At 43.2% G+C, this 72,089-nt stretch overlaps 3 long non-coding RNA genes across 3 annotated transcripts in view; all 3 read left to right on the forward strand.

Moving 5' to 3' along the window:
• The first annotated feature begins 5,167 nt into the window (after positions 1 to 5,167).
• LOC143793679 (uncharacterized) lies at positions 5,168 to 28,640 on the forward strand. The gene is made up of 5 exons (XR_013220194.1): positions 5,168 to 5,635; positions 9,274 to 9,361; positions 10,639 to 10,801; positions 26,037 to 26,194; positions 27,416 to 28,640. It is a non-coding gene; the product is annotated as an uncharacterized LOC143793679 (long non-coding RNA).
• A 34,323-nt stretch (positions 28,641 to 62,963) lies between these two features.
• On the forward strand, positions 62,964 to 65,390 carry LOC143793680 (uncharacterized). The gene is made up of 3 exons (XR_013220195.1): positions 62,964 to 62,997; positions 64,187 to 64,252; positions 65,322 to 65,390. It is a non-coding gene; the product is annotated as an uncharacterized LOC143793680 (long non-coding RNA).
• A 461-nt stretch (positions 65,391 to 65,851) lies between these two features.
• LOC143793681 (uncharacterized) overlaps positions 65,852 to 72,089 on the forward strand; it is a 7,521-nt gene continuing 1,283 nt past the window's right edge. The window contains exons 1-3 of the long non-coding RNA XR_013220196.1: positions 65,852 to 65,976; positions 69,791 to 69,920; positions 71,154 to 71,280. This is a non-coding gene — a long non-coding RNA (uncharacterized LOC143793681). The remainder of the gene's footprint in view (positions 65,977 to 69,790; positions 69,921 to 71,153; positions 71,281 to 72,089) is intronic.

The following is a 72,089-nucleotide window of genomic DNA, read 5'->3' on the forward strand; positions in this document are numbered from 1 at the left end:
GCAGGAGCACCGCTGATTCACACTGCAAACAAGGTAATTAGGCTACCCATGCTTTTTTCAGCACTTGCAACATACTTTGGCCCACATATATTTTGACATCACACTTGTGATCCTACAGGTCCACAGCCACAATAGGCACCCTACACCATTACAACTGAATTTCTGGGATTATTAGGTAAATCAGCCTCTCTTTAACCATTCTAGTCTATGGATGGGAACTAGTTTTAATAACGTGATTGTCTGTTACAGCCCCTGGATACTACAGGGACATCCCTTCCCTTCTTGAGTTCTGCTCCCATACTACACCTGGATTCAGGTAAAACTCACACTACACACAACACCATGGGCTCTCATTGGACACCATGTCCCTATATTTGACCTGTTTGGCCACATGCTGTATTATTTAATTTCTTTTGCTATTCTACTTTATTGCTATTTGGGAGCACACATGTAATTTTGCTATGCTTTATCTAAAAACTATAAACCCGTATTAATTTCATTAATTTTATTTTTTATGTTTTTCTTTGCTTGTTGTTTGTTTACAGCGACCTATGAGTAAGACCCGTGAGGGGCCGAAACGTCAGTAATCTGTGTCACATATTTTTCTGTACGTTTTTGTACATATTCTATCTGATGGATAGTCCAATAAATTTAATAAAAGGCTATATGGGACTTATTGTATTACTTAGAAGGTTATGTGGGGCCCAATAAATTAAATTGCGGGCTAAGTGGGACCATTATTAAATAGAAAGCTATGTGAGGCCCAGTATATTAAATGGAACTGAGAAATGTACAGAGAACGTGACCCAGTCCGCCCTTCCTACATTGGCTTCTCCCACAGAATGGCATCCTCTGTCACCAGAAATTCCAATTTGCAACCAAGTCCAACATGAAGTGCAGGAATTACAGACTTTCCCTATGGTCAAACAAGATCCTGATTCCGGAGTTAATGTGCCATACGTAGGCCTAGCGGGAAGCGGAGCCCCAGATATTTCATACCAGGCAGTGGATCATTCTTCTCAGCTGCCAATAGAGAGATGCCACCGCACCAGATACACACACCGGGCTCTGGATTTCCTCAGGGAATTAGTGTGGCAGCTTCATCGACAGACTTGCATATCCCTAAGCGACTCTTGAGGCGGTACAAACAGATACCGTTTTTTACTAAAAGGCCGCAGGGGAGGACTACAACACGCAGACCTACCAGACGATCGAGGAGAAAGGATGACCACGCGCTCCTAGGTAAGCCGTCAAACCTGGTGATGAACATATCAAGTTACCTTCTCTCCCCTGCTGAACTATCACTAATCCAAAAAGGGTTATCTTTTTGCCCAACCCCTAGTTGGGACGGTTTTCAACTCGAACAGGATCTTCAGCGTTTCTTTCGCGCCATTAGACTTAAGACTCGTTTTGATTTGTTATCTGGGACTCATAATGGCATTACTGCTCCACAGGAAGGAGCGACTGTTCTGGAGATTTCAATTTCATCACTTGGTTTACGTAACCCCAGCACCTTTGACCCACCACGCACCCATCATGCCACAGATACCTTCATTTAATTAGTGGATCGTGAGGTTAAACAGCTCTCACATCAACAAAAACTTGTTTTTTTTCCAGCACATTCAAATCTCTCACCAACTGAGAAAACATCACTCAGGTCTCTAACAGAAAATAAGGGAATCATTATAAAACCGGCAGATAAAGGTGGGGCCATTGTGGTCATGGATCGAACCGTATATTGCCAGGAAGTCTATAGGCAGTTATCGGACTCTGAGACATATCAGCCGATATCTAAGGACCCTACCTTTGACATTGATTGCAAAATACGTCACCTTGTCAATTTTTATCTTGATCAAAACACTATAGACAAAAAAGCTGCCACCTTCCTATTACATCCCGACCCTTTCATGCCGGTATTTTACATTTTACCGAAGAGATACATAAATCATTCACTAATCCACCAGGGAGGCTCATTGTGGCCTCCACCGACTATTCTCTCACCTCTCTCTATTTTCCTGGAGAAGATCTTAACACCACTGGTTAGGACAACTAAATCATTCCTACTGGACACGGGGCATTTCTTTGGAATTATTAAACAAGTGGGGACAGTATTTCCCAACAGTCTATTAATAGACACAATAGACGTCAACAGTCTTCTATACACATCTATCTAACACGAAAAGGGTACTGAAGCCACAAAATTTATTTTAGATTCATCAGACCTGCCAGTGAATTCTATTCAATTGTGTCTGGATCTAATTAATTTGGTTCTCCATGAGAACTTTTTCTCTATGAGGATACCTTCTACAACCAGAAGCGTGGGACCTCTATGGGATCAAACGTAGCGCCGGCTTATGCGAATGCTTTTAAGAATTATTTTGAGATTAAACATGTTTCTTCTAATCCCATGTTCCAACAACATGCTATCTGTTACCATCGCTTCATTGATGACATATTTCTTATCTGGCTAGGGGCTTCCGATTCTCTGGACACCTTTCATCTGTATCTCAACTCCATTCTCCCTGAATTGCAATTCACTATACATTATAGTGACAAATTTGTACCCTTTCTGGAAACCTTGGTGCTCAAAAACTCAGAAGGACATCTCTCGACTGATTTGCTTTGTAAACCGACTGATTGCAACAGTTTATTACATTACTCCAGTTGTCACCCGAGCATCATGACTGACAGTATACCACGCTCACAATTCAATAGGGTCTCACGCATTGTCTCTGATCCTGATACACTAACAATCAGGCTGGATACCATGGCACAAAAGTTCAGTGAGAGACACTATCCATGTAGATTCCTTGATAAGGAAAAGGATGGGATTCTTACCCCGCCATCTCCCTCTCCACCTGTTCAGCCCAGAAAAGAGTACCTTTTTTTGCACACACACCACCCTCTTATGCAGAAAGTCCATTCCATCATTAAAAAACAATGGCCACTCTTGGCCAGGGCCTATCCCAACATTGAATCATTCAATAATTCCGCTTTGATGTGTACCAGGAGAGCCACCAACCTAAAGGATAAATTGGTACGGGCAGACAAAGGCACTACACAGAGGCTACTGAGTACAAGACGACATGGCACATTCCCCTGCCTTAATTGTGCCTCCTGTTCCAATGTCATTAGATCTGATACTATTACTCACTCAAGAACTGGTAAATCCTACCCAATACGCGGATACTATACATGTGACACAAACTGTCATTTACGTGGTTAAATGTCCCTGTGGTCTCCTGTATGTTGGAGAAACCACACAACATGTAAAGGATAGAATAGCCAGTCATAAATCGACTATCAGGTGTGATAAGACCTGGCTTCCTCTCCATGACCATTTTATTAAAAATAGGAATTCAGTGGCAAAATTGAAATTTCAAGTAGTAGAACAGGTTGATCGTCCGAATCGAGGAGGTGACCGCACTAAATTTCTGAAACAAAGAGAATCATATTGGATCCACACTCTAGACACTTTAGAGCCCAATGGTCTCAATGGAGAAATTAACTGGCTTCTATAATGACTCTATCCATTTATATTTTTATTTTTTTCCCCTTATTTCACAGACATGCTGATGCCACTCATTTTGTAGGTGAGTGTCCTACTCCTAACTCCCTGGCTTCCCATACTTCCGCCTTTATTTGATTAGTTCTGGTCCCGGACCCCTGTAATTGCCCCCATAGGTTACCAACTATAGGACTTTGGCTAATAGCATTATCAGAAAGGCATCAGACATCCGTTTGGTGATTTATTAATATGTCCGTTCTTATATGGCCACTATGGACCCTATTGTTGCTCAACCTGTCCTGCTATTACCCGCACACTACAATGCAGACAAGTTTTAGCTGTAGCCAAGCACGGCCCACATGTCCTATTATCCCTCACTGGCTTTAGCTGCTGTCATTCACGTTCCTGCAATCACTTAAACACTGCAGTGCAGAAAGGCTCTAATTGCTGCCAAGAAAGGTGCAGGAGCGGTAATTAGGCTACCCATGCTTTATTCAGCACTTGCAACATACTTTGGCCCACATATATTTTGACATCACACTTGTGATCCTACAGGTCCACAGCCACAATAGGCACCCTATACCATTACAACTGAATTTCTGGGATTATTAGGTAAATCAGGCTCTCTTTAACCATTCTAGTCTATGGATGGGAACTAGTTTTAATAACATGATTGTTTCTTACAGCCCCTGGATACTACAGGGACATGTCTTCCCTTTTCTTGAGTTCTGCTCCCATACTACACCTGGATTCAGGTAAAACTCACACTACGCACAACCCCATGGGATCTCATTGGACACCATGTCCCTCTATTTGACCTGCTTGGCCACATGCTGTATTATTTCATTTGTTTTGCTATTCTATCTTATTGCTATTTGGGAGCACACCTGTAATTTTGCTATGCTTTATCTAAAATGTATAAACCCGTATTAATTTCATTAATTTTATCTTTTATGTTTTTCTTTGCTTGTTGTTTGTTTACAGCGACCTATGAGTAAGACCCGGGATGGGTCGAAACGTCAGTAATCTGTGTCGCATATCATTTTTCCCGTGTACATATGCTATCTGAATGATTTTGTGCGTATTGAATACATTGTTAATTTCTGAAAGATATTCCACTAAGGGTGTGCGGTGAATCTTAGTCTATCCCTAAGCCATTGACGGATGAGGAAACACGGAAGCGAGAGCTGCGATTCATGAAAAACAGAGAAGCAGCGAAAGCGTTTCGACTCAGGAGGAAAGCGTACGTTAGATGCCTAGAGAAGCCCAACGTCATTCTGGAAGGACATATCAAGGAGCTGACGCAAGAGCTGGAAATTTATAGAAATATGGATTCTCTCAGCGCAAATCCAACAACCTCATGAAGCTACTCTGACATTCCTAAAATATTAAAATATAGCTATAGATTGTCACAAATAGGCCTCTTGTATATCTTTTATACCAATAGGAAATATCGCCAAAAAAAATCCCAAAATCTGTATGTATGCATATATTGTGTTATAACATATAAAAATCCAACTAATTACGACATATATCATTTAGATTGATAAAGGTATTGCGATAGAGCCAGGCTGTGAGGGCGCTGCGGGGAGACAGGCTGTCCCTGTCCGGTGGGGGGAGCTCAGATCAGTGTATGGGGTCAGGTGTGGGGGCGCTGCGGGGGTACAGGCTGTCCCAGTGGGGGGAAGGGGAGCTGACATGCAGCAGGGGGAGGGTTCAGGGGGCCGTCTTGTCACTCTGCTATGAACACTAATTATAAAATACAATATTTCCCTGATTAATTTTTTTTTCTTTCCCTGTCTCTCTGTAGGTAACAGAGCGTTACGCACAGGTAATACTTGGGGCAGTCGCCCGGCTCGCTGTGTGTCTCCTGGGAATATACGCTCATGGAAGAAGGGCTATTTAATGTACCAATAGAAATAATAGGAGTTAGAATAAAAATATCAAGATTCAGTAATTTCCTTTAACCTTTTTTTCCACTAGGCAACTCGGCATTGTGGAGACTAAACTGGCTCCGTGGGTCAAGGACTACAAGTTTCCCTAATAAGTGACATCACTATGGAGGAATGCTGCTCTCCGGCCTCCATCATCATGTGCAGCAGCTAAGCCTCTTCATCCTCGGTTTGGGTAAGTGACAATCCATGTATGTATAGTCTAAGGAGCTGTCATGGCACATGTACATACATATATGTATATACATGCATATACAGTCAGCTGTCATGACACTTGGGGAAGTTACACCATGGGGCTGTGTGGCTCTGTAGTCCTCTACAGCGCCAAACAGCCTCCACAGCCCTCTCTACAGCGCGACACAGCCTCCCGCAGCCCCCGACCAGGCCCACGGACTCCATCAGCCCCCCTTTACTGTCCCCTCCAGCCCACCACAGGTTCTGACAGGAGCAGCAGTAGAGTTTCAAGGATAAGCAGCAGGTGAAAGAAAGCTTGAATAGAGGCTGGTAGCTCAATAATCTTGCAAGGAAGGGAGTGCTATGCCAGGTTTAAATAGGGTGTTCAATCAAGGTGGAGACAATGAGAAACTCACAGTGGAGACACTCAGAAACAACACAGGTACAAGTTATTTGGGTTAACACGGAACTGTCCAGAGAGCTGAATGGCTCAAAGGGAAGAGCTGTCGCCAGGTGCACAAGAGCTGCTGGGTTCAAATCATGACAGGTGTGTTTCAGGGGCACGCCAACGGCAAAGGATATGCTTCACTGGAATGCTAACGGCAAAGGATGTGCTCCTATGGCACTCCAATTGTAAATTGTGTGCTCCCGAGGCATGTCAGCGGCTAAAGGCATACTCTGGTGGCATGCCTGTGGCAAAGGTTGTGCTCCGGTGGCATGCCTGTGGCAAAGGTTGTGCTCGGGTGGCATGCCAGCGGCAAACTGTGTGCAACTCATCGATGAAGGGTACGCTCCGGTGGCAAACCAACAGAAATCAGTGTGCTGCGATGACAGGCCAACAGCCAAAAGGGTGGCCCGGTGGCACACCAATGGCACAAAGTCAAAGAGTTCACTCCTTATATATGGAATGGAGAGCTTTGTGTTGCCCACTATGTTAAAAAGAAGGCTATATTGGGGGCCATTATAATAAATGGAAGCTTTTGTGGGACCTATTATGTCTTTTCTCCTTCTGTACCAGTCATGACTTTTATTGTTTAAGATTATTGTACTTGTTTTTTTTATTATGTATACCCCTCCTCACATGTATATCACATGGAATAAATGGCGCTATAATAATAAAGACTAATAGTAAAATTAAAAGGAGGCTTATGTTGAGCACATTATATTAAATAAAGGACTATGTGGGATCCATTATAAAAATGAAAAGCTATGTTTGGCCCATTATATTAAATGGAAGGCTATGTGGGACCATTATATTGAATGGAAGGCTATGTGGGATCATTATATTGTATGGAAAGCTTTGTTGTGCCCATTACATTAAATAGTGGTGTATGTGGGGTTCATTTTATTAAATGAAGAATTATGTGGGGCCCTTTATATTAAATGGAAAGATACGTGGGGCACATTATATTAAATTAAGAATTATGCAGACCCATTATATTAAATGAAAGGCTATGTTGTGTCCATTTTATTAAATGGAAGGTTACTTTGACCCCAATATGTTAATTTAAAGTCTATATGTGGCACAATATATAAAACAAAAATTATGTGGGGCTCATTATATAAATTGGAAGGCTATGTGGGACCTATTAAAATACATTAAATGGAAGGCTATCTGGTGCCCATTTTATAAAATGGATGGATACATAGTTCCCATTATATTAAATGAAGAACTATGTGAGGACCAGAATATTAAACTGAAGGTTATGTAGGGCCTAATGTATTAAATGGAAGGCTATGGGGGATCTATTATATTAATTGGAAGGTTATGTGGAACCAAATATATTAAAATAAGAATTATATGGGTCCCATTATATTAATTGAAAGGCTGCGTGGTGCCCAATTTATTAAAAGAACGGTTATGTGGGAGCCATTATATTAAATAGAAGACTACTTTGGCCCAATACGTTAATTGGAAGTCTATGTGGGACCAATTATATTAATTGGAGACTTATGTGGGGTCCAATAAATTTAATAAAAGGCTATATGGGACTTATTGTATTACTTGGAAGGTTATGTTGGGCCCAATAAATTAAATGACGGGCTAAGAGGGACCGTTATTAAATAGAAAGCTATGTGAGGCCCAGTATACTAAATGGAACTGAGCAATGTACAGAGAACATGACCCAGTCCGCCCTTCCTACATTGGCTTCTCCCACAGAATGGCATCCTCTGTCACCAGAAATTCCAATTTGCAACCAAGTCCAACATGAAGTGCAGGAATTACAGACTTTCCCTATGGGCAAACAAGATCCTGATCCCAGAGCTAATGTGCCATACGTAGGCCTAGCGGGAAGCGGAGCCCCATATTTAATACCAGGCAGTGGATCATTCTTCTCAGCTGCCAATAGAGAGATGCCACCGCACCAGATACACACACTGGGCTCTGGATTTCCTCAGGGAATTATTGTCGCAGCTTCATCCAGACTTGCATATCCCTAAGCGACTCTTCAGCCGGTACAAACAGACACCGTTTTTTACCGAAAGGCCGCAGGGGAGGACTACAACACGCAGACCTACCAGACGATCGAGGAAAAAGGATGACCACGCGCTCCCAGGTAAGCCGTCAAACCTGGTGATCAACATATCAAGTTACCTTCTCTCCCCTGCTGAACTATCACTACTCCAAAAGGGGTTATCTTTTTGCCCAACCCCTAGTTGGGACGGTTTTCAACTCGAAAAGGATCTTCAGCGTTTCTTTTGTGCTATTAGACTTAAGACTCATTTTGGTTTGTTATCTGGGACTCATAATGGCATTACTGCTCCACAGGAAGGAGCAACTGTTCCGGAGATTTCAATTTCATCACTTGGTTTACGTAACCCCAGCACCTTTCACCCACCACCAAGGTTAAGGTTGCATTCACACTTAGTCTGTGCATAATTTAGTCCTTGTGCTCAGACTACCAACAGTTTTCTGTTACTCTGTGGAGTGATCTGAGATCTCATCTCATGATCTATGACTTGCGAAAGTGCAGTTCTACAATCTGTATTGGCCTTTGCCTAGTTCACCTAATGCTAATGTGAATGCATTAACACTGGGACTTATGTAATTTTGGCATCCAGATGATTTAGGCAGTACTTGTGACGTCCTCTCCTAGCCATTCAATCACTATCAGGTACTGTCCATGCAATGAGTGACTGCGGTGTGTACATGAATGTTGGATAGAAAGTTTTCACTGTAGGACCAGCAGGGACCAGAGTGATGGCATCAGAGCTTCAGGGGACAATTATTTCTTTATTTTATGCCCCACTCCTGACTTTAGTAACTTTTCAAAAATCCCAGAAAACCCCTTCAACTGCATAAAGAATGACATGCAAAGGCAAGCAGATGTATTATTGTAATACAGGAACTCATTTTAATTAAAAATTAAATAAACCAGACATATCTGCAAATTCTCGGCAGGTTTGCCTTAATTACACACGAAGCCATTTCAGCAAAGTATTTTAAATGTTGTAGTATTCACTTTTTTATCCAGTTTTGTTTGTAAGCTTATTTTGTAAAAACAATAGCTGGTCTTAACACTGGATATGTAATAGTGTGTGCTTCATATTGTAATAGTATACACCAAGCGGGCAACACTCTTACTAAAGTGTGTTTTGCTGTTTCCAGTTTTCTTAATAATGATATTTTCACTGCAGAACTGGCTAGGAAAGAAGAAAATATTTATTCAAGAACTGCAGAAAATAAAAAAGGCTTAAGAGGAACTTGAGAGAAAAAGCGAAACAGGTAATAGATTATTTCTCTTATAACTCTGCTGTAGGAAATAAAAAGAGAATCCGAGACTCTGAGAGACCAAAACATTTCCGTTTACTGTTTGTTACCTGGTGGATAAGAAAACATGGCATATAAAGCGGACCTTTAACTAGATTTTGTTTTATTTTAAACCAAGTACCTCCTGCAATCACATTTACGGCACAGATTCTGATGCACTTGATGGAGGGGACGGAACGTTCCTGAAACGCGTAGTGCCATTAAACTTCTCATCTTATGAACAGGCTGGTCTCCTCCATCGTAGCACCCAAAACATATCAGCCAACTCTTTATCCTCCTGAATTGTGCTCCACTGGTTCTGGACAAAGTGTTTTCTTTTCCTTCTGTTCCCCCCATTCCAAAGTTATGCTCCTGTAATGTGAACATTTTTCTTCCAACCATCTCTGTGCATATTAGACAACTTCCCAATGTGCTTCCTTTTCTCCTATGATGATGGCTGCTTATTTTCCCTTTGTCTCCATCTCTCCCTTTTCTTTGATTGATAGTTCTTGCTTCACAGAGCCAAAGAAAGGAGAAGATAGATGGAAAATAAGAAGGTGCGAAGATGCACTTAAATGTTTGCATACACCATGACGCACTGAACAGCTCAGGATAAGTAATCAATGTCTGATCGGCTGGGATCTGACACCTGACAACCCCTTCCTGGACAGCTGTTATTGGTGGCGGCAGCCGGTGACTGGGAGTACTCACTTGCCGAGCTACTCCATCTTCTGGTAGAGGCTGGGGCTGGGTACTCCATATCCACTTCCCTTTCAAATCAATAGGAGGCGGATGTTAGTACCCTGCAGCGGCCACTATCAGACAGCAGAGCAGCTCGGCAAGCGAGTGCTTCCGGCTGGCGTTCTACGACACCAGCAATAGCTGATTGGTGGGGTGCTAGACCACGTCCGATCAGACTTTGATCATCTATGCTAGGGATTGGTCATCAATGTAAAAATAGTGGAAAACCTCTTTAACTTTCTTCAGTGTAATGAATAAGTGAAGTATATGTACTCATACTACATCTGTATCTTGCATAGATTAAAATGGTAAAGGATTGCCAAGATGCAACCATTTATCTGCTGCACATAAGTAGCGCTCGACAATAAATATAATAGGTTGCTCCCAGAAGCAGTCACTGACCCCATCTGATAACTCCCATAACTACACTCTACAAGTACTGCAAAAGTATATGCTTCACATAGAGCAGAAATGCGATAAGTTGCTCATTAATTTTATTTTTATGTGCGCAGGAATGCACTATGAAAAAAGAAGAAGCAATAGCTGCTTTCAGGACTTGTAAAGCAGGGAAAAAGAAAGAAATTATACACAGTCAAAAAAAAGAAAAATATGGAAGAAATTATAAAGATGAAAGAGATTCAAGAAATTGCAAGTAGAAAGGAGGACTGCAGAAAGGTACATCATTTATTGAATGTATTGAGAATTAAAGTGCCTATGAATGCTACAAACATCAACATGGATAAGGTCAAAATGAGTGAGTCTGGTGACTGTTGTCCTGCTGGGCTATTGGCAGGGGTAGAACTCTTACCATGGAAAACAACTGAGTTTGTATGTTTTTCTGTGTATGTGTGTTCATTCTGTACTATCACAGTGTAACAACTCTGCTGGCATCACTACATGACCTTCCTTCCCTCACACACCATCTTACTCACTGCTCCTTGCCATGTTGTGTTCTGTCTGTTGCCAGCTCCATATTCTGTGCCTCTGCTCTCTGCATGCTTCCTGGCTATGTGCATAGGGGGTGGCGCCAGAACTCTCTGGTTCTTATAGGAATCAGGTGCACCTGTCTAATGTGTTCCTGACCAATTACCAAGAGGCCTCCAGTATTTAGGACAGCTCCACCCTGTGGATTGGGCCTGTGCAATGTGTAAACTCAGTTAGTGTTTAGCTTCTGAGCTGCCAGGCCTTGATCTGTGTTCCTCTTTCTCTGGAGGCTCTACTCTTAGCTTTGTCTTGTTCTTGTTGGTCTGCCCTCCAGGAGGTTGTATTTCCTGGTCTCAGTGTCTGTGTCCTTGCTTTGCCTTGTTTTGGTCTGTCCGCCCTTTTGGAGGCAGAATATCCTGGTCCCTGTATCTTTGTTCTTGCACCTTGTCTCGTTCCATTACCTTGTCTGAACTTAGCCCTACCTCTGTCTCCTTGTCTGTGGCTTCTTTGCCCGCTGTGTCTTTCCTTCTGTCCTCTGTCTGCTTATGCTCCACACTCTTGCGGCTCTTGTGACTTTGCCTGTGCTCCGCTCTCTTGCAGCTTTACCTCTGTTCCGCAGGAGTGCGGTTCTGCTCCATTCTACTCTGCTACGCTCCTGCTGCTGCAGAGATCTCTTACTGCAGCTCCTCTCCGCATTCCTTGCGGTTCCGCTCTGCTTAGCTTCTGCTGCTGCAGAAATCTCTTGCTGCAGCTCCTCTCTGCATTCCTTGCGGTTCCGTTCTACTTATCTTCTGTTGCTGCTCTACCGCTCCTATACGCAGCCTTGCGGTTCTCTTCCTGTGTGAACAGGTCCCAACCTGTTCCTTCATACTCCTTTCCTTCCGGCTTGTTTCCGTACCTGCATCTCCTGTGTGAACAGGCCCCAACCTGTTCCTTCATACACCACACCAACCTGCCCTGTGTCTCAGCCGTGCCTGCCTGCCCTGTGTCTCAGCCGTGCCTGCCAGCTCTGTGACTCTGCCGTTCCTGCCAGCCCTGTGTCTCTGCCCTGACTGTCCTGCCAGCCGTGTCTCTGCCGTGCCTACCAGCCCTGTCTCTGCCATGCCAGCCAGCCGTGTCTCTGCCGTGCCTGCCAGCCCTGTGTCTCTGCCGTGCCTGCCAGCCCTGTGTCTCTGCCAGCCCTGTGTCTCTGCCGTTCCTGCCAGCCCTCTTTGCCAGCCCTGTGTCTCAGCCGTGCCAGCCTACTTGTCTGAGTTTCATCTGTGCTCATCTGCCAGTCCTGCCTGATGTATGCACCTGTCCTAGTGTTCCTGTTCTCCAAGTGGGATCAGCAGCCACAGCCAGACAGCACCCTGGAGTAGCACCTGGCAGCTGCCTGCCGCATAAGTCTGACCTCACCATCAGAGGCTCCAGTGAAGACGAAGGAAGCTGTCATAGTTACGCCCCTTCCAGGGTAGTCTGGTTCGTGGCACAGTGGGGCCACAAACCCCCTGGCTCATGCCCACCAGTTAGGGCGTGAGCGTGACAGTTTGCACAGGAGAAATGCTCCCTTACCCTTTCTAACCAGAAATATGACATTTTTTTATCAAAAAAGGAAATAGGGGCCTCCAAATCACAACATTTCCTGGTCCGTTCATCCCAATATATGATAACCCGGCCTTTCCAGTGGGGATAAACAGAGAGACATATTAAACAAGTGTATAAAGAGCAGGACGCACTACAGGCAGCTCCTGCTGATCTTTGGAGATCCCAAGCCATCCAGGCTCTCAAGTCCGGAAAGAGGACTCTGGAGACCGATCTCAACAGGGGGCCCTGTGACGGACACAGCCGGTGATCTATACCGTCATTCTGCAGCTTACATAGGAGGCCGGAGGACCTCATGAAGTGCGGCCTAGCGACGAGGCCGGAAGCCTGACAGGGCCTGCACCACGGATCTGCTACTGGACCCCCGCATTTACAGAGGCCTTACCAGTGACCAGAGATCAGATCGGGAGCTGCTGGTGGAGGCGAACAAAGCAGCGGTGGCGAAGGTGGCCCCCTTCCAGGCGGTGGCCGTGCCAGAGCCTCGTGTAGAGGCGGCCACGGTAACAGTCCTGGACCATCACCAGCACGGAAATAAAGACACGCAGGAGACGGTGAGCTGTATCTAAGCCGCAGACGGTGGAAGGAGAGGCCTGACAGGGCGAGTTGTCCCGCCAGAGCAGCATGCATATCGCGGTCGGGAGGCAGTGGCGTGTGGGCTGGGGGTGCAGGGGGCCTTGGGGACGAGCCAGAGGTGGACAGAGAACTACTACATCAATTTCCTGACAGTGTAGTGGACCTGTAGTTGTTGGTAACAGGTCTCTCCAGCCAATGCATAAACTTATAAAGGAGACTTATGTGGGGTTTACAAGGGTCCAAGATCCTAACCATCGAGGATAAAACCGGTTGCCACTCTTGGAAAAAGATCACTTCCCTCTTCTCTCAGAGAATACTACAGTAAAAAGATCAAGTCTCCCTGCTGCCATAACATTGTAAGGTGCATTGTGGCCTTATTACGGATAAACACCCCCCTCTAGTGGCCAACAGGATTTAATACAACTTCAACTCCACAAATTTAGTTTCTGCAATAGTCTGTTTCTGCTGGACAGACTCAGACTTTTCTGACTATGCGACTTCCGGGTCGTGCGCAGACCATGTGAGCATTTCCTAGATGGCTTCCTTGAACCTCCACTAATTTCGTACATCCATATGCTCAAACTTGTAAAACGTGATCTTGCAGCCTGTTCAGAACGCAAACCGTATAACAACGGGCATTTATAAAACATTTTATATGGACCGATATCTTTTACGCAGTGGGCAAAAACAACGCCAGCCCTCAGAAAAATCCTCCAGTAGGTTCCCTTCTGAAATGACTTCGGTTGGGGATGTAGCGATGCCTGCTCCCACCCCACTGCCTTTACCTGATAATTCAGACTTACAATTAAAAATACCCTCTATAGTTGACAACATTATGGCAAAAATCTTGCCAGAAATAAAATCTACTATTGAAAATTCCCTACATTTAGCCTTAAAGAGATTGCAAGACAGGCAGGACGAACAGGCCGAAAGTATAACTGAAATGGAGAACAGACTGTCGAGACTCGAAGATGATTCGTAGAGATCATAATAAGCTTCTGGCACTCACTAAAGAAAATGCCCTGCTTTGGGATAGGGTTGATAACCTTGAAAATTGTTCCAGACGTAATAATCTGCGCCTGGTGGGCCTACCTGAATCTTTTTTACCTAAAGATTTAAAGTCAATTTGTGAACTTGATCTCCCCAAGGCCCTCCATCTCTCCACGGGACGAAAGGTAGAGAGGGCTCACAGAGTAGGCCCTGTGACACCCTCAACTACATCTGGGGGAGAGGCCCAGAGACGCCCACGTCAAACGATTATGCGCTTCTTGGTTGGATTATAATGACAAGACTGATATTCTACAAGCATACCGGAGACACAACCAGCCTTTAATGATCCATGGTCATAAGACTCTCATTTTTGATGACTTTTCAGCTGAAATCACAAGGAAACGCAAGGCTTTTAGCCCCATTTGTACAAAAATGTTCCAAGAGGGCATCCGATTTCAACTTAAATACCCTGCAATCTTGCTGATCAGAGAGGGTTTAGGAGCATCTCGTACCTTTTCTTCCCCTACCGAAGCAGAAGCTTCTATTAAAGGACTTCTCAAATCGAAAAATGTCCCAGAGAACAACCATTTCTCAAACGGCCCTGAGGCTCGACAGTCACAATGGTCTTCTGATGATAACAGAGCAAATGAAGCACCGTGAATATGCAATTCTCATTCTTGATTGGTGTAGTTCTTTTGACACTAACTAAACTTATTTTGATATAGCAGAGGGCTTGAGGAACCTAGTCTCACAGGGTCGGATAGAAGTGTAGTCCATTTGTTAAATGTTTTTCATTTCTCCAGGTGGTGAGGGCCACCTTTTTCCCCGCCACTTGGATGAAATGTTTATGGTGAGACGACGTTCTTTTCTCATATGACAGTTTGTTATAAGCTTTGTTCAATGTCTTTACCACTGCATATTCTGTTATTTATTGAAGTTTATTCTGTTGTTCATTTATTTCCCATTTGTCCCCCCCCCCTTCCCTTGCCTCTACTTTTGCAGACCTCAATCTATCTAAGCAACAAACTTAATTTACAGTCCTATCCTTTCTATATCTCACATGGTGATCTGGACCCGTTGAAGCGTGTAATACGCGAAACGGACATAGTCCGTTGACTGCACCAGCTCTGTCTACAATTCGTCCTGCCCTCTGTCACCTTGTCCACAGCATGTTGTTTGAATAAAGGACAAAGATTTTTATCGGAGCAATTTGTGTGGTGCTGCTACGTTCTTTCTTACCCAAAAAGGCGGTAGTATTGACTCTTATCAATAAACACTTTATTCACCATCTGATCTCCCACCAGGTTGATGATGAGGGAAGACTATCGTTTCAACCAAGAAGAAAAAGCCCATGCATAAATTCAGGATCACCACTATGTACACAATACAATGAATTTTTCACTATGTACACATTACAATTAATTTTTATTTATTTCCAAACCAGAAAAACATTCACAAATTTAAAAACATCTAAAACATCCACAAAGGCACGTACATAATAGATCCAATATACAGAATATGAAATTCACAATAAAACGTCAGTTGGGCAATACTCAACATTATCAAGCATTGCCATCAGATCCAACCCTAATTTTTAAGACACAAATTGACAGGTTGCTATCAAGGGCCCAATTTTGTGGTATTATCAACAAGAAAGAGTTGGATTTTCTCACCACAAACCATCCGGTGGTTCCAACACCATACATGGTGCCTAAAGTCCACAAGTTGATTACAAAACCACCAGGTAGACCAATCATTTCTGGTTTGGGTGGACTGTATGAGAGGCCATGCACTTACATTGATTATTTTTTACAGCCCATGGTTAAGCTACTGGATTCGTATGTACGTGACTCGTCACATCTTATACAACTATGCGAGACATTGGAGATACCGGATAATGCCATCTTGGTCACCCTTGACGTGGAGGCTTTTTATACCAATATAGAACATCAACTAGCTATGACAGCAGTTTCTTATTTCCTGGATAAAAATTCTACCGGGGATAGGGGACATGATGCTTTCAAAAGTTCAAAACAGCTGACATGTCCTGGCTTTGATGCGGGCTCACCGCCGGAGCCCTACATCAAAGCGGGGCTTCTGACCTCGGACATGCTATCCCGTCCGAGGTCAGAAAGAGGTTAAACATAGGTAGACCCAGTTTACTAAATATATTATTTCTGGTGGCAATTGGTCACTCAGGACATTATTTAGAGGTTTCAGACTACAGCGGGCTGAATAAAATGCACGTCACAAGTTTCAGAATTATATTTTTGAACTAATTAGGCTACGTTCACATTTGCGTTGTGCGCCGCAGCGTCGTCGCCGCAAGAAAACGCATGCGTCGTGCGTCCCTATCTTTAACATTGGCGCCGCATGGCGCCGCATGTACATGCGTTGTCATGCGTTTTGGTGCGTTGTACGCCGCATGCGGCGTTAGGGCGCACCTGTCAGGGCGCGGCAAACGCAACATGTTGCATTTTTTGGGCGGCGCAGACTTTTTAAAAAACGCATGCGTCGTATTTGCGTCGTCGATGCGCCTTTTTTTCCATTGACTTGCATTGACAACGCAGACGACGCAAGTACTTGCGTCGTGGTGCGTTGTACGACGCATGAGTTTTCCAATAAAAAATGCAAAACATTGTCTAGACTTTGTCTAGACACTTAAAAAAAGCACTATATAGATAAAAAAAAGGGGGTTGGCATTGTCTTTCACAAGGCTATTCAGTGCTGACCAGACTGTGAGGAGAAAAGACACAGAGAGGAGAATCTGCTTGCCAAACCTGTAAGTATATATTTCTCTTTGCATATTTTTTATTCTGTTTTTTCTTTCTTGATTTTGATTTAATTTGTGCAATGTTTGGTGTGTGGTATTTTACGGTTATGGCACTGCGTGTTGTTATTGAAAAATTGTGTTTTTAATCTGGTTTTGATGTACTTCTGGCGTTATATGCTGGCGTTTCTTGTTTTCGGCCTTGCTTGGTTTTTTAATGGATTTTTGGTTGTTCTGGTGTCATGCGTTTGTTCAATGTCTTTTTTTTGCAAGATTTTTTATTGTTTAATTTCTGTTGCATGTCTTTTTCTGGTTTCTATTGTTGGGGGTATCCGTATGGCGTTTTCTTGGCTCATGTCTTGCTGTGTTTTTTATGCTGTTGGCATTTATTTTTCTTTCCTTGAGTGTCTTTTCTTGCTGGTGGGGGGGCTACATTTATGATGTTTCATTTGTATTGTATTGTTCCGTGCTGCTATGCCATTCTATTTTCAATTGTATTTTCCTTTTTTTTTTTTTTTTTAAATCTATGATGATTTTACGTCATTTTCCGTATGGCATATATCTCCTTCCTTGACTTTTCATTGCCAAGTGTGTAGTATAAATTTTTTTTTTTTTTTTTTTTTGGTGTGGCCATTTTTCTATGTAAAATTTCATGTGTTTTCTTTTCTATTTTATGGTTTATATTTTGGGTTGCTGTATTTTTAACAGCGGTTGTCCCGTAATGTTTATTGCTTATTATCTAGAATGGTATTTTTCTCCTTTTCAAGATGTATTTCTGTGGTAGATGTCACCAGATGGTGTTGTTTTGGATCATGTCTTGTTGCTATTGTAAAGTATGGCGTGCAGTTTGCTATTTCATTGTGCCTTTTTTTCCCTGTACAGTTTTTTAATATTTAAAAATTTGGACATTGGTGTCTTTTGTTTTAAAAATTTTTTTGGGTCTATTCTTGTATTGTTTCATCTATTGTGTTCTCTTGCAATGTATGGCGTTGTGGTGTCGCTTTTTTCAGTTTGCATTCCCATATCTATCAGTCAACAGTCAATTGTGCTTGTTTTAATTTTTTGTTCTTTGGATATGAATTTTTGCTCATTTTTTCATTGCAGATCAAACTTGCAAGAATGGCCAGTGAGTCAGAGTGTAGGCAATCGGCGAGGGGGAGTGCGGTGAGTAATTATGTCCAGTTGCTTAATATTCAATGCCATTTGTACCATTGACAATAATTTTTGTATTCAATTTTTACAGGCTTCTTCAAGTGAGGGGGAAGGCAGTCAGCGGGAGCAGAGAGGTCGGGGCCTTGATGTGGCGTCAGGCCGGCGAGTGAGTATATTTTTTTTGGGATATTTTTTTTTGAGTAGCATCCTGCTGTGAGGAACATTACATTTGAGGAGCATCCTGGTTTCACTAGGGATGTTTACTAAGTTTAATTACATTATAGCTTTTCAGGGCAGCAAGTATTGGGGGAAGGTAAAGGCCCCGTCGCGATTTACCAACGATTACGACCAGCGATACGACCTGGCCGTGATCGTTGGTAAGTCGTTGTGTGGTCACTGGGGAGCTGTCACACAGACAGCTCTCTCCAGCGACCAACGATCAGGGGACCGACTTCGGCATCGTTGAAACTGTCTTCAACGATGCCGAAGTCCCCCTGCAGCACCCGGGTAACCATGGTAAACATCGGGTTACTAAGCGCAAGTCCGCGCTTAGTAACCCGATGTTTACCCTGGTTACCAAAAAAAAACAAACAGTACATACTCGCCTTCTGATGTCCGTCAGGTCCCTTGCCGTCTGCGTTCCTGCTCTGACAGTGCCGCCGAACAGTGATAGCAGAGCGCAGCGGTGACGTCACTGCTGTGCTGTGCTCTCACTTTACGGCCGGCAGACAGTCAGAGCATGAATCAGACGGCAAGGGACCTGACGGACATCAGATGGTGAGTATGTACTGGTTTTTTTTTTACATTTACGCTGGTAACCAGGGTAAACATCGGGTTACTAAGCGCGGCCCTGCATAGTAACCCGACGTTTACCCTGGTTACCAGTGAAGACATTGCTGGATCTGTGTCACACACACCGATTCATCGATGTCAGCGGTACCTCAACGACCAAAAAAAGGTCCAGGCCATTCCAACACGACCAGCGATCTCACAGCAGGGGCCTGATCGCTGGTACGTGTCACACATAGATCGCTACTGAGGTCGCTGTTGCATCACAAAACTTGTGATTCAGCAGCGATCTCGCTAGCGATCTCGCTATGTGAGACGGGGGCTTTACATAAAGTTGAACTCCCTGCACACAAACATTCCAAAATACAGGTGTAGAAAACATAAATATACATACATCAAATGTCCAAGGATAGGGCAAAGGTACAAATCATGCCAGGTGCTGGTGCTTGTTAATATTTGCATATTTGTAACCTTTTTTTTCTCAAAATTTTCTAGGTTTCACAACGGGACCACATGGAAAGTATCGATGTGGACCTCCTGATTTCCAGCATCCAGGAGCGTGGCCCGTTGTGGGACAGCCGTGACCCCCGGCACATGGACCAGGTGGTGTCGAGACGTTTGTGGGCAGAGGTGGCAAAGTCGCTGTGGGATGGCTTTGACAGTGCCTCAGCGAAGGACAAAGGCACCTTTAATGAGTATTGCTGAGACGCTGTTATGACCCATCTTGCCAGGATAAACACAACCGTGTGTGATGCGATCAACGCCTAAACTTTGCATCGCACACGGTTGTTTTATCCTTGTAAAATTCTAAATATGTAACCTTTTTTTTTTGTTTGCATTCACAGTTAAAAAGTTGAGGACCAGATGGCGATCCATGAAGGACCGTTTCAATAAGGGGCTCAGGAATGAGGAGGAGCAATCGCGGAGTGGTGCTGCTGCGGGCAAGTCTGTGCCATATAAATATAACCGGGCACTACAATTTCTGAGACCGGTCCTTACCCGCCGACAGTAAGTATTTAATCCACATAGCATATTGCACAGCCACATTGTACATTGCCCAGACACATAATATTGCACAGCCACATAGTACATTGCCCAGCCACGTACATTGCGCATACACATAGTATATTGCCAGGCCACTATATCGCAGCCACATAGTACACGTTCTAGCCACGTATCCACATAGTTTATTTGCCAGGAACATAGTGTATTGCCCATCCATGTAGTCAGCGTAGCATATTGGCCATCCTTTTTCCCTAGTGGAATGGTATATAGCCCATCATTTTTTTGGTTAAGCGTGAGTCCTTGTAGTCCATGACAGGTTAAGTTCTGAGTCAGTGTAGTTCTGATCGCAGGAATAATGATGACGTCTGGATCACATGATCCTAACGTCATGGCCATTCCTGCGATCAGATCAGCAAAGGTTTTTTTTTTTTTTTTTTGGTTTTTAAATTTGTTTCTTGACTTTAAATTTTATACTATTTTTGCGACATAGGCAGCATGAAGAATTTTTTTTTTGACGATGACAGGGGTATGCATTGCCTTTGCCAACGGAAATGAACAGTCATTTTCTGCCGTAGGTATGTCCATGATTGTTATCGTGAGCCCTAATGGTCAGCTGGCGATAACAATCAGCAATTTATTATAGGCCGCACAGACTGAGAGACAGGGGATTGTAATGTATTGTTGTGTCATGAAATGTAATTTTTTTTACAGGAGTTGTCGTATGTGATAGGTTATTAATTGAAGACTAATTTTTTCCTTATCTTTTCACAGGACACACAGCAGCACCCTCCAGCGAGCTCCCCCCTGTGAAGCGGAACTTCATGGATCGCCATCTGACCCGTCACAGCCCTCCCACAGCGACAGCAGGCTTGCACCACCATCATCTGGAGAACCGGCAGCCGGGCCATCAGGTTTTCCCCTGCCCGAGGCCTCTGGCGCACCTTCGTTCGGGAATTCCCGACAGCGCCAGCGGGCCTCGGACAGGCCAGCCATGCCCGAATTTTTGCACTTGAGCACGGTGTTCCAGAACGGTTTCAAGGCGTTGAGCGATAAAATGTCCAGTATCGAACGGCGCCTTGAAAAGCTGGAAACCGAGCTCTCAAATCCGGCAAAACATTTTTTAAGTACAATTGCTAAAGGCATGGTGGAAAACCTTACGCCGGAACTCCAGATTTCGGTGATGCAGGACTGCAACAATTCCTACGTGAGGGCTCTGCAGCAGTCTCGGCGCATGCAGTCAGCGACACTGCCAGTAGTACCGTCGCTGGCTAGCATGACTCCGACTACTGCTGCAGATCCACTCCAGCCACCCCACCGAGGTCCACGTGCCGAGCGACGCCACCACAGGCACCATACCAGTTTGCCGTCGACTCCTGCTCCTGCCAGGCCCTCATCCACCCGTAGGAGTGATTCTGGGGGCCGTAGGAGTGAATCTGGGGGAGCTGACGCAGGAGGAACAAAACACACAAAAAAGAGGAGGCACACAGAGGCACACAATGAGGCTCTGGCTGCTCCAGTAGAGACTCCAACTTCTCACCATGGCTCTAGCCGCAGCAGGAGCAGCCAGGGCAAAAAAAAATACCAACGTCTTGTGTTGCCTCCTCCCTCCCCTACAGATGATCCGGTTTCCCCAGTATACCCTACGGAGGGGTTGGACCTGCCTTCCAGCCTCCTTGACTATGGTTCCTCCTCCTCTACCTATTCCCCTCCCCGTCAAAAAAAACACCAATACCAGTCACCGCTGGTAGCGGATATTGATCCCCCCTAATTTGTTTCCACTTTTTTTTCTGTTACCCCCCAATAAAAATTATTTTTTTGAATACAATATTTGTTCTTATTTTCAAGTACACTTCTCGGCAATTCACGCCGTGCGCCGTTTACACATATTATGTGCTTCAAACACCTCATATATGCAATGTCAGACACTATGTTTTGCTTTTTTAATTTTACCTTTTTTTGGGTGTCTCTCATTGCTGTATGAGGTGTTTTCAAACACTAAGGGTATGTGTCCACGCTCAGGATTGCATCCGGATTTGGTCAGGATTTTAAATCAATATTTGTAGCCAAAACTAGGAGTGGGTGATAAATACAGAAGTGGAGCATATGTTTCTATTCTACTTTTCCTCTAATTGTTCCACTCCTGGTTTTGGCTTACAAATACTGATGAAAAAACCTGAGCAAATCCGGATGCAATCCTGAACGTGGACACATCCCGTAAAGGTACCTTCACACTTAACAATGCTGCAGCGAAACAGACAATGATGCAGATCACTGCAGCATCGCTATTTGTTTGCTGGAGAGCTGTCTGTGTGACAGCTCTCCAGCGACCAACGATGCCGAGGTCCCCGGGTAACCATGGTAAACATCGGGTTGCTAAGCGCAGGGCGCACTTGCGATGTTTACCCTGGTTACCAGTGTTAAAGGAAGAACAATAAACATATACTCACAATCGCATCCCCCGGTGTCAGTTTCCCTGCACTGACTGAGTGACGTCCCTCACAGCAAAGCGGTCACATCAACGCTGTGCTGTGCATTCACTTTACGTCCGCCGCTCAGTCAGTGAAGGAAGCGGACGCCGGGGGACGCGAAGATGAGTATATGTATTTTTATTTTTACATTTAACACTGGTAACCATGGTAAACATTGGGTTACTAATCGCGGCCCTGCGCTCGGTAACCCGATGTTTACCCTGGTTACCATTATAAAACATCGCTGGTATCGTTGTTTTTGCTGTCAAACACAACGATAAACGGCAATCTGACAAACCAATAAATATGTTATATGGTATGGTATAAATTTGTACTTTGAAGCAGGGTAGAAAACTGAAGAAAAATTTTTTATTAAACAACAACATATTAAAAACAAAGGGTTTTTCAGATAAGGCACATTACATTATTGAACTATAGGTAGATGCCAAATTTTACATAACCAAACCAACCAAAACGGATATTGCACATAATGTAGAATTAGTTTATTACCATATTATATTTTTAGCACAATAACAATACAGGGATTTATTGGTGTAGTGAAATCCAGAATAAAGTCCAAGAGTAAAACATAAACACTACACCATTGTATCTTGCCATGACACACGGCCAACATCTGACACAAAATAGGCCGCAAAACGATCCCTCATCTGTGCAATTTCCACACTTGTCCTCAGAGGATGATCCTGGTAATCGGGCAATGTGTTGGCTATGGGTTCATCCAGTTCCACATTCAGTCTCTCTTTGGTCAGAATATAATTGTGGAGAACCACACACGCCTTCACCACCTCATCCACTGTCTCAGTTTTCAGATTAATGGCGGATCCTAATATCCGCCATTTGGAGACAAGGATGCCAAAGGCGCACTCCACAGTCCTTCTGGCCCTTGACAGTCTATAATTGAAAACCCTTTTGGTGTGGCCCAAGCCCCGACTGGAGTAGGGTTTCAGTAGGTTGGCAGACATTTGGAATGCCTCATCCCCAACCACAACCAAGGGCATCGCAGGGCCTTCGGTGTGGGGAAGAGGTCGTGGCTGTGGGAAATTAAAATTGTTCCCATATAATTTTTGGCCCATATCCGACTCTTTAAATGTGCTCGAGTCATTTGCACGGCCAAACGCACCAATGTCCACTGCGAGAAAACGGCAGTCCGCACCGGCAATTGCCATTAGCACAGTGGAAAAGTATTTTTTGTAGTTGTAGAAAAGGGATCCACTTTTCCCTGGCTTGGTAATCCGAATGTGCTTGCCATCCACCGCGCCAATACAGTTTGGAAACGAACACACTTCCTCAAATTTCTGTGCGTTGGCCTCCCAGATTTCTCTTGTAGGGACGGGTAAAAATTCCTCACGAAGATTATCCCACAAAGCGCGGCATGTCTCAGCAATAATTCCGGAAAGGGTGGAGACTCCAATCCGGAACTGAAAATGAAGGGATCTCAAGGTCTCTCCGGTAGCCAGGAAACTGCCAAGAAGAGAAAGAAATTATTACATTAAAGTACATAATTTATAAAAGTACATTGTAATTTATAAAAGTACATTGACCATACCAAACCCCAAAAAAAATAAAAATAAATAAAATAAAAGGGAAGAACATATCACAGTCATTCAAACAGCTACGTACCGTAGAGTCACCAGCAGCCGCTCCTCTGCGGAAATAGCTCTCCGGAGCTGCGTGTCCTGCCTGCCAATGGATCCTTCCACCCGACGCAGAAGATACCGGAAGCTGTCCTGAGACATCCTGGTATATTGGAAATATTTCTCCAGGTTGTCATTGAGTTCGCCAAACAAGCTATGGTATGCTCCACGGCTCTCCCGGACTTCCAAGATAGGGTGTATCCAAAAGCGGCGACGACTCCATCTCCGTTTTTCCCTTTCCCTTTGATGAGAACAGGCGACAGCATAGGCATGAGCCAAGGCAAATTCCATCTCCATATCCATGTAGATACTGTCCATGGGACGCTCCATCATGAATACCAGCAAAATGGGAGGAATTCATCTCTGCCAGGGTATATATACACAATTACATAAACACCAACCCTCTTCTAGCCATTGGTGGTCCTTATCTATTGTGTAGACACTTTTTTTTGTGGGTGGGATGAAGAATGACTCACTGCACAAAAAAACGCATGCGGCACAAAACGCTGCGTTTTTTGTTACAAACGCAACTGCGTTGTCCAAAAACGCAGCGTTTTTCGCCGCATGCGTTGCACGCATGCGGCGCAAAACGCAGCGTTGTGCATGCGTTTGACTGCGTTTTTGTTTGCGTTGTGCGTTGCGGCGACGACGCTGCGGCGCACAACGCAAATGTGAACGTAGCCTTAGAAAACCATGCATCATTTCCTTTTACTTTTCACAAATACTTGCTACCTTGTGTTAGTGTAGCACATAAAATCCCCCAAAACACATTTAAGTTTGTGGGTGTAATATGAAAAATTGTGGAAAAGTTCACAGACTATGCATACATTTTCAAGTGCACTGTACATTCAGTGACCAGGTATGACCCCGCTAGTTTTAACTGTATCATCAGAGGTTTACGGAATAAACACTGGTGACCTTAAATATCAAAATTGAAAGACACGCACACCGACTTCAGAAATGACCGGTATTTCTTCAGTTCTGAGATGTTGCTGTACAATTTTGCAAAAGATGATAAAGATTTAACAATAAAAAACATTAATTTGTATCAGGATAGAGTGAAATAGAAAACAGCAGCAACATGTTTATGGGTTTATGGAGCATTCCGGGCTCCAGACGGGTCATTTTGGACACTCATGGGTAATTAACCCTTTCACTTCTTGCACTTTATTTCGTACATATTGCGGGGTGTTTTGCCTATGATGCACCATATGGTTAGTGCGGTCATATTATCGCAACATTTATTTTTAGCTGGTATGCATCTATCCCTACTGCACGTGTGGAGATTGGTGACATTCATGGCCGCAATATATGATTTACATTTGTCCCGTTCTGTGAGCCTGTAGCACTTGATGCACTTTGATATATAGTCACTTGTTACTGCCATTATATTATATATGATGAAATTTTAAAGTGGAAATTTAAATTTTCAATAAATATTCAAATAATACTTGTATGGCCAATTTTGACTCTTGTTTCTCTAATAGCAGCTAATTGTTAATTGAGTCGCCATGTGCTTATAACTTACTGACGTTCATTTCTATATATGTTTATGGGTGTGTTCGCACAGTGCGTTTACATTGCGTTTTTTCCAAACAATTTTTCAAATGGATAAATGTGCATTTGTTTTGAGTTTCCAGAAAACACTGTAAAAAGTGTGGACTTTTTAGAAAATTACAGGCAAGAAAACGCATAATGTGAACATACCCTATTGGTTTCAAGGTAAATCATAGAATGTTTTGCTGTATTGTAATCTTTATTAGAGATCTCAAATTACAGCAGAACTGTGAATATTGCAGAACATTCCATACTTGATGGAAACTTGGACTTTATGAAAAAAATTTGGGGACCGGTAGGCCTTTTGTAGAAACCTAATGGTACGGGTTTCTATTCTAGGGAAGTTCCTTGTTATTTCACTAGCTCTCCATTTACTAACATTCATCTTGTCGAGTTAAACTCATGTGAAATAACTGTTCTGTTATTGCTTTACCAAAATGTAGGAATGATCGGAAGGAACACGAATTAAAAGAAAAGAAAAAACAAACTCACGAGAAACAGAAACTGAAGACACTGCATGCTGAAAGGGAGGCGAAGAAGAAAATAGCTCTGGAAAAATATGGAGAATGGCTGGTACGTTACCGTACAGGTTATTTACAATGTAGGTGAATAATAACGATCAAAATATACATCTTACCGTTAAATATCATCCAGATGAAATCGAATTCCTGGATGTGACCCGTCGTAGAGATTGTAGGGGGGGGGGGGGTATCAACACAAATATATATCGTAAACCCACATCTACCAACATGTTGCTACATGCCTCTTCCTCACACCCGAGTCATATGATTCGCGCGGTGCCTGTGGGACAATTCCTACGGCTTTGGCGTATTTGTTCAACACAATCGTTGTTTGAGGAGGAGGCTGAGAAACTCAAGCTGCGTTTTGCTGAGAGGGGTTACAGTCATAGGGCAATAAAAAGGGCCTATCATAGGGCCAAATGGTCGGAAAGAAATTCATTGCTTTACCATACGAACACTGACACAAAAGACGCCAGGGTAGTGAGATTCATTACAAACTTTAATACCCAATCTGAATCAGTGTGTGCTGCCCTTACTAAAGCATGGCCCATCCTAATGACTGATGCTACCATTGCCAAGATTCTCCCTAATCAACCCGCTATCACGTTTCGACGTGCAAGGAATTTGCGTGATCATCTGATACGCAGTCACTATAATGATGCCTCCCCCAGAACATTCTTGAGTGATATCCCCGCCAGGAGTGGTTGCAGGCCTTGTGGTCGCTGTATAGCCTGCAGTAATGTTGACCATAGTGACTCATTTATTGACTCCTCTGGTCGGAAGAACTTCAAAATCTTTTAGTCAATTACTTGCACGTCTAGAAATGTTATTTACTATGCCACGTGCCCGTGCTCCCTGATCTATGTAGGTCTTACTACGCGCCAGCTCAAGGTGCGGGTCAGGGAGCACGTGCGTGGCGGGTCAGGGAGCACGTGCGTGGCATACAGGCGGCTAGCGAGCAGAAGGATGTAACTCTCCTGAAGACAATACCTAGGCATTTTAAGACACACCATATGTGTAATAGCAAGGGACTACGAGTTAAAGGTATTGATATCATTGATTTGGGGATTCGGGGGGGCAACATCTCTCAACGGTTGGCACAACTCGAGTCCCGATGGATTTGGACTTTGGGTACAGTCCATCCACGGGGCCTTAATGAGCATCTCAGTTTCTCACCCTTCTTGTGATCTCCGCCAGCTTTTGTATATTGCGGTTGGACACCGCTATGATTTTTAATCTTTTAGCTTCATATATTTACTTTCTTTATGTATGATATTAATTTATATATATTTACGTTATAGGATAAGTGCAGTTGTTTGTTTCTTCTTGTTGTCGTTGTGGACGTGTGTGGACTGGTGGATACGTTCTGGCCCCTACGTCATCATCAAGTATTTGTTTGCCGCTGGCTGTTGCCATGAAGAACTACTGGGCGCAATCCATAAACATCCTTGAGGTCTGTTTGGAGGACATATCTAGTGAGACGCTTCAAACTATGGAACCTGTGGAACTTTCAGTAAGAATCATATCTCGGACTTAGTAATATTAGCCTGTATGTTCTGCGGAGTGATTTGAAATAATTTCATATGTACCCTCCTCCTACCTTTATTCGTATTTGTTGATGAGTGTCCCAATGCGTGGTTTAGGATGGCTGGAGTTGTATTCACCTATATGTTTAGTTATTTTCTTTAGTTTTGTTGTGTCCACACGTATTTGATATGTCATGTGTGTTTATATTACATTTTTCTTTGTACCTGTGCGAACCTTGCTTCCCTCTTTTAAGATGGCAGTATTTGTGCCCTTATGTATACTGCGCATGCGCGCAGCCCGTTTTGTTATGCCTGCCGGCACTCACACTGTTACATGTCCGACGCTGGACTTCACAGGGCCCTGTGATTGTTCAGCGGTCGGTGCTGTGCGATGTGCTTGCCGTGCTGCTTCTGGGCAGCCTGCTGTTATGTAGGTGTATACAGAGGATTTGCATGTCGATCGCCATGGCAACAACCCTGATGAGTCATTTCCGGGTTATCCCCGGTCACTTCCGGTATGGTGGAAGATAAAACAGCGCTCTTTCCCTCTTCTTACATGCCCCCTGAGGAAGGCGTGTTAGCCGAAACGTGCGTCGGGGAGGACGCACGGAGCCTGGAATCACCTCACCCGTCCCTTCATTGAGAGGTAACTGTTATTGATATTGGACCGGTAGGATCTATGGTCCTAGTATGGGGTTTACATATGTGTCATTATACATTAAATGGGTGTGTACCTGTGACTGATTTATTCCCCTGTGGATTACAATTCATATTAACCCCCTATTAGCTATGATATATATGGGTGTATGTGCTTCAGGCTCCGGGCGCCCTTGAATTGTTTTTATGTCTATGCGGTGTCCCTGTACACCATGTGGGACCGTACCTCACCTGTTCCTGTTAAAATGATGTATCTTTTTATTGGCTTTATATTGTGTATATATTAATAAAGATTATTGCTTTATATATTGTTCTAAATCGGACGTGGTGGTCGTTTTTTCTGGGCCCTTGTGACCCACAATTTCCAGGTTATTTACAATGTATATTTCCAGGTTTGCTTTACTTTTTGTTATCCAGAATCTTTAATTTTCTCCTTTTCTGTTTCCTTTCTGCTAACTCTTTCTTAGATAATTCTATTCCCCATGAATGTAAAAATAACATCCCACATACAGTACAGACCAAAAGTTTGGACACACCTTCTCATTTAAAGATTTTTCTGTATTTTCATGACTTTGAAAATTGTACATTTACACTGAAGACATCAAAACTATGAATTAACACATGTGGAATTATATAATTAACAAAAAAGTGTGAAACAACTGAAAATGTCTTATATTCTAGGTTCTTCAAAGTAGCCACCTTTTGCTTTGATGACTGCTTTGCACACTCCTGGCATTCTCTTGATGAGCTTCAAGAGGTAGTCACAGGGAATCTTTTGAGGAAAAACCAAGAATTGTTAGAAAAGGTATTGTCTTACCTTCTGTAACACTGATGTAGTGCTCAGTGTAGTTAAAGGGGTATTCCCATCTTTCCATGCAGGTTTTCATTTTCTCCCCCGATTTCTTCCATTTCCCTGACAAGAAAAGAACCACTAAGCCCAAGAGGAATATAAATAGAAATAACCAATGAGCTCTGCTCTAACATGCAGCAAAGGCGAGACCTCACCAGGAAGACTTCCAGTAGCAGAATCCTCTGAGGAACCGTCAGACAGTCCAAAACCAAAACATCTCAAGCTCAGCCCTGAAGTTATCACACCTTTGCCTAGTGCTTCTGCTGCAGTTCAGCTTCCCATGAAGTCACCAAGGACAAGTACAGCATAGATGGGTAAAGCCTCTGTGCCCATAGAGGATGAGCTGGATGAGATGATATGGGAAATTGATGATGATGATGATGATGATAAACTTGATGCAGAGTTGGATCTGGATTCAAATAAAGATGAAGATGCTCTTCTTCTGGAACTGTCCAAGATGATTGACAGCTGATCCTGCAGTGATTTAGGATCTAAGCAATGTAAACTGTACATGATGTATTAAATATACAGGTCCTTCTCAAAAAATTAGCATATAGTGTTAAATTTCATTATTTACCATAATGTAATGATTACAGTTAAACTTTCATATATTATAGATTCATTATCCACCAACTGAAATTTGTCAGGTCTTTTATTGTTTTAATACTGATGATTTTGGCCTACAACTCCTGATAACCCAAAAAACCTGTCTCAATAAATTAGCATATTAGCATATTTCACCCGTCCAATCAAATAAAAAAATCAAAACAAAAAAACCATCAAATAATAATGTTCAGTTATGCACTCAATACTTTGTCGGGAATCCTTTGGCAGAAATGACTGCTTCAATGCGGCGTGGCATGGAGGCAATCAGCCTGTGACACTGCTGAGATGTTATGGAGGCCCAGGATGCTTCAATAGCGGCCTTAAGCTCATCCAGAGTGTTGGGTCTTGCGTCTCTCAACTTTCTCTTCACAATATCCCACAGATTCTCTATGGGGTTCAGGTCAGGAGAGTTGGCTGGCCAATTGAGTACAGTAATACCATGGTCAGTAAACCATTTACCAGTGGTTTTGGCACTGTGAGCAGGTGCCAGGTCGTGCTGAAAAATGAAATCTTCATCTCCATAAAGCATTTCAGCCGATGGAAGCATGAAGTGCTCCAAAATCTCCTGATAGCTAGCTGCATTGACGCTGCCCTTGATGAAACACAGTGGACCAACACCAGCAGCTGACATGGCACCCCACACCATCACTGACTGTGGGTACTTGACACTGGACTTCAGGCATTTTGGCATTTCCTTCTCCCCAGTCTTCCTCCAGACTCTGGCACCTTGATTTCCGAATGACATGCAAAATTTGCTTTCATCAGAAAAAAGTACTTGGAACCACTTAGCAACAGTCCAGTGCTGCTTCTCTGTAGCCCAGGTCAGGCGCTTCTGCCGCTGTTTCTGGTTCAAAAGTGGCTTTACCTGGGGAATGCGGCACCTGTAGCCCATTTCCTGCACACGCCTTTCCACACCAGACTCAGTCCACTGCTTCCTCAGGTTCCCCAAGGTCTGGAATCGGTCCTTCTCCAAAATCTTCCTCAGGGTCCGGTCACCTCTTCTCGTTGTACAGCGTTTTCTGCCACATTGTTTCCTTCCAACAGACTTACCATTGAGGTGCCTTGATACAGCACTCTGGGAACAGCCTATTTGTTGAGAAATTTCTTTCTGGGTCTTACCCTCTTGCTTGAGGGTGTCAATGATGGCCTTCTTGACATCTGTCAGGTCGCTAGTCTTACCCATGATGGGGGTTTTGAGTAATGAACCAGGCAGGGAGTTTTTAAAAGCCTCAGGTATCTTTTGCATGTGTTTAGAGTTAATTAGTTGATTCAGAAGATTAGGGTAATAGGTCATTTAGAGAACCTTTTCTTGATATGCTAATTTATTGAGACAGGTTTTTTGGGTTATCAGGAGTTGTAGGCCAAAATCATCAGTATTAAAACAATAAAAGACCTGACAAATTTCAGTTGGTGGATAATGAATCTATAATATATGAAAGTTTAATTGTAATCATTACATTATGGTAAATAATGAAATTTAACACTATATGCTAATTTTTTGAGAAGGACCTGTACAACTGCCATGGTTTTGCACAGTTTTACTCCTGAACCATTTGAAGCATCAGACTGAGGGCGTGATATATTATGCAACATGCCCGTGTGACCTTATTTACGTTGGTCTTACCTCACGACAACTTTGCGTGAGAGTTAGAGAGCATGTCCGTGACATTAAAGGCGCCTTGGAATCATCAGCTGATGAAGTTTTGAAGCCTATTCCTAGGCACTTCAAGGAAAAGCATGGATGTAACAGCAGTTTACTACGGGTACGAGGTATCAACCGTGTCCTGATGGACAAACGTGGAGGTGACATTAAAAAGAGACTTGCGCAACTGCAAACACAGTGGATTATTCGCATTGACTGTATTCGCCCTAACGGTCTAAATGAGGTCCTCAGCTTTGTCCCATTTCTGTAATATTTTTATTATGTAGTGTTTGTGACTTTTTATGCTTTTATATTTGCGTTTTATGCTTGTACTTATTCTCACTTTTTCTTTCTTTCTTTATGCAGGCTTGTTTATTATTATTATCCCTTTTATCTTTACTTCATATTGAGATTGTAGGATGTATGGATGGACCTCCGGGATTGATATGACTCCACATGGAGAATATATTGCACAAATTCAATCCTGTACACCTTTGGATACATATTTTATGCCTTCACGTGTATTTCTTATATTCATATAATTCTGTCATTATTATTTATCTTTATTGCTGTTTTGTTCAGCCTTGTCCCACTTTCTTGGATCAGTTTAGTCACATTAATGTGTATTTACAGTCCGGCATGTGTTTGTATGTCCATAGTGTATGTGTGAATATACCAAATATGTGCTTATGCACATATATTTATATGTATTTATCCATTTTTTATCTATTTAATTGTATTCACTATTTTCCTTACCTTTTTTTATCTATTTTTCCTTCACTCTTATATTGTCTTTAATACTCGTTTTTCCCTTTTTTTTTATTTTAGTCACTTGGTGTCATAGCCCCATTCACTTCTTTCACCATCTGCACATATTCAGGAAAGAGCACTCGCACCTTTCTTTCAATATGAGGAGTTCATGTTCCTTCCTGTTCATTGGTCCTCCTACTAGGGAACTTTCTTTATTCTTGCGGCGTGCGCTCCTGGTGGCTGTCGTGCCCTGGTTGCCTTGGACCCGCGTCCTTGCAGCGTCGCACTCCTGGCCCTCCCACTAACACGTCAGTGATGGGCGGGGACCTGTGACGTTGGACGCCGACTCCTCGGTTTCCGGTCACTGCCGCGCCATCGGAAGCGCCGCACCTGCCGCTCCTTCCATATGCAGCTTAGGGTATTTAAACCGGCCATTTCACCTCACACACTACGCCCCCCGAGGAAGCAAGTATGTGAAACGTACGTTGGGTGTTGTGAATTTGCTTTTTGCTCCCTCTAGTGGTTACTAGTTTTTTGACTCTGGTTTTTCTGTCATTCCTTTTATCCGCACCTGGGTCGTTAGTTAGGGGTGTTGCTATATAAGCTCCCTGGACCTTCAGTTCAATGCCTGGCAACGTAGTTATCAGAGCTAGTCTGCTGTGCTCTTGTCTACTGATCCTGGTTCCAGTTATTTCAGCTAAGTCTGCATTTTGCTTTTTGCTATTTGTTTTGTTTTTGTATTTTTGTCCAGCTTGTTCATAATCTATATCCTGACCTTTGCTGGAAGCTCTAGGGGGCTGGTGTTCTCCCCCCGGACCGTTAGACGGTTCGGGGGTTCTTGAATTTCCAGTGTGGATTTTGATAGGGTTTTTGTTGACCATATAAGTTACCTTTCTTTATTCTGCTATCAGTAAGCGGGCCTCTCTGTGCTAAACCTGGTTCATTTCTGTGTTTGTCATTTCCTCTTACCTAACCGTCATTATTTGTGGGGGGCTTCTATCCAGCTTTGGGGTCCCCTTCTCTGGAGGCAAGAAAGGTCTTTGTTTTCCTCTACTAGGGGTAGCTAGATTCTCCGGCTGGCGCGTGTCATCTAGAATCAACGTAGGAATGATCCCCGGCTACTTCTAGTGTTGGCGTTAGGAGTAGATATATGGTCAACCCAGTTACCACTGCCCTATGAGCTGGATTTTTGTATTCTGCAGACTTCCACGTTCCTCTGAGACCCTCGCCATTGGGGTCATAACAGTTTGCCAGGCCAATATTAAATGTTTAATGCATTGCAGAAGAGGGATTATAAGAAAGAAGATTCTGAGTTTTTTTTTTCTTCTTCCCCTTTACCTCAGAGTGGCTATGCTTGCTGCAGACATGAATGTCCAGACCTTGATTACAAGTGTGGACCAGCTGGCTACTCGTGTGCAGGGCATACAAGACTATGTTATCAGAAATCCTAGGTCAGAACCTAAAATACCGATTCCTGAACTGTTTTCCGGAGACAGGTTTAAGTTTAGGAATTTCGTGAATAATTGTAAATTGTTTTTGTCCCTGAGACCCTGTTCATCTGGAGATTCTGCTCAGCAAGTAAAGATTGTTATTTCGTTCTTACGGGGCGACCCTCAGGATTGGGCTTTTTCGCTGGCGCCAGGAGATCCGGCATTGGCTGATCTTGATGCGTTTTTTCTGGCGCTCGGTTTACTTTATGAGGAACCCAATCTTGAGATTCAGGCAGAAAAGGCCTTGCTGGCTATGTCTCAGGGGCAGGACGAGGCTGAAGTGTATTGCCAAAAATTTCGGAAATGGTCCGTGCTGACACATTGGAACGAGTGTGCACTGGCCGCTAATTTTAGAAATGGCCTTTCTGAAGCCATTAAGAATGTTATGGTGGGTTTTCCCATTCCCACAGGTCTGAATGATACTATGGCACTGGCTATTCAAATTGACCGGCGGTTGCGGGAGCGCAAAACCGCAAATTCCCTCATGGTGTTGTCTGAACAGACACCTAATTCGGTGCAATGTGATAGAAAAACCGCAAATCCCCTCATGGTGTTGTCTGAACAGACACCTGATTTAATGCAATGTGATAGAATCCTGACTAGAAATGAGCGGAAAATTCATAGACGCCGGAATGGCTTGTGCTACTACTGTGGTGATTCTACACATGTTATCTCAGCATGCTCTAAACGTATAGCTAAGGTTGTTAGTCCTGTCACCGTTGGTAATTTGCAACCTAAATTTATTCTGTCTGTAACTTTGATTTGCTCACTGTAATCTTATCCTGTCATGGCGTTTGTAGATTCAGGTGCTGCCCTGAGTCTCATGGATCTCTCATTTGCTAAGCGCTGTGGTTTTACTCTTGAACCATTAGAAAATCCTATTCCTCTTAGGGGTATTGATGCTACACCATTGGCAGCAAATAAACCGCAGTATTGGACACAAGTTACCATGTGCATGACTCCTGAACACCGCGAGGTGATACGTTTCCTGGTTTTACATAAAATGCATGATTTGGTTGTTTTAGGGCTGCCATGGTTACAGACCCATAATCCAGTCCTGGACTGGAAGGCTATGTCAGTCTCAAGTTGGGGCTGTCGTGGTATTCATGGGGATTCCCTGCCTGTGTCTATTGCTTCTTCTACGCCTTCGGAAGTTCCGGAGTATTTGTCTGATTATCAGGATGTCTTCAGTGAGTCTGAGTCCAGTGCACTGCCTCCTCATAGGGACTGTGACTGTGCTATAGATTTGATCCCAGGCAGTAAATTTCCTAAGGGAAGACTGTTTAATCTGTCGGTACCTGAACATACCGCTATGCGTTCATATATCAAGGAGTCTCTGGAGAAAGGACATATTCGTCCGTCTTCTTCCCCTCTTGGTGCGGGATTCTTTTTTGTGGCAAAAAAGGACGAATCTTTGAGACCTTGTATTGATTATCGGCTTTTAAATAAGATCACTGTCAAATTTCAGTATCCTTTACCGCTGTTGTCTGACTTGTTTGCCCGGATTAAGGGTGCCAAGTGGTTCACCAAGATAGACCTTCGTGGTGCGTACAACCTTGTGCGCATTAAGCAAGGTGATGAATGGAAAACCGCATTCAATACGCCCGAAGGTCATTTTGAGTACTTGGTGATGCCTTTTGGGCTCTCCAATGCGCCTTCAGTTTTTCAGTCCTTTATGCATGACATTTTCCGGAAGTATCTGGATACATTTTTGATTGTTTATCTGGATGATATTTTGGTTTTTTCTGATGATTGGGATTCGCATGTGGAGCAGGTCAGGTTGGTCTTTAAAATTTTGCGTGAAAATTCTTTGTTTGTCAAGGGCTCAAAGTGTCTCTTTGGTGTACAGAAGGTTCCCTTTTTGGGGTTCATTTTTTCCCCTTCTGCTGTGGAGATGGACCCAGTCAAGGTCCGAGCTATTCTTGATTGGACTCAGCCCTCGTCAGTTAAGAGTCTTCAGAAGTTCTTGGGCTTCGCTAACTTCTACCGTCGTTTTATCGCTAATTTTTCTAGCCTTGTGAAACCTTTGACGGATATGACCAAGAAGGGCTCCGATGTAGCTAACTGGGCTCCTGCTGCCGTGGAGGCTTTCCAGGAGTTGAAACGCCGGTTTACTTCGGCGCCGGTTTTGTGCCAGCCTGACGTCTCACTTCCCTTTCAGGTTGAGGTGGATGCTTCGGAGATTGGGGCAGGGGCCGTTTTGTCGCAGAGAGGCCCTGGTTGCTCTGTTATGAAACCTTGTGCCTTTTTCTCTAGGAAGTTTTCGCCTGCCGAGCGAAATTATGATGTGGGCAATCGGGAGTTGTTGGCCATGAAATGGGCATTTGAGGAGTGGCGTCATTGGCTCGAGGGTGCTAAGCATCGTGTGGTGGTCTTGACTGATCACAAAAATCTGATGTATCTCGAGTCTGCTAAACGCCTTAATCCGAGACAGGCCCGCTGGTCATTGTTTTTCTCCCGCTTTGATTTTGTTGTCTCGTATTTACCAGGTTCAAAGAATGTGAAGGCCGATGCTCTTTCTAGGAGCTTTGTGCCTGATGCTCCTGGAGTCGCTGATCCTGTTGGTATTCTTAAAGATGGAGTTATCTTGTCAGCTATTTCTCCGGATCTGCGACGTGTGTTGCAGAGATTTCAGGCTGATAGGCCTGAGTCTTGTCCACCTGACAGACTGTTTGTCCCGGATAAGTGGACCAGCAGAGTCATTTCCGAGGTTCATTCCTCGGTGTTGGCAGGTCACCCGGGAATTTTTGGCACCAGGGATCTGGTGGCCAGGTCCTTTTGGTGGCCTTCCTTGTCTAGGGATGTGCGGTCATTTGTGCAGTCCTGTGGGACTTGTGCTCGAGCTAAGCCTTGCTGTTCTCGTGCCAGCGGTTTGCTCTTGCCCTTGCCTGTCCCGAAGAGACCTTGGACACATATCTCCATGGATTTCATTTCTGATCTTCCGCTATCTCAGGGCATGTCTGTTATCTGGGTGATATGTGATCGCTTCTCCAAGATGGTCCATTTGGTTCCTTTGCCTAAGCTGCCTTCCTCTTCCGATCTGGTTCCTGTGTTTTTCCAGAACGTGGTTCGTTTGCACGGCATCCCTGAGAATATTGTGTCAGACAGAGGATCCCAGTTCGTTTCCAGGTTCTGGCGATCCTTTTGTAGTAGGATGGGCATTGATTTGTCGTTTTCGTCTGCTTTCCATCCTCAGACTAATGGACAGACGGAGCGAACCAATCAGACTTTGGAGGCTTATTTGAGGTGTTTTGTCTCTGCTGATCAGGACGATTGGGTGACATTCTTGTCGTTGGCTGAGTTTGCCCTTAATAATCGGGCTAGTTCCGCCACCTTGGTTTCGCCTTTTTTCTGCAACTCTGGTTTCCATCCTCGCTTTTCTTCGGGTCATGTGGAGCCTTCTGACTGTCCTGGGGTGGATTCTGTGGTGGATAGGTTGCAGCAGATCTGGAATCATGTGGTGGACAACTTGAAGTTGTCACAGGAGAAGGCTCAGCGCTTTGCCAACCGCCGCCGCGGTGTGGGTCCCCGACTATGCGTTGGGGATTTGGTATGGCTTTCTTCCCGCTTTGTTCCTATGAAGGTCTCCTCTCCCAAATTTAAACCTCGTTTTATTGGGCCTTACAAGATATTGGAAATCCTTAATCCTGTATCTTTTCGTCTGGATCTTCCTGTGTCGTTTGCTATTCACAATGTATTTCATAGGTCCTTGTTGCGGCGGTACATTGTGCCTGTAGTTCCTTCTGCTGAGCCTCCTGCTCCAGTGTTGGTTGAGGGCGAGTTGGAGTACGTGGTGGAGAAGATCTTGGATTCTCGCCTCTCCAGGCGGAGGCTTCAGTACCTGGTCAAGTGGAAGGGCTATGGTCAGGAGGATAATTCCTGGGTGGTCGCGTCTGATGTTCATGCGGCCGATTTAGTTCGTGCCTTTCATGACGCTCATCCTGATCGCCCTGGTGGTCGTGGTGAGGGTTCGGTGACCCCTCACTAAGGGGGGGGTACTGTTGTGAATTTGCTTTTTGCTCCCTCTAGTGGTTACTAGTTTTTTGACTCTGGTTTTTCTGTCATTCCTTTTATCCGCACCTGGGTCGTTAGTTAGGGGTGTTGCTATATAAGCTCCCTGGACCTTCAGTTCAATGCCTGGCAACGTAGTTATCAGAGCTAGTCTGCTGTGCTCTTGTCTACTGATCCTGGTTCCAGTTATTTCAGCTAAGTCTGCATTTTGCTTTTTGCTATTTGTTTTGTTTTTGTATTTTTGTCCAGCTTGTTCATAATCTATATCCTGACCTTTGCTGGAAGCTCTAGGGGGCTGGTGTTCTCCCCCCGGACCGTTAGACGGTTCGGGGGTTCTTGAATTTCCAGTGTGGATTTTGATAGGGTTTTTGTTGACCATATAAGTTACCTTTCTTTATTCTGCTATCAGTAAGCGGGCCTCTCTGTGCTAAACCTGGTTCATTTCTGTGTTTGTCATTTCCTCTTACCTAACCGTCATTATTTGTGGGGGGCTTCTATCCAGCTTTGGGGTCCCCTTCTCTGGAGGCAAGAAAGGTCTTTGTTTTCCTCTACTAGGGGTAGCTAGATTCTCCGGCTGGCGCGTGTCATCTAGAATCAACGTAGGAATGATCCCCGGCTACTTCTAGTGTTGGCGTTAGGAGTAGATATATGGTCAACCCAGTTACCACTGCCCTATGAGCTGGATTTTTGTATTCTGCAGACTTCCACGTTCCTCTGAGACCCTCGCCATTGGGGTCATAACAGTTGGGGTCTCTCTTTCCGCACTCAGGTACAGGATGACTCTTTATAGCTCTTTTGTATTACTATTTGAATATAGAGCCTATAATGTTAGGTAACCTTACTTCACTGTGTCTCCAGTTTAACTGACTAACTAGTTTGTTGTCTTATCTCTTCTGAAATTGTGTCGTTATATTAATTAATATTTTTATGCTGCTCTTTTAAAAAAAAATTGTACAATAAAAATTATTTCTATTTATATTGCTCTTGGGCCTAGTGGTTCTTTTTTTGGGTTCTTCATATATATATATATATACACTCACTGGCCACTTTATTAGGTACACCTGTCCAACTTCTTGTTAACACTTAATTTCTAATCAGCCAATCACATGGCGGCAACTCAGTGCATTTAGGCATGTAGACATGGTCAAGACAATCTCCTGCAGTTCAAACCGAGCATCAGTATGGGGAAGAAAGGTGATTTGAGTGCCTTTGAACATGGCATGGTTGTTGGTGCCAGAAGGGCTGGTCTGAGTATTTCAGAAACTGCTGATCTACTGGGATTTTCACTCACAACCATCTCTAGGGTTTACAGAGAATGGTCCGAAAAAGAAAAAAAATCCAGTGAGCGGCAGTTCTGTGGGCGGAAATGCCTTGTTGATGCCAGAGGTCAGAGGAGAATGGGCAGACTGGTTCGAGCTGATAGAAAGGCAACAGTGACTCAAATCGCAACCCGTTACAACCAAGGTAGGCCTAAGAGCATCTCTGAACGCACAGTGCGTCGAACTTTGAGGCAGATGGGCTACAGCAGCAGAAGACCACACCGGGTACCACTCCTTTCAGCTAAGAACAGGAAACTGAGGCTACAATTTGTACAAGCTCATCGAAATTGGACAGTAGAAGATTGGAAAAACGTTGCTTGGTCTGATGAGTCTCGATTTCTGCTGCGACATTCGGATGGTAGGGTCAGAATTTGGCGTAAACAACATGAAAGCATGGATCCATCCTGCCTTGTATGGAGCATCTTTGGGATGTGCAGCCGACAAATCTGCGGCAACTGTGTGATGCCATCATGTCAATATGGACCAAAATCTCTGAGGAATGCTTCCAGCACCTTGCTGAATCTATGCCACGAAGAATTGAGGCAGTTCTGAAGGCAAAAGGGGTCCAACCCGTTACTAGCATGGTGTACCTAATAAAGTGGCCGGTGAGTGTATATATATATATATATATATATATATATATAGCCGAGCGTTTGTATTGTTTGCCCCGTTTGTCGGTATATTCATTTCCCTGACAAATAGCTAAAGAGAATGTCTTGGGTAAGAGGAGGGATTTTGTGTTCTTTTTTTCTTTTTACAGATAGAGCAGCGGGAGGAAACTCTTTTTGTAGAAAGATCAGATACGACATTGAAAAATGGGGCAAAAACTGGTTGATTTTCTGGTTCAAATATTTCGGGAGATTTAAAGGGGTTGTCTGGACTTGTTATATTGAAGACCTACTCTTAGGATAAGTTATCAATATCAGATGGGTGGGGGTCCAACACCCGACACCCCCAATAATCAGATATTACCGAATTCAAAATGTCATAAGAGAATGAAGTCGAAACAGTATGGCTCCATTCACTGTGTGGTGGCCGCTGCTGAGATCTGCAGATCTGCCCTGTTTTCATTAACTGGTCTTAAGGCCAGACAGTGACGGCAGAGCGAACCCCTTTAAGGGGTTGTCTTATTAAGATACCGACTTTTTAAAGAAGCCAGCATCTCCATATACTCATACAGATATGTCCATAAACATATTAATGCCAATATATAGGGACCTTCACCATGGAAAAGGGTTCCCATATAGCATCAAAGTATAGGGGTGTGTAAACTTACTATAACCTCACACAGGGACACAAGGTATCCAGACACACCACTCACAAAACGAGTGTTAGAAAGATTACAAATTTTATTTGAAGTAAAAAATATCATAAATAACATCACACAATACTCAATAAGAGGAAAGGAGTTATACCCGAATATATTTGCGCAAAATAAGATAAAGAGAATCCATACAGGCTCTGGGAACATGTGGTTCACATAAAAAGCACCAACACATCAACATGCATTATATAGAACCAGGCCAAACTGGCTGTAAAGTGCACAGTGCAAATGCCTAGATGAATCAATGAATACATAATGAATAAAGTCCAACACATACCCATGTAGTACGCCCATCCTCAGTATCAAAAGCACCCCGACGCGCGTTTCGCGTACCGCTTTCTCAAGGGGAAGTGTGCATGTCATGTCTCAAAATATACTGGTTTATATGGCGTTAGTACTCGCATAATGGCCAATAATGTGTCGCGCATAGCACCACCTCCCCCGGGTCCCAGGTGCATCAGCCCCCGGCACTCAACTTCGAAGTGCGAGGAGGAATCCCCCATGATGTCACATCCGCACGCAGAAGATAGGAGAGGCCTCGGGCAAATTGCCGGACTCCAAGCATGGTGCGCATGTGCGTCGCCATTTTGTTGAAGCCTTAAATTTACTATGGGGAAAACCTCATAGTACCCCGACGCACCAAATGCAGAAATTGCTGCTTTTATGTTTAAGCTATGCAAATGCATACCGCGACCCTGCATCTGAACGTCACCATTAGTTGTATAAGGTATATGGTAAGCCACACAGTGATACAATATCATAAACAAATCACAACACATTTTAACCAATAGCAATACAAAAAAGAGGATTTAGAAGTATAGTCATTATCAAGAAAGGGTCCGCTTCATGAGCTTGTTTAAATTCCAGATAAATCCAGGAACATTTCCCGATATGCAGTACTGCTAGATAGGGTCCCTTATATAATCCTCTTGAGCTACCAATGGGTGAAGGGTCTCAATCATCACCAGTGAGTAAACACGGCCAAGTCTCAAACCACGCCAAAAATGATGCTTTATATAAACAGGTTACTATATTAAAAAAGGAAGTAAGAAAAAAACAATAAAATATACACTCAAGACACGACAGAAAGTTAAAAACATGCAGAGAGATATAGATATGGAGCTAAGCTCAGTTTCTCGTTAAAGAAGTTGTCCACTACTATAACCTTTTTTTTTTTTTTTTCATAAATCTTGCTATTATGTGCCACTGAAAACATCTACTGTGTTTATTTTAGCAATATTACCTTTTATCATGCTGTAGCAGCCCACTTTAGTGCTGGATTCAGCTCTCATGGGGTTAATCGACAACTTCCTTTCTCCTGAGTCATTGTGCTCTAATACTACAAGTTCCATGATGCATTGCACTGCTACTAAGCCTGAACCTAGCACACCCTCTCCAAAACACACCCCAACCCCTCCCTCCTCTCCCTCCTCTAGCTTCAAACAGATTTGTGATGTCATTTCCGTCCAACCTCCTCTTTTACATCTGTCCAACCCACACTCCATTACACACAGATAGATAGATAGATAGATAGATAGATAGATAGATAGATAGATACATACAGATATATGTCTATTTCCATAGATATGTCCATATCCATGTTTCTAAACCCCTTCACCCCTGCAGCTTTTTTGTTTTCGTTTATCGCTCCCCTTCTATCCAGAGCCATAATTTTTCCATCAATATGGCCATGTGAGGGCTTATCTTTTGCGGGACAAGTTCTACTTTTGAACGACACCATTGGTTTTACCATGTCGTGTAGCAGAAAATGTGAAAAAAATTCAAAGTGCAATGAAATGGCAAAAAAAGTGCAATCCCACACTTGTTTTTTGCTTGGCTTTTTTGCTCGGTTCCCTAAATGCTAAGGCTGTGTGCACACATTGTGGATTTGATTGCAGATCCACAGCGTTTTTTGCCGCACTGAATTGCATCAAATCCGCAGTGTACTGCACAACCAATGTAAGTCAATGTGAGCCGCAGACTTGTTGTGCACATGCTGCGGAAAAGGCCGCACCGAAACGCAGCTTTTTTCTCTCGCAGCATGTCACTTCTTTTGTGCGGAACTGCAGCGTTTCTGCACCTTTAGGCTATGTGCACACTCTGCGGCGTGCTCTGCAGGTTCTCCTGCAGCGGAATTGATAAATCTGCAGGGCAAAACCGCTGCGGTTATCCCTGCAGATTTATCGCGGTTTGTTCCGCTATTTCCGCTGCGGGTTTCCGCCTATACTATTGATGCAGCATATGCAGCAATATGCAGCATCAATAGTAATGTAAAAAATAATAAAAATTGGTTATACTCACCCTCTGACGTCGCGATCTCCTGGGCACTGCACCCGGCGGTCCAGTTCCAAAGATGCTGTGCCGAGAAGGACCTTCGTGACGTCACGGTCATGTGACCCAGGCGTCATCACGGTCATGTGACCGCGACGTCACCACAGGTCCTGCTCGCACACCAACCCTGATACCGGACGGCCGCGTGCAGCGCTGAGAGGTGAGTATAGCATCATTTTTTATTTTAATTCTTTTTTTTACACTATTTATGCTTCCCAGGGCCTGTAGGAGAGTCTCCTGTCCTCCACCCCGGGTAGCAACCGCACATGATCTGCTTACTTCCCGCATCATGGGCACAGCCCCATGCGGGAAGTAAGCGGTTCAATGCATTCCTATGGGTGCAGAATCGCTGCGATTCTGCACAAAGAAGTGACATGCTGCGGGTTTTAAACCGCTGCGTTTCTGCGCGGTTTTTCCCGCAGCATGTGCACAGCGGTTTGCGGTTTCCATAGGGTTTACATGTTAATGTAAACGCAATGGAAACTGCTGCGGACCCGCAGCATCAAAATCGCCGCGGATCCGCGGTAAAAACCGCTATGTGTGAACATGGCCTTAGACTTTCATTGAGTCGGGCACATCCGCCGCAAAACCGCAGATGTAAAAAAGATTTGCAGTTTTGCTGCGGATGTGGGTCCGAGAAACGCAGCAGCTCGGGAGGATGGAAGTGTGTGGGCGGTGACGGTGTGCGTCTATGTGTGGGCGGGCGGGGTCTGCGGGCTGTTCGGATGTGTGCTGCGCTGTGCAGGACTGTTCAGGTGTGTGCGGGGTCTGTGGGCTCTTCGAATGTGTGCGGGGCTGTGGGGGGGGGGTCTTTTGGGGTGTGTGTGCAGGCATCATCCGATGGAACTACAAGTACGCAGCATACAATCTGCAGCTCATTTGGATGTAATCCGGACAGTGGACACACACCCTACGCTATCCATACATCTATCAATAGATATCTGTCCAGACACATCTACAGATAGATATATGAATAGATAGATATATGCATCTATAGATCTATCTATATGTAGATCTGTCTATCCATTTCATCTATCATCTATCTGTCTATCTGTGTGTTTAAAGGAGTGTGGGTTGGACAAATGTAAAAGAGGAGGTTGGACAATAATGACATCACAAATCTTTTTTTTTGTTCAATAATACATCTTTATTTACCTTTCAAAAACGCACCAAAACGCCTAAAAACCGCGCAAAAACCGCAACAAAAGCGATTTAAAAAATGCATCAAAACCGTGCAAAAAACTGCATAAAAAATGCATCAAAACTGAAAAAAATCGCATCAAAACCGCACCATAATTGCATCAACACTGCACCAAAAACTGCATCAAAACTGCGCAAAAACCGTACCAAAATCGCACCAAAAATTCCATCAAAACCACACCAAAACCACACTAAGAACTGCATCAAAACCGCACCAAGAACTGCATCAAAACCGCACCAAAAACTGCATCAATACCGCACCAAAACTGCAAACTGCACCAAAACTGCAAAACTGCACCAGGTTTTGATGCAGTTTTTGGTGCAGTTTTGATGCAGTTTTGATGCTTTTTTTGGTGCGGTTTATGCGCGGTTTTAATGACGTTTTTGGAAATAAGTAAATAAACGGAAAATGTGCATGATTTGAATGGAAACATGCATGAAAAAACGGATTCCAAGGCCGGATTCATCATTTCACAGCTCAGTTTCATAGTTTTTTTGCCGCAAAAAAACGCATGCGTTTATTTGCGGCAAAAAAATGCATTGCTGTCTATGTAAACGCATGCGTTTTTAAGCACATGCGTTTGTTTGCATTAAAAACGCATGCGTTTTTATAGAAAAAAACAGGAAAAAACACGGAAACACCACCCACCACCATCAGGGTGATAAAGGGATCCAAACCCTAACCCTACCCCTAACCTCACCCCTAACCGTTTAATGAACATTTTCTGACATAGTGCCACGATATTTCAGTGCCACGTATTTCAGTGCCATGTATATAAGTGCCATGTATGTAAGTGCCACGTGCCACTTATATAAGTGCCACGTATGTAAGTGCCATGTATGTAAGTGCCACGTGCCACGTATATAAGTGCCACGTATGTAAGTGCCACGTGCCACGTATATAAGTGCCACGTATTTCAGTGCCACGTATATAAGTGCCACGTATGTAAGTGCCACGTATGTAAGTGCCACGTATGTATGTGCCACGTATGTAAGTGCCACGTATTTAAGTACCACGTGACACGTATTTCAGTGCCACGGATTTAAATGCCACCTATGTAAGTGCCACGGATTTCAGTGCCACGGATTTAAGTGCCACCTATGTAAGTGCCACGTATTTCAGTGCCACGGATTTAAGTACCACGTGACACATATTTCAGTGCCACGGATTTAAGTGCCACCTATGTAAGTGCCACGTATTTCAGTGCCACGGATTTAAGTGCCACCTATGTAAGTGCCACGTATTTCAGTGCCACGTATTTAAGTGCCACGTATGTAAGTGCCACGTGCCACGTATTTCAGTGCCACGTATTTAAGTGCCACGTATGTAAGTGCCACGTGCCACGTATTTCAGTGTCACGTATTAAAGTGCCACGTATTTCTGTCACGTTTACGGTTAGGGTTAGGGTTGATGTCACCGCTCTATAGGACCCTCAGTGACACACTGACAGGAGGCAATGGCTCCTGCAGTGTATCACTGAGGTTACTAAAGTTCACTGGTCTCACTTTATGGCAAAAAGCTGCGTGGGAACTTTCTCATACAGCATGCCATAAAGTGAGACTAGGGACTATTTTCTCACAGGGGCGTAGGAATACATTGTGGGGAATACATTGTGGAAGGATACCTTCCTCCCCTCATTGTCTTCCTGGAGCCCCTGGTGAGTGGTTGCATCAGCAGATGCTCCAGCTCTCCACGGGAGATCGTCGAGGGACACTCGTTTTAATTGGATTTCTGCGGATCAGGGAGTATAGTGTTTGTTTATTATTTTAATATTTTTTACAGATGACAATGGCTTCGGGGATCAAAGTGACAAGTGATGGTGAGTATGTAATCTATGTTTAATGTACTGTATGTCTATATGTATGTATGTATGTATGCATGTATGCATGTAATGTATGTATGTATGTCTGTATGTTCTGTATGTATGTACTGTATGCGCATGTCGTCGCATGCCGCATGTCGTCGCATGGCGCATGTCGTCGCATGGTGCATGTCGTTGCATGGCGCATGTCGTCGCATGCTGCATGTCACATGTTGTTGCATGGCGCATGTCATCGCATGCTGCATGTCGCATGTTGTCGCATGGCGCATGTCATCGCATGCTGCATGTCGCATGTTGTCGCATGTCATCGCATGGTGCATGTCGTCCCATGGCGCATGTCATTGCATGGTACATGTCGCATGCCGTCGCATGGCGCATGTTGCCGCATGGTGAGTGTCGTTGCATGGTGCATGTCGCCGCATGGTGCATGTAGTTGCATGGTGCATGTCGTCGCATGCTGCATGTCGCATGTTGTCGCATGGCGCATGTCATCGCATGGCGCATGTCGTCCCATGTCGTCGCATGGCGCATGTCATTGCATGGTACATGTCGCATGCCGTCGCATGGCGCATGTTGCGTGTCGTTGCATGGTGTGTTGTGAATCCGCTTTTGGGCTCCCCTGGTGGTTGCTGGTGGTACTGGTGACTTGTGTGTCTTTGCTGTCTCAGTTCACCTGCTCCTATCAGTGTTTGGGAGTTTCCTATTTAGCCTTGCTCTCCAGTCATTTCCTTGCCGGTCATCATTGTAACCAGAGCCTTCGGTTGCATGTTCCTGCTACTAGTCTGCTGATCAGCTAAGTGGACTTTGTCCTTTTGTTTTGTATCTTTTGTCCAGTTTGCAGTTTTGTTATTCTCTGTAGCTGGAAGCTCTTGTGGGCTGAAATTGCCACTCCTGTGTCATGAGTTGACACAGGAGTCTTAAAGTAATTTCAGGATGTTTTTTTTGATAGGGTTTTCAGTTGACCGTGAAGTCCTCTTTTGTATCCTTCTGCTATCTAGTAAGTGGACCTCTCTTTGCTAAATCTACCTTCATACTGTGTATGTCTTTTCCTCTAAACTCACCGTCATTACATGTGGGGGGCTGCTATCATCTTTTGGGGTATTTCCCTAGAGGTAAGCCAGGTCTGTTCCTTCCTCTACCAGGGGTAGTTAGTCCTCCGGCTGGCGCGTGGCATCTAGGGTTAATCAGGTATGCTCCCTGGCTACTATTAGTTGTGTGGTAGATTTAGCTCACGGTCAGCTCGAGATTCCATCACCCAGAGCTCGTCCGTTATCTTTGTGTTTTGATGTTTCCCTGCCATTGGGAATCATGACAGTATGACCGGCCCGTGTTAAAGTTACTGGCAGAAGAAAGGAGAGAAAAAAGAAAAAAGTCTGTAAAGTTTTTTTTTTTTTTTTTCTTCCTATGTTTGCTTCATAGTTGGATCAGTTGTATTTCAGCTCTAATTACAGCCTTTGCCTTTCTCTCCTTCTAATCCTTGAATGGCTCTGATCTCACCTGTTTAAAGATGGATCCTCAGAGCTTGGCTGCAGGTTTAAATAATCTTGCTACTAAGGTTCAAAATTTGCAAGAATTTGTTATACATACTCCGATGTCTGAACCTAAGATTCCTACACCAGAGGTGTTTTCCGGAGATAGATCTCGGTTTCTGAATTTCAAATATAATTGTAAATTATTCCTTTCTCTCAGACCTCACTCCTCTGGAGATCCTGTCCAGCAGGTTAAGATTGGGATTTCTTTGCTGCGAGGTGACCCTCAAAACTGGGCATTTTCATTGACACCAGGGGATCCTGCGTTGCTCAATGTGGATGCCTTTTTTCTGGCTTTAGGCTTGCTTTATGAGGAACCTAATTTGGAGATTCAAGCTGAAAAAGCTTTGATAGCCCTATCTCAAGGGCAAGATGAAGCTGAGATATACTGCCAAAAATTTCGTAAATGGTCTGTGCTTACTCAGTGGAATGAGTGCGCCCTAGCGGCAAATTTCAGAGAGGGCCTCTCTGATGCCGTTAAGGATGTCATGGTCGGGTTCCCTGCGCCTACAGGTCTGAATGAGTCTATGACAATGGCTATTCAGATTGATCGGCGTTTGCGGGAGCGCAAGCCTGTGCACCATTTGGCGGTATCTTCTGAAAAGTCGCCAGAGAATATGCAATGTGACAGAACTCTGTCCAGAAGCGAGCGGCAGAATTACAGGCGTAAAAATGGGTTATGTTTCTATTGTGGTGATTCTGCTCATGTTATATCAGCATGCTCTAAACGCACAAAGAAGGCTGACAAGTCTATTTGCACTTTACAGTCTAAATTTATTCTGTCTGTAACCTTGATTTGTTCATTATCAGTTATTACTGTGGATGCCTATGTGGACTCTGGCGCCGCCCTGAGTCTTATGGATTGGTCCTTTGCCAGGCGCTGTGGGTTTGATTTAGAGCCACTGGAAGTCCCTATACCTCTGAAGGGTATTGATTCTACCCCTTTGGCTAGTAATAAACCACAATTCTGGACGCAAGTGACTATGCGTATGACTCCAGACCATCAGGAGGTGATTCGTTTCCTTGTGTTGTACAATTTACATGATGTTTTAGTGCTTGGATTACCATGGTTACAATCTCATAACCCAGTCCTTGACTGGAAAACAATGTCTGTGATAAGCTGGGGATGTCGGGGGGCTCATGGGGATGTACCTTTGGTTTCCATTTCGTCATCTACTCCCTCTGAGATTCCAGCATTTTTGTCTGATTATCGTGATGTTTTTGAAGAGCCTAAGATTGGTTCTCTCCCTCCCCACAGAGATTGTGATTGCGCCATAGATCTGATTCCTGGCAGTAAATTTCCAAAGGGTCGTTTGTTTAATTTATCTGTGCCTGAACATGCTGCTATGCGAGAGTATATTAAGGAGTCCCTGGAAAAGGGACATATTCGTCCTTCTTCATCTCCTTTAGGAGCTGGTTTTTTCTTTGTGTCTAAGAAGGATGGCTCTCTGAGGCCTTGTATTGATTATCGACTCCTGAATAAAATTACAGTCAAATATCAGTATCCGTTGCCTTTGTTGACTGATTTGTTTGCTCGCATAAGAGGGGCTAAGTGGTTCTCTAAGATTGATCTTCGTGGGGCGTATAATTTGGTGCGAATTAAGCAGGGGGATGAGTGGAAAACCGCATTTAATACGCCTGAGGGCCATTTTGAGTATTTAGTAATGCCTTTCGGCCTTTCAAATGCACCTTCGGTCTTTCAGTCCTTTATGCATGATATTTTCCGTGAATATTTGGATAAATTTATGATTGTGTATTTGGACGATATTTTGATTTTTTCTGATGACTGGGAGTCTCATGTTCAACAGGTCAGGAGGGTTTTTCAGGTTTTGCGGACTAGTTCTTTGTGTGTAAAGGGTTCAAAGTGTGTTTTTGGGGTTCAAAAGATTTCTTTTTTGGGGTACATTTTTTCCCCTTCTTCTGTTGAGATGGACCCTGTTAAGGTTCGGGCTATTTGTGACTGGACGCAGCCTACTTCTCTTAAGAGTCTTCAGAAATTCTTGGGCTTTGCTAATTTCTATCGTCGATTTATAACTGGGTTTTCTGGCGTTGCTAAACCTTTGACTGATTTGACTAGAAAGGGTGCTGATGTTGCCGATTGGTCCCCTGCTGCTGTGGAGGCCTTTCGGGAGCTTAAGCGCCGCTTTTCGTCTGCTCCTGTGTTGCGCCAGCCTGATGTTTCTCTTCCCTTTCAGGTTGAGGTCGATGCTTCCGAGATCGGAGCAGGGGCGGTTTTGTCGCAGAAAAGTTCCGATTGCTCAGTGATGAGACCTTGTGCGTTCTTTTCTCATAAATTTTCGGCCGCCGAGCGAAACTATGATGTTGGTAATCGGGAGCTTTTGGCCATGAAGTGGGCGTTTGAGGAGTGGCGTCATTGGCTTGAGGGTGCCAGACATCAGGTGGTGGTTTTGACTGATCACAAGAATCTGATTTATCTGGAGTCTGCCAGGCGCATGAATCCTAGACAGGCACGCTGGTCGTTGTTTTTTTCTCGGTTTAATTTTGTGGTCTCATACTTACCGGGTTCTAAAAATGTGAAGGCAGATGCTCTTTCTAGGAGTTTTGAGCCTGACTCTACTGGGGATTCTGAACCTGCTGGTATCCTTAAGGATGGGGTGGTTTTGTCTGCTGTCTCCCCAGACTTGCGACGTGCTTTGCAAGAATTTCAGGCAGATAGACCTGATCGTTGTCCACCTGGTAGACTGTTTGTTCCTGATGACTGGACTAGTAGAGTCATCTCGGAAGTTCATTCTTCTACTCTGGCAGGTCATCCTGGAATTTTTGGTACTAGAGATTTGGTGGCTAGGTCCTTCTGGTGGCCTTCCCTGTCTCGAGATGTGCGTGTTTTTGTGCAGTCTTGTGATGTTTGTGCTTGGGCCAAGCCTTGTTGTTCTAGGGCTAGTGGGTTATTGTTGCCCTTGCCTATTCCGAAGAGGCCTTGGACGCACATCTCTATGGACTTTATTTCTGATCTCCCTGTTTCTCAGAAGATGTCTGTCATCTGGGTGGTGTGTGACCGTTTTTCTAAAATGGTCCATTTGGTGCCATTGCCTAAGTTGCCTTCCTCATCTGAATTGGTCCCTCTGTTTTTTCAAAATGTGGTTCGCCTGCATGGGATTCCGGAAAACATCGCTTCTGACAGGGGAACCCAGTTCGTGTCTAGATTTTGGCGGACATTCTGTTCCAGGTTGGGAATTGATTTGTCTTTTTCGTCTGCATTCCATCCTCAGACTAATGGCCAGACGGAGCGAGCTAATCAAACTTTGGAGACTTATTTGAGGTGTTTTGTGTCTGCGGATCAGGATGACTGGGTTGCCTTTTTGCCGTTGGCAGAGTTTGCTCTTAATAATCGGGCTAGTTCTGCCACTTTGGTTTCCCCTTTCTTTTGTAATTCAGGGTTTCACCCTCGTTTTTCATCTGGTCAGGTGGAATCTTCGGATTGTCCGGGAGTTGATGCTGTGGTGGATCGGTTGCATCGGATTTGGGGACAAGTGGTGGACAATTTGAAGTTGTCCCAGGAGAGGACTCGGCAGTTTGCTAACCGCCGGCGTCGTGTTGGTCCTCGCCTTCTTGTTGGGGACTTGGTGTGGTTGTCTTCCCGTTTTGTCCCTATGAGGGTTTCTTCTCCTAAGTTTAAGCCCCGGTTCATCGGTCCTTATAGGATTTTGGAGATTCTTAACCCTGTCCTTTCGTTTGGACCTCCCGGCATCTTTCGCTATCCATAATGTATTCCATCGGTCGTTGTTGCGGAGGTATGAGGTACCGGTGGTTCCTTCTACTGAACCTCCTGCTCCTGTGCTGGTAGGGGGTGAATTGGAGTACGTTGTGGAGAAGATCCTGGACTCCCGTATTTCCAGACGGAGACTTCAGTATCTGGTTAAATGGAAGGGCTATGGTCAAGAAGATAATTCTTGGGTAACTGCCTCTGATGTTCATGCCTCGGATTTGGTTCGTGCCTTTCATAGGGCTCATCCAGATCGTCCTGGTGGTTCTCGTGAGGGTTCGGTGCCCCCTCCTTAAGGGGGGGGTACTGTTGTGAATCCGCTTTTGGGCTCCCCTGGTGGTTGCTGGTGGTACTGGTGACTTGTGTGTCTTTGCTGTCTCAGTTCACCTGCTCCCATCAGTGTTTGGGAGTTTCCTATTTAGCCTTGCTCTCCAGTCATTTCCTTGCCGGTCATCATTGTAACCAGAGCCTTCGGTTGCATGTTCCTGCTACTAGTCTGCTGATCAGCTAAGTGGACTTTGTCCTTTTGTTTTGTATCTTTTGTCCAGTTTGCAGTTTTGTTATTCTCTGTAGCTGGAAGCTCTTGTGGGCTGAAATTGCCACTCCTGTGTCATGAGTTGACACAGGAGTCTTGAAGTAATTTCAGGATGGTTTTTTTGATAGGGTTTTCAGTTGACCGTGAAGTCCTCTTTTGTATCCTTCTGCTATCTAGTAAGTGGACCTCTCTTTGCTAAATCTACCTTCATACTGTGTATGTCTTTTCCTCTAAACTCACCGTCATTACATGTGGGGGGCTGCTATCATCTTTTGGGGTATTTCCCTAGAGGTAAGCCAGGTCTGTTCCTTCCTCTACCAGGGGTAGTTAGTCCTCCGGCTGGCGCGTGGCATCTAGGGTTAATCAGGAATGCTCCCTGGCTACTATTAGTTGTGTGGTAGATTTAGCTCACGATCAGCTCGAGATTCCATCACCCAGAGCTCGTCCGTTATCTTTGTGTTTTGATGTTTCCCTGCCATTGGGAATCATGACAATGGTGCATGTCGCCGCATGGTGCATGTTGTCGCATGGCGTCGCATGGTGAGTGTCGTCGCATGTCGTGTGTTGTATGTATGTATGTATGTATTGTATATGTGTATTTTTTTTTTTTTTTTACATTCAACACATTAGCCGGATGATGGGACTACTACTGTCCCATCATTGGCTAATGTGTCACTGACTGCCACTGTAGCAGGCAGAGCCCGATGGGACTTGTTGTCCCATCGGACGATGCCTGCACACAGAGACAGACACACACACACACACACCACCCCCCCCCAGCACATACCGGTCCGCACAGCGCCGGGGACCGGGACCGCAAAGCGCCGGCGACCGCACATCGCCGGGGACCGGGACCGCACAGCACCGGCGCCCGGGACCGCCCAGCGCCGAGGACCGGGACCGCACAGCACCGGCGCCCGGGACCGCACAGCGCCGGGAACCGGGACCGCACAGCACCGGCGACCGGGACCGCACAGCACCGGCGCCCGGGACCGCACAGCACCGGCGCCCGCCCGCACATCCCTGCCTAGCCCCGCCCGCCCCCAGCACGGCCCCGCAGGCAGCCTCAGCCCCGCCCACAGCCCAGTCACTCTTTGAGTGACTGCTGTCTGTGGAGCCTGGGGACACGCCTGCTACTGACGTCACGTCAATTTCCAGAGTCTGGAAATTGACATGACGTCGGCGGAAATGAGCGGCGGCTGAAGCCTGGGGGTCACGTGACCCGGACTCAGGCACCAGCATAGCGCCGCTCACAGGCAAAAACGGCTAAAGAAGGTATTTACACAAATCATCAGGGGCCCCGGGGGGATACATAGGGGGTTAATTGAAAGTAGTGGACAACCCCTTTAAGTCCAACAGGGGACATGGTACCAAGCTCCACAATCCACTTGGTTTCGGTCTGTGCTTCCTCCACTTCCATCCTTTTCTTTCACTCTTACTCTATTTTCATCAAATTTAGGCCCAATCACACATCTTATTATAGTGTGTGGGGCTGTTCATATGTCGTTGTTTTTTTTTCGAATACTCTACGCAAGAAAATATAAAACACAGCCATATTCATTTTTGATCCAAGTCTTGGATCAAACTCCCCATTTCAAGTTTATAGGGGCACGAAAAACTCGGGACCGCACAATGATGCCATCTGAGTTGCATCCGTTTTTCACTGACTCTTTACATATGAGAAAAACTGATGACACACTGACCAAAAACTCATGAAAACCCGTTCCAAAGCACTAATGAAAGTTGGTCAGTTCTTTACATGCACAAAAGTAAATCCAAATAATGTCTAAATGAGACTTTAGTCCTTAATCTATTTCTGAGCTGATCTATGACCACATCGAAGTTGAGCTTAACTTCGATGTGGTCATAAGGCAGAGTTCACATGGGCGTATTTCATAGTCAATACCCAGAAGAAGCACAGGTCTTCCAACCTGAACGTACAGCCTCGTAGACGCACATGAGGCTGTGAGTTCGGGTCAGAACACCCACGGTCAGTCTGGGGATAGCGGTCTGAATACGGACCATTAAATACACCCATCTGAACCTGGCCTTAAAGGAAGCTCATTGACAGATTCTCGGTTCAAATCATTCCACAGAAAAAAAAGTTTTTTAATGAAACCCAATTGCGAAAATAATTTTCAGATCATTTGAGGAAAAAAAGGTGAATGCTTAAAACCTGGAGGAAAGCCTCGTACCTAAAAGGAACCCTCATAAGGCTATAGAATGAAGTTTGATTGTACTTATTTGGGAAAAAAAACGTAGAATTGGCATTATATCTCCACTAGAAACTTTTACAAAAGTTTTTCATTCCTCATCCTGCTGGGATGTTGTCTGGTTTCCGTTTTAAACTTTATTTTATTTGTTAATGGTTATGGATAACGTTGACCACCCTGAGCACTATACCAATGTTATGCAATTTGCCTTTTACAAATATCGCACCTTTATTGGAGTGTTTGTTTTTTTTTAAATTTCAGAAATTTATAAATTATTTTTTTTTCTCTAGAGACGATGTGTAATACTGACTTCTTCAAGGAAAATTCCACATTTAAAAAATGTATTTAAAAAAAAAACTATGCCTTGTTAAAACTTTATATAGTATTGAGTGACTATTAATACTGTCCTTGATTTTTCTTGGCAAATTTATTTTTTTTCATGATGTTTTCGTCTTCTTCATTCACAGCTCATTTTAACAACTGACACCAATGCACAATGCAATAAAACCAAAATCAAAAATTACAAGCGGAGCGAATAATTCATAATTATTTAATAATAATTCATAATTAATGGGAAATTCGACATTGCATAATGCCACATTTCAGTTGTAGAATGTGCTGGGATCGGCAGCGTTCTCTGTTATTATTAACTGTGGCAGCAAATAGAAACCCCCCAAAGTAGCTGATCAACTGTGGATGGAGAAGAAAAGACAATTATGGTTAAAGTATTCAAAGGGTTAACTTGTTATTGTCACGTGGAATGTAAAAGGTGAAAGGTTCATATTTAGGACTAATTTTTTTACATTAATTTCTGCAAGTCCTATAAAGATGAATAGGACAGTCACAGAAATGTCTGCAACAAATCTGCCACATGTACGTTCACCCTTATACAACATGGATAGTTTGGCAGGGGGTCTGGTCTGTATTTATTAAATGCATGCGTTTTTATATTAGAGTTTCAGTAAAAATGTAGGCCCTTGTGACTTCCACAGCAAATGTAATTTAGTTTGTTAGAAAAAAAAAATCAGAAGATGAGAGAAAAGGGGTTACAGAAGGAGGTCACTGACAGATTCAGTCATTCTGCAGTGTGCTACGCACATTAATACATAGAGGCTGTAGAAGTTCAACTGTCCAAATTCTTTAATGAAACCCTAAAGCAAAAATTCTCTACATGTTAAAATGCATACATTTAAATAACCAAAATGACCCTCTAGTTGTAGTCAGACAGCAATATAAATCAGAGTGGCCCCAATCTCCTCCATCTCATGTCCCGATTCTGCTCTGAAGCATTACAATGAAACCCTGCAAAGTGCAAAATGAAACCCTGCAAAAATCAGCACAGACGGCAACAACCGTGGCACGCGCTGCAAACACGTTTCCTGCAGCGGTGCTCCAGGTGCGCCGAACGTCTGTGGAGAAAATCTAATCTACCCGAAGATTTCATCCATTATAAGTTCATGCTTAAAACATACAACTGTGCCCTTCACCTCTCCAAACAAACCTATTTCAACAACCTCATCACCTCTGTCCCATAGAATGTAAGTCCGCAAGGACAGGGTCCTCTCCCCTCTGTTCCAGTCTGTCACTGTAAACTTTTTACTGTAAACAATATCTATAACTCTGGACGTAACCCCTTTTTCATGTACAGCACCATGGAATTAATGGTGCTATATAAATAAATAATAATAATATGACCTATCCTTAAGATCGGTCGTCAACATCAGATTTTGGGGCGGCCGGCACCCCCCAGCAATCGCCTGTCTTCTGGTGGCGGCAGTATGTGAGCAGAGCTAGGACAGCACGGGTACGTTCTCTGTGTAGTAGCTTTTACTGGGTGCTGCAGCTCAGCCAAACTGCAGCACCCAGTAACCACTACTACACAGTGTTACGGTGTACATCTGGTCAAAGCTGATTGGTTGGGTTCCGAAAATCAGGAACAGCCAACAATGTAATATTGAGGACAACCCGCAGATAGATCATCAATATCTGAAGCCTGGATAACACCTTTAAGATTTTGTGGTCAGACATGTTACATGAGGCTCCAACTTCAGGATAAATTAATTTATTGTTTTAAAGAGTAAATCCCATTTTCATAAATGAATACTGTCTGATAGTGCTTGAAAAAACAAGCACTTTTGCAATTTACTGCTTTTTAATATTTGTAGCTGTTCTTGAGATATTAATGCTTTGCTTTTGTTCACAGCTGGTTTCCTAGCAGACCGACCACTGCTGCGGTCTGTCTTGTCTTGTTGAAGCTGGCTTAGCTTAAGATAAGGAAATAACAGTGCGATCTTACAGTCGTCACCAGTTTCAGAACCGTGCTTACTGGCTCAATAGAAAAAGCGCTTGTAAGCACGGCACATGTTCTGCTGTCTAACAGTGGTGGTCGGTCACCAAGGCAACAAACTGTACACAAAACAAAAGTGTTAATATCTCAAGAACGGCTGAAAATTTTAACAAGCAGTAAATTGCAAAACTGCTTGAATTTGCCAGTACTATTGGACAATACCCATGTAAGAAGATAGAAATGGCCCTTTAAAGGGATAGTTTTATGAGGGTGAGGAAACGCTTTTTTGCATAGAGGATGGTTATATCAATAAAGAGACTTTTCTCCTGATGAATACGAGCTGATTATTTGGTGATGGCTTCCTGTGTTTATATCAGGGCGATTGTCCATGACATTCTTAGCTGTTCTATTAGGCTCAAATGTAAAATAACAAATTTTTTCCGAGGAGAGAGAACGAAGGTCTCCAGCCTTTAACCTCCATATAGCAAGCTTCCCAGAAAATAATGGAAGCGCTCTGCAGCTTTTCTGTCAGCAGGAAGGAATTAAGGTAGATGCAGATTCACTTATCTCTTCTGGTGCATACCATGTGTTTCCACTGCCATTAACCCACGACACGTCCTTGAATGTGCCCCATGCATGGTCACCATTGCCATTGTACAGCTAATGTGGAGTTCAGCCACCGCCATTTGCTTAGAGACCATGCAATTCATTTGCTTACAAGACTGATGGTGAAGACACAGTTGCTTAGTTCACAGATGGCTACTTTTACTACTCAAAGGTTTAGTGCACTTGGCCTCATGCTCAATAAATACTTATATACCAAAAAGAACCAAATAATACCCCTAAAATATAACTTTTAATATTGAGTAAAAATTACCCATATAAAAGGGTAAAACAGTCAACTACTTTTAGTAGTGTTGTTACGGGACGCATCTTTAAAAATAGGGATTTTGCCAGTTGTGGGACTGCAGGGGTGGTCTACTTATGCACGTGTAGCTGTCCTCTTAATTATGTCGGTAAAACTAAGAGACAATTTAAAATAAGGAGATATTAAACATAAGAGAGAGACCCCCCTTGCACGTCACATGGTGGAGAAGCATCAAGGTGACCTGATGTCATTCTCGTTTCAGGTGATAGAGACCGTCCCTCAATCGATTAGGCTGGGTGACTGGGACCGTAAAATTTTGCAGCGTGAAACGAGGTGGATCTACTTTCTTGAGTCTATGTCCCCTTTGGGACTGAATGAGCAGCTTAGCTTTACTAGCTTTATCTAAGCGCTATTTACCAAAGTCTGAATGACAGGAAGTATTGGTGTATAGGTCTCTTCGGAGACCACAGGTGTGTTTTTCACTAAAATAGTGAAAACAATATTAATAGGTTCTTTCGAAGCAAATTTCACCAATCCATAGGTGGTTAATGTTTAGATTTTTGGCATCCTCTGATTTGGTTAAGGGTGTATGGCCATGTCTCCGCTTAAAATCCTCTCGCATCAATAGTAACTTTAATATAGCTTTTACATAGCTTTATTAATTATATTTTGATTGCATTTTTGTGCATATAATATCGACTGTAACTTTTGCTCTAATCATGGTTTTATTAAGTTAGGGTGTCATATCCAGTTGGCACCGCCTCCAAATTCTAGAGCGCTTGGTTGCGGTGAGTGGAGCGCATTTAGCGCTCCAGTGACCGGAAGCAATACGGCACATGTGTCATTACGCGTTACCTCCGGCTCTGACGCTGTCCATGATGGCACCGCCTCCAAATTCTTGGCTGCTGTGAGTGGAGCGCATTCAGCGCTCCAGTGACCGGAAGTGATACGGCACATGTGTCATTACGCGTTACTTCCGGTTCTGAAGCTGTCTATGATGGCGGCGAGAGGGATAAGAAGCGGTGAACGGTAAGACACGTGCAGCCCTTTACTGAAAGAGGTCACGCCGAGACGCGGCGCATTATAGCCGCCTCGTATTATGAGAAGCCCTGTTCCTTCCCCTGATGAACCCTGGTGTATTATCCTAGGGGGAAACGCGTCGGGTTGGGCAACAACTAATGGATGAGTACATCCTTTTTTCTCTTCTGACCGCTATGAAGATGCTAATTAACCTTTTGCATTAATGTCTTTTATGAGTAATTGGAGGCACATCTTAATGGCAGTAGTGATACTATATTGATAAGGCAGTGATATATGATTACCTTCCCTAAGAACCGTTAGATAAAGGTAATTAGGTGTACTAGAGGTGTACTGTTCTCCTGGTCATTATAGGCAGGATTAATATCATTAATATTGTTAATACTTTAAGACTCAATTTGTCTTTGATATTAGACACCTACTGCACCTCCAATATACAAATGTATAAGGGTAAATATTTATAAGACCCTTTTATTGTGGAAATTGATCCAAAAAGACTTTAATAGTTTTATCTTGCACCTTAGAAGCACAATTGCACTTTAGATAAGGTTTGGTGTGGTGGCAGTTTCCTTTGTTAAGTTCCTTTCAGGGTTATAAGGGAGAGCCGTCGACGAGTGGGGGCGCCATGTCGAACTTAGGGTGCCACCTGTGAGGTAGGGTGAATAAGGGAAAGCTCACCCCCCCACCTATTAGTTTCTATCCTTTATTAATTGTTAAGATAGATTTTGGTATTACTGTCTCCTGACCCTTTTATATGGGTAATTTTTACTCAATATTATTAAAAGTTATATTTTAGGGGTATTATTTGGTTCTTTTTGGTATATAGTTTAATTAATACCCTGCATAACCTTTGTTGTGGTGATTACTTCAATAAATACTTAGGATCATCTATGTGGGGCAGGTCATCCCAAACTTGACACACTTTCGTTTGTGGTTCCATATTAGAAACCTGAGGTCCACAGCCTAATATGAAAGGCGAGAGTGGACATATTGACTGCAGAAACACAAGATGCAGTGGTAACACCAGTAGAGGTCATATAAAAGTACATCCAAGCATTACAAGATCGGTAGGTAACATCTCTGTATACGGAGGATAAAGGTGGCCATAAGATATTAGATAAATAACGGCAGGTCCCGGATCTCCTGAAGACAGATATTAGGAGAAAAAGAAAGGTCGGGCATGTTGGCTTTTTAACATGCATGGTCCTTTTGCTGTAATGAGAGATAAGCCTCCAAATCCTCATTAGAGGGGTTGTCCACTACAATATTTAATTGTACAAATTGGATCATGCTGATTAAACAAAAAAAAAACAGACACTCCCTTACTAGACCTCTGCCATTCCTCCGTACTCCTGCCTGTGTCTCCTAGAAGTCTCTTGGTCCGATGGGGGGATGTAACATGTCTACTGCAGTCAATCAGCGGACACTGATTGGTTGGTTGCAGCATTGACATTCCATCCGAATTGGAAGAAAAAATCTGACAAATGAAAGAGAGTGAGGATAATATATAGCAGCACCTTTCTATCTTTCCTAATGAGAGGTAACGACAGGTCTGTTGTATCATAATTTTCTTTATTGGATTCTTTTTTTACTAAAGGGTATTTACTAAAAGAAATCCCTCCTCACTCTCTCTCATTTGTCGTGTTTTTAGTGCCGAACACACAACTATGATCCAATCTGGCGTCATTCTGTGTATTATGCAATATTACTTTCCTGTTGCCTAGGCTTTGCACCACGTTCAGCTTGTTGCTGTATTGTTATTAGGCTCATTTTTACAATAAAAAATAAGTTTCACAATAAAATCACTTGCTTTTCACTTGTTTATAATTGTGGTTTATTTCACCGTCATCCATCATATTTTTTTAATATTCATTTATTCGCACACGGTAGCATTCACTTCATTCATCATTTCTGTATTTTACACTGTCCACTTCCCTTTACCATGTATTTGTTTTGTGTTCATTTACACATGTGCACTTCACCTTCACTGTCCCCTTTTTAAGTCTGTTTTTCCCCCTTTTCTTTAATATATGTCCCCTTTGTTATTCCTTTTCATTTACCACTTTTACACAAATTTTTCCATTTTTTTTTATTTTGAGCCGATTCAAATTTTTTTTTGCTATTTTGGGTTATTCACATTTTTATATGATTTTTACACATACACCTTTCTCCTCTTTTCTTATTTTGCACCTTCTTTCACAAATTTTTTGCCTCATTTGGTCAACAATATTGTGAGATATGTGGGCCCGCACGTCTCCTTATGACCAAATGAAACTAGGTGCTTCTACTTATCGGTTTCTCTGACTTCTGAGGTAGGCCATTTTACATTGTCCACCATTTTCATTACTTATTCTTGTCCTACACCTTTTACCTCGAATTAATCTTTAGTTTGACCCATATAAGCGTCCTTGTCCTAAACCGTCATGAAATGATGTGATGGAGCAGACTACAACACAGGATAACTATGCGATCCTGCAGTGATCTCTCTGATCATTAATATCCTTGGAAGCGCCAGTGTGGGATCATGCCCTCATGACACGGCTGTGGGGGTAGCTCCCCATGACACGTTCATGAGAGTGGTCTCCTTTGTGACGCGTTCACGGGAGGCGACGCCCTCATCATGCGAGCATGAGGGTATCAGCGTTTTTGTGACACAGTCATGAGGGTTACCCCAGTCATGTGATCGTCACCACAGCACTTTCGATACGCGGCACACATGTGGCTTTCAGCTACAGTCATTTTGCCTCAGGTGGGTGTATAATGAGTTCTCACTAGTGATGGGCGAGCACTAAAATGCTCGGGTCGAGCAAATTGGAATACTCGGGTACTCGGCCAGAACAACAAGCCCAATGTAAGTCTATGGGAGACATGAGTATTTTTACCGCAATCCCCCCGGGGGTCCTTTTAATGTCTAAAAACATCTGAAAATGATGGAAACACTGCTCAAATGACACAGGGACATCATGGGGATCGCCCCTGGAAGCATTCCTGACTCCTAGATCACAGCTTTAATCATTTTTTTCCGAGATTCATGCCATTTTTCCTGGTCCCACAAAAAACACATGAAAACGAAACTAAAACGGGTTTTGCTTGGAAATATGTCAAGGTTCATCCTTTGCAGGTTAATGACTTGCCTGTAAGGCCAAATATTTAACCCCAGACCGAACATTTCCTCTCCCACTTAGACTTAGTTCAGAAGCTACATTTTTGAAGCGTTTTTCAACTTTAACATTGCTTTCAACCACTACAAATGCATTCACTGGGAAATGTCATTGTAACATTTAACAACCCTAGCTGGGCATGTGGTGTGTGACACATAAGGAGACCCATCTTGTTTCCTCTTGAGACCTCTATGGTTACTGATCCCCGGTAGCTGTGAGCGCCACCCTGTGGTCGACGCTTATAGCAAGCCAGCATTTCTGCTGCATAGCAGCAATCTGATGATCGCTGCTATGTAGCAGAGGCGATCGACTTGTGCCAGCTTCTAGCTTCCTATGGAGGCTGTTGAAGCATGGCAAAAGTTAAAAAAAAAAAAAAAGTAAAAAAAAAATGTGAAAAAAAGAAAAAAATATAAAAGTTTAAATCACCCCCATTTCGCCCCATCCGAAATAAAATTAAAAAAAATCAAACCTACACATATTTGGTATCGCCGCGTTCAGAATCGCCCGATCTATCAATAAAAAAAAGGATTACCCTGATCGCTAAACGGCGTAGCGAGAAAAAATCGAAACGCAAAATGCAATAACGGGCGATCAAAAGAACGTATCTGCACCAAAATTGTATCATTAAAAACGCCAGCTCGGCACGCAAAAAATAAGCCCTCAACCGACCCCAGATCATGAAAAATGGAGACGCTACGGGTATCGGAAAATGGCACAAATTTTTTTTTTTTTCAGCAAAGTTTGGAATTTTTTTCTCACCACTTAGATAAAAAATAACCTAGACATGTTTGGTGTCTATGAACTTGTAATGACCTGGAGAATCATAATGGCAGGTCAGTTTTAGTATTTAGTGAACCTAGCAAAAAACAAGTGCGTGATTGCACTTTTTTTTCCAATTTCACCGCACTTGGAATTTTTTTCCCATTTTCTACTACACGACATGCTAAAACCAATGATGTCGTTCAAAAGTACAACTCGTTCCGCAAAAAATAAGCCCTCACATGGCCAAATTGACGGAAAAATAAAAAAGTTATGGCTCTGGGAAGGAGGGGAGCGAAAAACGAACACGGAAAACCCCAAGGTCATGAAGGGGGTTAAGAGTGGCGTGCACAACACCAATCCTAATGGCTCGTCCCCCTATGTGTTTGTGTACTATAACGCTATATTACAGATTCATGCAGATGTCCTGGAACCATTAGTTGCCACGCTATTAAGAGACAGATGTATCTGTTACAGGTTTCAGCTTGTGGCTAAAGCCACATGTGCTAGGTTGGCTTCAATGTCTCTGTGTACGGGCCCCAATGATTGGATTGGCCACAGGCCTCATGACCGGATCTTGACAGCCTCACTTATGCCTATGAAGCTGTTGAGATTGGAAAGCTAAGCAAGGACCTGGAAAGCTAAGCAAGGACCTGGAAAGCTAAGCAAGGACCTGGAAAGCTAAGCAAGGACCTGGAAAGCTAAGCAAGGACCTTAAAACCTGTCTTCTGTGCAATCTACAAGAAGAGCTGACATAATTGAAGGGAATGCCGAATGTTGCTATTACGGCTTTTCTCTGGCACATCTGGTTGTAACCTCCACATCATCTCTTCGTGTGACCGTAGCCTTACCGTATGAATTGATGAGGACTTGATTTGTTGTTGTTCTTAGATCCCAAACAGAGAGTTCTTATTGCGAGTCTCCTATATGGAAATTTATAATGAATCTGTCACAGATCTTCTGTGTGAGAACAGAAAAAAGAAACCTTTGGAAGTACGTGAAGATTTCAATGTAAGTGGAAACTAAAAATCACTTTTTACTTTGCCAAATCTTATGAAAGCTAAAAATTCTGGCATAGTTATTGTAGGTTTTTGTAATTTACTTTCCTTGACATGGCTAAGCTAAACCTATTTTCTTGTGTCAGTGCTGATTTTGCAGCGTACAGTGTATGTTGCGGACTTGACTGAAGAGGCAGTCACTATACCTGAGCAAGTGATGCAATGGATTAAAAAGGGAGAAAGTAAGAATCTTATTGTTCGTATGGGGAACCCTACAGCAGCTTACGAGAGGACACTGGGTAGAAAATATATTTCATCCTTCCATGCAGACAGAACCCCCTCTTACAGGCACCAAACTGGTTAAGATGACCAGAGTAAAGGGAAAACTAAATGCTGAACTGTACCTTGGTCATGAGCTTTTAAAGGGATCAACCTTCCTAAGCCATCAATATGGGCATGTAGGTCATAGGAAGCTGAATAAAGTGTTATCTGCAATTTGATATCTTATTCCAGAGAAAGCCACCTTTTTCTTATATGAAAATAAGCCTTTCCAGGCTATGGGCTTTACTCTGATGTGGGTGAGAATTTGCCTCCAGCGATTATTATATATAAAATGGTGTGATGTCTAATGGTCGCTCTCCTGATCTCACTGTAGAATTGTGTGTGATTGATTATGACTGACACATCTGTAAGTTCCATCTCACAGACAGGGTTGTAATATTGTTCCTATACAGCAGAGCTGTGAGAGCTGCAGCAAATGTGTTTGTAATGAGACAAAGTTCAGTTCTCCTGTTCTGTTAGTTACATGTCTCACACTGGTAACTCCCCTTTTATTTAACAGAATCTCTGGAGGCAGATTTGTGTCCGGCCCATAGCCTGGAATAGCTCATTTACATATTAGAGAAATGAGGATTTGTCTAGAATAAAAGATCAGATATCAATTTTATTCAGCTTCCTATGACCTATATGCACATATAAATGGCTTAAGAGTAGTGATGAGCGAACGTACTCGGATAACATATTCGAGTCCCTGCGGCTGCACATTTTGTGACTGTCTAACAGCTGTAAAACATGCAGCTGCAGCACGCCCAAAATGCTCTGATAACGTGTCATCCAAGCATGCTCGGGTGTTATCCGAGTGCGTTCGCTCATCACTACTTTGGAGTACCGATCCTACTGACGGATTCCCTTTTAAATACTTGCATATTAGTGACTCTGATATCAACATCTCTTGCTGCTGGCCACAGCCAACAAACTAGCAAATAATGGGGATATGGACAAAAGTTTTGTATGGGGGCAGCATAACAGGACACACATGTTTCAGTTTATCAAAGACCAATAAAATATTTTGATGTTGAGCACCTTTTATACATCACTGTTAACGTTACAGAACGGCTTGGAGAGTGGTCACCGTTGTATTCTCTCTTGCAGAACACAGACATTATGGAGACAAAAATGAATGACCTCAGCAGCCGCTCCCACACTATTTTTAGGATGGTAAGAGTTTTTATTTTTTTTCTATTTGTGTGTGATAGTAGCCAAACCTAAAATAAAATATAAATATTTATTTGTGAGTGTGCAACTAATTTTCCCAAGGGCAAGAGACTGATTGAGGCTGGGGGGGTCACAGATGCATACAAGAAATGGGTTCAATTTTTGCATCCAGAAAAGTGGGATTTTTTTTTTGTTTTGGTTTCCTTTTTCTCACTTGTCATCCATGTGAAGTCCATTTTGTTACTCTAAGGTTCTGAGGCTATGTGCACACGTTGCAGATTTGGCTGCGGATCCGCAGTGGATTTGACGCTGCGGATTCGCAGCAGTTTTCTATGCGTTGTACAGTACCATGTAAACCTATGGAAAACAAAATCCACAGTGCACATGCTGCAGAAAATACAGCACGGAAACGCAGCGGTTTATTTTCCACAGCATGTCACTTCTTTGTGCGGATTCCGCAGCGTTTTACACCTGCTCCATATTTGGAATCCGGCGGTGTAAAAACGCATGTAAATCCTGCAGATTATTCAGAATGTGCGCGGGAAAATCCGCACACGAATCCGCAAGGTGCCTATGTTACAGAATTGTAGTGAATGCTTTACTGCAAACCGCGCTGCAGTTCAATAAAACCGGAGACTATCTTTCTTTTGGTAACCAATTGAAAGGGGGGGGAAATAGAAAGAAGAGCAATCTTAGGGCTGAACTCCAAACTCCTACCCATAACCAAAGAGTAATTTGAAAAAAACCTTTTCCCAGAATGGCTTGATTCTACTGCAGTCCCACCATATGTGTATCATATTGCCTCTATCTCTTCCACATCGCCAACATGTCAGGAACAGATGGAAAAATAGCATGCAATATTGAGGGATAATGATACCATCTTGTAGTAATGTTATAGTTATCTCCCTGGGCAGGGCAAGCGATTGATAGGCTTTCTATTTACATATAAACTTTCTCCCACTCTGAGATAAAGATTGCCCAAGTTCCCATTCCTATGCCCGCATCCCTCTCTGATTAGGTAGTCGGTTTTTTTTGTTTATTTGTTTTTTAATATAGTTTTTTCTTGTAATAGATTGTTGAAAGCCATGAAAGAAATGACCAAGGAAATTCTGAAAACTGTGATGGAGCGATTATGGTGTCTCATCAGGTAAGTAATGTATTTAGAGACCAGAGCTTTTCCCAATCAATACACAGGACTGGTGACAAATGTTCCCCCCAATAGTGCCCCACTTAGGCTACGTTCACATTTGCGTTGTGTGCCGCAGCGTCGGCGCCGCAGCGCACAACGCAAACAAAAACGCGGCAAAACGCACGCTAAAACGCTGCGTTTTGCGCCGCATGCGTCGTTTTTGGCCGCAAGTTGGACGCAAAAAAAATGCAACTTGATGCGTTTCTTGCGTCCAACGCTTGCGGCCATGCGGCGCTAAACGCAGCACAACGCATGTCCATGCGCCCCCATGTTAAATATAGGGGCGCATGACGCATGCGGCGCCGCTGCGGCGCCCGACGCTGCGGCGCTGACCGCAAATGTGAACGTAGCCTTACTGAGTTGAGTTCTGTTCTCTTGTCCCCCTTTATTTCTTCAGAATCTTGTTGATTTGGCTGGCAGTGAACGGGCAAGCCAGACTGGGGCGGAAGGCGTTAGGTTGAAAGAAGGATGCAATATCAACCGCAGCTTGTTTATACTTGGAACAAGTCGTTAAAAAACTTAGTGACGGTCAGGTTGGGTAAGTGTGTATTAACATTTTTTTTTGTTTGTTTTTTCTTTTTATTAAGAAGTAGATTGTATGTAACTTTTTTTGTGATTCATTGGTTAACTTGTTTTTTTTTTCAAAAGGAAGTGAAACTAGTGAAAATGTAAAAGTGAAAGGAAGTGAAAATGTAGCTAAGCTGCAGAAAAAAGGCTGTGAATTTGTAAGTCCATAGGTCCAATAAAATAAAAAAAATAAAAAATAGATATAGGTAGTCTATGTTGCTATGTATTAATATTTAAAAGAATTTTTATTTAATAAATACATTAAAAGGTACATTAAAAAATTATCTTTGAACAAAACAGAAAGAAATATACAACTATATATATGAAAAATAGAAAGAAGGGGATTTTTATTTATAATTAATGCATATAAAAATATATATAAATATATAAAAATATATGAATATATTGAAAAAGGGGAAACTCTCCAAAAAGAAAATAAAAAACTCCCTCCCCTCCACCCAAAAAATATTCAATCTGAGTTCGTATATACTTTCGGATAACGAAAAGTCCCTCCTACAAAAGGGATTGAAATTTGCACCAACTTCAATGGCAAAACCTTTTAACCTATTCATCAGTATGAAGCAGTTCTTGCGCAATTTGTCCATTAAGAAATATTTTCTTAAAAAGACACCACAAGTCTCTAACGCCGCCCCTCACGAATATATACAGACGTCTCTATCTAATCCCTCTACATTCCATCCTATACAGGAATACTCAAACGCCTTTCGGTCTTTCGAGGCCGCAGTAACACAGGATATTAGGAGAATGAGGAGAAAGAATTCCAAATACATACGTCAAAATTTAAATAACTCCGAACAAAAGGCATTACTGGACCTCCAAGCGAACCATGATATTATTATACGTCCAGCGGATAAAGGGGGGGGTATTGTTATTCTTAACAAAACTACATACCAGGAGGAATCTGATAGACTCCTAAATGATGTAACTACCTATAGGAAATTAAATAGCGATCCTACTGAACGCTATACCAAAAGTTTGGATATTTTAATATCACGAGGTAAATCCTTGGGCATTATAAATAAAAAAGAATCTTTATTTATTTTGAATAAAACTCCCAGTGTGGCAGTATTTTACTATCTTCCTAAAGTCCACAAAGATGCAATGCACCCACCTGGGAGGCCTATTATTTCAGGCATTAATTGCCTGACAGCTAATCTGTCACGCTACATAGACACACATCTCCAGAGATGTATGCCCATTATTCCCGCATATCTTAAAGATACTAGTCAAGTGCTCCAATTATTGGAAAAAACCCAATGGGAAAGTGGCTTCATATTGGGGACACTTGACATAAAATCATTATATACAGTAATAGACCACTCAAAAGGATGTGAAGCGGCAGAATATTACCTCAATAAATTGGCCATCCATAAAAAACCACAGATTCAGTTCATTGTGGAAAGTATTTTATTTATTTTGGAACATAATTATTTTACTTATGATGGCCAATTTTATCTCCAAACACGAGGTACGGCTATGGGCACTTGTTTTGCCCCCAGCTACGCAAACATCTACGTAGCCAAGTGGGAGGAGCTACATATCTCACTCACCAAAAGTCCTAATACTGGTTTAATCATGTGGAGGCGTTTTATTGATGATATTCTATTCATCTGGAACGGCCCCCAAAGAGAACTGAATGCATTTATAGCCAATCTCAATTCTAATGACTTTGGGCTGGAATTTACGGCTACTACCAGCAAATCGGAAATAAATTTCCTAGACTTAAATATCTTTATTGAAAATAATCAGATATTAACTAAATGCCATCATAAACCAGTAGACTCTAATGGATTTATTGACATTAATAGCTGTCATCTACCGATTTGGTTGACTAACATCCCCAAAAGTCAATTTACCCGGGTAAGACGAAACTGCACTAAAAAACAAGATTATATAATAGAAGCAGAACAACTTACCAAAAAATTTTTGGAGAAAGGATACCCCAAAGATCTAGTGGATGTGGCCAAACAGGAGGTCTATGAAATATCGAGGGATACTCTAATACAGAGAACAACTAGAGACAATTCTATCCCAACTGATATCCGTAACCAAATCTATCAGTTACCCATTATCACACAGTACCATCATGGACACACACAGTTCACCAAAATTATCCATAAGCACTGGTCAATCCTCCAGTCGGACAAAATAATAGGGGAACTGCTACCAAAACGTCCCAAATTTGTCTTTAGAAGATCACGAACAATAGGTAACATCATAGCTCCAACCACTAACAAGGGTCTTGTCAAGAACACATCTTCAAAAGATCCAGGTTTTATACCCTGTGGCACTTGTACCTGTTGTGTGCGTACTAATTTTAAAAAAATAAAACAACTTAAATTTTTCAATTCTAACGCCACCCAGGAATTTATTATTAGAGACCAAATTTCATGTTGGTCGTCAGGAGTGATCTATTTGATTAAATGCCCTTGCGACAAAATTTACGTGGGTCGCACTAAACGCAAACTGAAGGACCGGTTAAAAGAACATTTTAACAATATAGAAAAAGGTTTTACTGGTCACCCCCTTTCTAGGCACTTTAGGGAATACCATGGTAGGTCCACCAAGGGATTAATATTCTGCGGCATTCAAATAGTCCAAAAAAATTGGAGGGGAGGGGACTATATAAAACTAATGTCACGTACAGAATCCAAGTGGATTTTTATGCTGGATAGCCTGGCCCCTAAGGGTCTTAATCATGAATTGGAGCTTTTTGCTTTTAAATAGTTATATGTTTTTATTAGTACTGGTGTTCTTTCCCCTCCCCCCCTCCCCTTTTTTAATATATTCATATATTTTTATATATTTATATATATTTTTATATGCATTAATTATAAATAAAAATCCCCTTCTTTCTATTTTTCATATATATAGTTGTATATTTCTTTCTGTTTTGTTCAAAGATAATTTTTTAATGTACCTTTTAATGTATTTATTAAATAAAAATTCTTTTAAATATTAATACATAGCAACATAGACTACCTATATCTATTTTTTATTTTTTTTTATTTTATTGGACCTATGGACTTACAAATTCACAGCCTTTTTTCTGCAGCTTAGCTACATTTTCTTAACACACATGTATATATTTAATTTTTTTCTTTGTTCTTTTGAATAGTGGGCGGCGCTTTCTATCCTATATAGAGCAGTAGACAGCCAGGGACCTCTAGCCCTGACGAAGAAGGTCCGGTGACCTTCGAAACGCGTAGGCAATAGAGGCCCTGTTCGGCATCCGTCTTCTGCTCCATTTTTTTGTAGCTCCGGGTGACGTCACCCAGACCACGCCCCCCCCCTATTCCCTGCTGCAGTGTAACGGCGCCCCTGGCCAGGACGCCGCTTGTCCACATTCTTGGTGTGCACGCAGTAGCTTGGCGCCCACGGGGAGGACGCTCCCCCCCCCCCCCGGGTCTGCCACCTCACACTGCCGCCTGGACTTCCTTATCTTGGACTCACGGAAGGAGCAAGCATTTTCATCTCTGCAGCGCTCCACTAAACATCCACAGTTCAAAGTCTTCTGGCACTTCAAACAATTGGTAAGTGCCTCATTTTAACCCTTTGGTGGGTACTTTGCAGCTTCTAATATTCATTATTCAGGAGATAGGTAGCGCGGTGACCTAATTTCTAGTTTCACTTCCTTTTGCACATGTATGACAGGCTTGACGCAGTAGCTGTCTAGGCACCAGCAGCTTCCCCCACTCCTATATTCATTAACACTTGGAGCGCCGGTGTATTTACTATTTTATTGTTTTTTTTTTCGCCGACAGTGGATTTATCAATTATAGAGGCAGCAAGTTAACAAGAATTCTTCAGAATTCATTAGGTGGAAATACAAAAACTGTAATCATTTGTACTATTACACCCATTTCTTTGGATGAGACCCTGAGTACTTTGCAGGTAAGTAATAGTTGTATTTTTTTGTTCTACTCTCATTAACCCCTTCCCAAAGTATGTCCTACATTGGGTGCGAGTGTATGGAGCTGGTTTGGAAGTGAAGCCTGCTTCATAGCTGGCAGATGCTGTATGTATTCTACAGCCAGCAGCTGCCTGGAACAGCAGCAACCAGAGCGAGCTTCGATCGCTATGGGGAAACACACACTAATATATGTTAAAAAAAAAAGAAAGAACTATACGAGTTTGGAATCACATTAATTGTACTGATCAATCATGTTGCCAGGTTACTTTTACCACATAAACAAAATCAAAAATAAAATATTTGCATATAATAACTATATTATCTCACACACTTGTGGCTTTTATAAACAAAGTATTCGTATAGCACATAATGTATTAGGCTGAAACAAAAAGGAAGTGCCAAGTTCTCCCAGGTGGAGTACTCATATGAACTCTGAAAATAAATTTTGTGCAGGATAATACAACTTGGCACCTCCCCTTAAGGCAATAAGGTGAAACGCGCGTCGGGGTAGCGTTGAGTTTATCTTGCACACCATGAGTAAGCCATGCATTGTGCATTTGACTGTTTCTTTTTTTAAGGCATCGGTAGTTTGCAATTTGAACTATTTCCATAAACTCTGCATATTGTACTGTTTTTCACAGTTCTACACTTCTAATCGATATAATGGATATGGTTCCCATGGGTGATGCTATGTATTGATAGTCCTCCTACATATTCCTTTCCTCCTTGTTATACCTTTTTATATGTACACGTTATTTGATAATTTTTAAAATGTTCAAATATAGTTTTACGCTGCTTGGTGGTTTATGGCTACTCCAGTAGTTCTGTGTTTGTTTTCACTCTCATGGGTATGTTGACAGACTCTTTGCAGGAAGTAGTAACAAAAAATAATGTGGCGGGAAGGGGTTTATAAATTTCTACTGACTGCTTTGCTTTGACGGGTCAAATCTTGGGACCACTCCAGTTTATACATTTCTGCTACAGCCATTTTACTACATCTTTCATAATTGAGGTACTGAAAGAATGAGTCTCTTTTGTGCATGATGCCTTTTCAAATCTGTTCTGATGGACATCAGGGAGGAATCATCGCGCTCATTGCTTCTAGTGACAGTGCTGTGCAAACCCCGAATGACCGAAAAGGATCGTGTGAATGTAGGAAATGGCCTTGTGACCAAATGCACTGTTAATATTATTTATGTAAATTTTTTTTTCAGTTTGCAAGTACAGATAAGCATGTAAAAAAAAACTCCTCATATTAATGAGGTACTGGATGACCATGCTCTTCTTAAAAGATACAGGAAAGAAATCCTGGACCTGAAGAAAGAGCTAGAAGGGTTGGAAGTAAGTGTGTTCTTGACCTGCTAGCCCAGTCCTTTCTAGATGTACAGTACAAACCAAAAGTTTGGACACACCTTCTCATTTAAAGATTTTTCTGTATTTGCATGACTATGAAAATTGTTCATTCACACTTTATATACTTAACAAAAAAGTGTAAAACAACTGAAATTATGTCTTATATTCTAGGTTCTTCAAAGTAGCCACCTTTTGCTGTGATGACTGCTTTGCACACTCTTGGCATTCTCTTGATGAGCTTTAAGAGGTAGTCACTGGGAATGGTTTTCACTTCACAGGTGTGCCCTGTCAGGTTTAATAAGTGGGATTTCTTGCCTTATAAATGGGGTTGGGACCATCAGTTGTGTTGTGCAGAAGTCTGGTGGATACACAGCTGATAGTCCTACTGAATAGACTGTTAGAATTTGTATTATGGCAAGAAAAAAGCAGCTAAGTAAAGAAAAACGAGTGGCCATCATTACTTTAAGAAATGAAGGTCAGTCAGTCCGAAAAATTGGGAAAACTTTGAATGTGTCCCCAAGTGCAGTTGGAAAAACCATCAAGCGCTATAAAGAAACTGGGTCACATGAGGACCGCCCCAGGAAAGGAAGACCAAGAGTCACCTCTGCTTCTGAATATAAGTTTATCCGAGTCACCAGCCTCAGAAATCGCAGGTTAACAGCAGCTCAGATTAAAGACCAGGTCAATGCCACACAGAGTTTTAGCAGCAGACACATCTCTACAACTGTTAAGAGGAGACTTTGTGCAGCAGGCCTTCATGGTAAAATAGCTGCTAGGAAACCACTGCTAAGGACAGG

The sequence above is a fragment of the Ranitomeya variabilis genome, chromosome 1, assembly GCF_051348905.1.
Source record: "Ranitomeya variabilis isolate aRanVar5 chromosome 1, aRanVar5.hap1, whole genome shotgun sequence".
Classification (NCBI taxonomy): domain Eukaryota; kingdom Metazoa; phylum Chordata; class Amphibia; order Anura; family Dendrobatidae; genus Ranitomeya; species Ranitomeya variabilis.